Source organism: Lissotriton helveticus, chromosome 5_1 (assembly GCF_964261635.1).
Source record: "Lissotriton helveticus chromosome 5_1, aLisHel1.1, whole genome shotgun sequence".
Taxonomy (NCBI): domain Eukaryota; kingdom Metazoa; phylum Chordata; class Amphibia; order Caudata; family Salamandridae; genus Lissotriton; species Lissotriton helveticus.
Window position 1 is genome coordinate 1,587,937,901 of NC_136065.1, and position 72,089 is coordinate 1,588,009,989.

Consider the following 72,089-nt stretch of genomic DNA (forward strand, 5'->3'; position numbering starts at 1 on the left):
ATACACTTTCTCACTAGGTGAAAAGTGATATTCAAGCACTCTTTTTCTGTCAAAGAACACAACCTCACCCTTTGGGCTGCTGATGGACTCTGTAGAACTGTGACAGAGGTATTGGAGGGGAATGCAATGAAGGCTGGTTTAGAATGTTGAGTATGCAGTTACACACAGAAAAATAAAGACATGTAAGACTAAGCTCCATGAGTGGCGTAGTCATTGGCGGGTACCCAGGCTGGAGAGGACACTACAACATAGTATTCAATATGTCCCAAAACTTCATTGCAATGATTCCTTGGTAGCTGATAGCGATGTACAATGATGTAGCAGCTGTTGGGGTCCCACTGATGAACGTAAGCTGAAGTTCCACCAGTGGAAATAATGCACACATCAGAACAAAGAACATCATTCAATGAGAAATGTTCCTTGTGACAGAGAAAATAAAAGGGAAGGCTAATGTAAGTGAAATACAGTTACCATAGCTGATGTGATCCTGCAAGCGATATATTTAATAAGAATAACTCATATATACATATAAAACAGTATTCCACTTCATGTTCACTTCTCCCTTTCTCTCCACATTCAGCGTCGCCGGTGCTCTGTGTCTCTTTGCCAGCCACCGAGGGAGGTGCTTTCTTCTCACTCAATCTCTTCTCTCCTGACTCTCGTTACAGATTTCAAGGTCACTGATGCGCACAGCTATTAAAATGGATTTATGTTGGTTTTGAGCGAGACCGATTAGTTTCCTTGGAGGGAGACAGAATGTGGGCATTTTCAGCGAAAAGGAAAAGGAATCAATCAATCAAAGCATTTATATAGCGCACTACTCACCCGGAGGGTCTCAAGGCGCTGGGGGGAGGGGGTCCGCTACTGCTCGAACAGCCAGGTCTTGAGCTGCTTCCTGAAGGCGAGGTGGTCTTGGGTCAGGCGGAGGTGGGTCCGAAGGGAGTTCCAAGTCTTGGCGGCCAGGTAGGAGAAGGACCTTCCTCCTGTGGTGGCTCTTCGGATGCGGGGGACGGCGGCGAGGGCGTGGCTGGTCGATCGAAGCTAGCGTTTGGGAGCGTAGAAGTTGAGGCGGCTGTTGAGGTATCCTGGGGCTTGGTTGTGTAGGGCTTTGTGTGCGTGGGTGAGGAGCCGGAAGGTGATTCTCTTGTTGACCGGGAGCCAGTGCAGGTCTCTCAGGTGTCCGGAGATGTGGCTGCGGCGGGGGATGTCCAGGATGAGTCGTGCTGAGGTGTTCTGGATCCGCTGGAGTCTCTTCTGGAGTTTGGCGGTGGTTCCGGCGTAGAGGGAGTTGCCGTAGTCCAGATGGCTGGTGACGAGGGCCTGGGTGACCGTCTTCCTGGTCTCGGTGGGGATCCATCGGAAGATCTTGCGTAGCATGCGCAGGATGTTGCAGCACGACGAGGAGACGGCGTTGACTTGTCTGGTCATGGAGAGGGAGGAGTCCAGGATGAAGCCCAGGTTGCGTGCGTGGTCTGTGGGTTTGGGTGCTCTGCCCAGGGCGGGGGGCCACCAGTTGTCATCCCAGGCGGAGGGTGAAGATCCCAGGATGAGGACTTCTGTCTTGTCCGAGTTCAGTTTCAGGCGACTGTTCATCATCCACTTGGCAACGTCTGTCATCCCTTCGTGTAGGTTGGCTCTGGCGGTGGCGGGGTCGTTGGTGAGGGAGAGGATCAGCTGGGTGTCGTCGGCGTAGGAGATGATGTTGAGGTTGTGCTGGCGTGCGATGGCTGCGAGGGGGCTCATGTAGACGTTGAAGAGTGTTGGGCTGAGCGAGGAGCCTTGAGGAACGCCGCAGATGACTTCGGTGACCTCCGATCTGAACGGGGGGAGGCGGACTCTCTGTGTCCTTCCGGCGAGGAAGGAGATGATCCACTTCAGTGCCTTCTCCTGGATTCCGACGTTGCTGAGGCGCTGTACTAGGGTACGGTGGCAGACAGTGTCGAAGGCCGCGGAGAGGTCCAGGAGGATGAGGGCCGCCGTTTCTCCGTTGTCGAGCAGGGCTCGGATGTCATCGGTAGCTGCGATCAGGGCGGTCTCGGTGCTGTGGTTGGCCCGGAAGCCAGACTGCGAGGGGTCGAGGGAGCAGTTCGTCTCGAGGAAGGCGGCCAGTTGCTTGTTGACGGTCTTCTCGATGACTTTTGCCGGAAACGGGAGCAGCGAGATGGGGCGGTAGTTCTTGAGGTCGGTGGGGTCGGCTGATGGCTTCTTAAGTAGGGCGCTGAGTTTGGCGTGCTTCCAGCTCTCCGGGAAGGTAGCGGTGTCGAAGGAGGTGTTGATGATGTCCCGCAGGTGGGGTGCGATGACAGCGTCGGCCTTGTTGAAGACGTGGTGAGGGCAGGGGTCTGTCGGAGATCCGGAGTGGATGGAGTTCATCGTGTTGATGGTGTCTTCGGTGCTGATCGGGGTCCAGGCGCGGAGGGTGGTTGTGGGGGGCGGTGGTTTGGTCGTGGCGTGCGTCAGTTGAGTGCTGAAGCTGTTGTGTATGTCCGCGATCTTGTTGTGGAAGTAGGAGGCGAGGGAGTTGCAGAGGTCTTGCGAAGGGGTGATGTCGTTGTTTCCGGCGTTGGGGTTGGAGAGCTCTTTCACGATGTTGAAGAGTTCTTTGCTGTTGTGTGCGTTGTTGTCCAGTCGTTCCTTGAATGCGGTTTTCTTGGTGGCGTGGATCAGTTGGTGGTGTTTTCGGGTGGCGAGCTTGAGGGCAGTCATGTTGTCCGGTGTTGGGTCTCTGTGCCAGGTTTTCTCGAGTGCTCTGCAGTTCTTCTTGGAGCTCTTGAGTTCGTTGTTAAACCATGGTGCTTTCTTGCTGCCGGGTCTGCTCGGCGGGGTTTTCAGCGGGGCGAGGTCGTCTGCGCAGTCGCTGATCCATTTCGTGAGGTTCGTGGCCGCTTGGTTGGGGTTCGTTGTGCTGGTGGGAGAGTGCTTGCTCAGGGAAGTAGCGAGCTGGTCTGCAGTGATCTTGTTCCAGTTTCTGCGGGGAACCTGTTGCTGGTGATGGTGGAGCGTGGTCCTTCTGAAGCTGAAGTGGACGCAGCTGTGGTCCGTCCAGTGGAGTCCCGTGGCGTGGCTGAAGGCGATGTCCTTGCTGGAAGAGAAGACCGGGTCGAGTGTGTGTCCGGCGTAGTGGGTGGGGGTGGTCACCAGTTGCTTGAGTCCGGAGTTGGCGAGGTTGTCCAGCAGGGTGGTGGTGTTGTGGTCGTTGTTGTTCTCCAGGTGGAAGTTGAGGTCCCCGAGGAGGATGTAGTCGGCGGAGGGGAGGGCGTGCGGGCTGATGAAGTCGGCGATGTCTTCGCTGAAATGTGTACGTGGTCCCGGGGGTCTGTAGATGAGGGTGCCTCTGAGGGTGGTCCTGGGGTTGACGTGGATCTGGAAGTGCAGGTGTTCGGCGGGTGCAAGGGTATCGTTGGTGTCGGTCGTGATGCGGATGGTGTTCCTGTGGACGATGGCGATGCCTCCTCCTGTCTGGTTGACGCGGTCCCTCCGGATGATCTTGTAGCCGTCCGGGATGGCGATGGCGATGTCGGGCGCTGAGGAGGCGTTCATCCAGGTTTCCGTGAAGAAGGCGCCGATGGCGTGCCTGTGGACGGAGCGGGTGTTGAGCAAGATGCACTTCAGGTGGGTGCTGCTGGAGTTCGGCTTGGTGGGTGCTGGTGTGGCGTGGATCTGGTTGCAGGTGAACTTGCAGGAGTGGCAGCTGAAGGGTCCGTGGGTGCGTCTCAGTGTGGCTCGGTAGCAGGCCGGGGAACGGCCGGTGTTGAGTGCGTTGAGGTCGGTGGCGTTGTAGGTCCGTCGGGTCGGCTTCCGTTGGTGGGGGCCAGGGGTCCTGGCGCTGGGCGCGGGCCAGGCGCGGACGGGCTTACCTTTGGCGCACCTTCGGCGCTCAATCGGTGCTCCCGCTGCGCGCGTCCGCTGCGCGGTCGCTGAGGGGGCGTCATAAGTGAGGAGCCGGGAGGGCGGGTCAGCTGGGTGGCGGGGCGGCCAATGGGCAGGAGGGGGGGGCGGAGGCGCCAGAGGGCAGTGGCGGGAAGAAGGTGGCAAGAGCACCCCGGAGGGGGAGGGCAGCCGAAGCGGGGGAGAGGGTAACAGGAGGAGAGGGTGAACAGGCGGCGGGCAGGGGAGGCAACAGGCACACAGCAGGGGTACAGAAAAAAACGGGGTGACAGCAGGCGACAGGGGAACCAGGCACGCAGTGGATGGCAGGTAGGCAGCGGCAAAAACGGAGGTAGCAGGAGAGCGCAGCCGTCAGCAGGGCAGCAGGGCAGGGTGCTGGCAGCAGCAGGCAGGAGCGGCGTAGGTGGGGCGACCTCGCCTGGGCAGGCTCGAGCGGTCACCTCAACAGGGCCCTGACGAGAAACTGAACGAGTGGCTCAGGGGACACTAATGTCACCTCAACAGAGAAAATCAGGTGCCAGAGCCCCGAGGACACAGATAATCATGGGATACCAATGTCACCTCAACAGAGTACATCAGGCGCCAGAGCTCTGAGGACACAGAGAATCATGGGATAGCAATGTAACCTCAACAAAGAACATCAGGTGACAGAGCTCTCAGGGCAAAGGGAATCATGGTACACCAATGACACCTGAATATAGAACACTAAGCCCCGAGGTGATCCAGGTCCCAGAGCCTGAGACCTAACAGCTTTGAGGAATAGAAATCTTACCACAACAGAGAACATCATTTCTTTGAGACTGGAGACCTGTGGACAGAGCTGCTCAGGGGATACCTAAAATACCTCACAATAAAATATCAGGTCACGGAGTCTTCAGAATAAAAAGAATCTCAGGATTCTAAATTCATCTTAGCAGACTGCATAAGGTGACAGATCTCTGAGGATAGGGAACACCATGGGGTACCAATGTCACCTCAACAGAGAATATCAGGTGTAAGAGCACTGACAAGAGAGAGAGTGGAAGGAAATGCCTCTTTTTGCATGATCACCCCCAAAGGTTTGGACTGATACTTCTGGTCTTTCGACTCTCAGAGCCTTCTGCCCTCCTGGGGAGTAGTGTGAACGACTTCCAGGCTCAGGAACAATAGAGGCCTGCCACAGAGGCAGGTGTTACCGCCACCATCCCCTTTGAGAATGTTGAAAAAATATTTTGTAAGAGAAGGCAGTGGTCCCTCAGACTTCTGCCTACCCTTAAAAAAAGTTAAACTTCAAATTTTCATTTTTTTCTTTTTTAATGCATTGTATTCTCCTTGAAGGAAAACAGACTGCATAATATACAAAAAGATTGCATTATTAAAAAACACAATCACAGACATGATGGTCTGCTGACCTCAGAAGCTCACCATCCCTGTGATGGCCACAATTCCTAATGCGTCGAAAATTCCGACCTACCTTATTAATATTCATGAGGTAGGTTGATTTGTTACCCAAAAAAAATCACATTTTCAAAGATGTATGTTTTCTTACATCAGGAATTGGGGTTTCCTATGCAATTCAGTAAGAATTGCAATTAGGAAATCGCAGTTACACTCGCTCCACTGGCGGCGAGTGATCTTTGCAAGTGGTGGATCGTAACACCTGATCCAAATTTCAATGAACGGACGAGCTAAAGGGACTCAGGACTTACCCCAATACATTTTGAAAAAGATGTACAAGTAGTGCATTTTGCTGCACATTGTTCACATATCATGCAAGAGTGTTGCAGATCCGTCTGCCCTCTGATAATTTGGTGAAAATTGTGGCAAAATGTTAATTCTCAGGACAATTTACTTGAAAAAAATCTAGAAAGTCATAAAAGAAACCAGTAATTCTACCTTGTATTTCCAGGGCCAGACAAATATTAACGTTTAATAGAGCTTTGCTCAGGCAGTGATACTGATTACTACTCACTTACGCTTTAGATATACTTTTGGAAATACAATAATTCCGTCCCAAACCACAATTTATTTAATGAAAATAAAACAAACTTTTCATATCAAAATAATGGAAGGGATTCCCCCAAACAAATACCATTACTTATTTTTCATAAACACATGCTCAGTGCCCAACCAAACCTTTATCGTTCCCATCATGTATTAACCTGTATCATACGAATAAAAGGTCTGATACCAAAAAGTCACCATCACAAATCATGGATGGCATCAATATGCAAAAAGCTACCACTATTATTATAGAGACAACATGTTATCAAGGGCAGCATAGGAATCAATCATGCCATGTATGGTGTCAGAATGCACCATCCTTCTACTTGGAATCCACCAGGAGCGATGAACTCCTCCATTTCTTGCCGCCCACACCAATGTCCACATACATAGGTATGTGCATTGAGGCTTAAGTGGGTATTTCAAGACAAAGCTTTGCTTGGGAAGTGTTCAGGGTGCTTCCGAGATCAAACAAATGGAGAAGTTTGAGAAGTTGCACTAAGCTTCAGAGGCTAAACATGCTTTACGCTGCACTGCTTTTTAAAGTGTAATTGCACGTGTTGGGTGCCTGCAGGGGCATTTTAGCCTAAACCCTGGTATGCGGCCACACTGGCCATTTGAGACTAGACACTGTGGGGTCCATTAGGATGTCGGGCGGTGGCACTACCGCGGCCATGGCGGGGCGGAAAAACGGCTTTTTCCGCCCGCGAGCAGCGGAACTCACGTCCGCCACATTAGGATAGATAAACACAGGTCATTTCCCGTCTGCCGTGGAGCGCCGCGCTCCGCCATCAAGGTGCGCCCGCCACCGCGGCGGCTGGAGCCAATCGAGACCCTCCGCCGCGGCCCAAACAAGCAGACGCACGGCAGCGGAGACACCGCACAGCTGAAGCAGGCGGAAAGTCGACAGCGGAGCACGAACGCCGAGACCCGACATGAACCCCATGGACCCAGCCCTCCACATGCATCCGGTCATGTACCTGCTGCAACACTATCACCAGATGGGCCGCCGCGGACACCGTCGCAGGTACGCCACTACACATATGCACCACACATCTCACATGCCGACACAGTGCCCAAACAAAACACTGGCATCCTGCTGGGGGGCACAACACATTCACATGGGCACCCACACATCACCCACCTCACAACAAGGCACCCCACGGCATCTGGAACACACAATGTCCGCCAACCTGCAGCAACGTCACGGTCACGGACACGTCACCGCCGCGGTCAACACATGCGCACTATGCAGAAGGCAGGGCAACACCAAGGCATGGCCAGGTCCCAAATATCACAGTGACACACCACCCGACCAACACTGCACCCCACCCGAGCTAGTCACAGGCCAGGTGCCTATCCCGTGCACCCCCATGCACACCAACAAGCACTGTAACAACAAGCACAATACACACACACTGCGACACACAACCAGGGACACAGGCACTGCAGGATTGGCTGACAACGAACACACAACACCAGTGCACTCCCCACAGCCCACACAATTGCATACAATCATCCACACAGGGCAAGACAAAACAAACAACAGGCATACAACTCTTGGCTGACACATGTGTGTCTCACACCATACAGGGGCACACATACATACACTACAAACTAACGCCCTTCACACTGCACACCTCTGCCACACCCAACACCACACATGCCATGTAAGCCATGCCACCAGGACTAAGGGCCAACACAAGACGACCATACACATACACGCCTGGGCACACAGAAAGGAAAACACACACACCTCATCACATCATAGACATCGACTAAACCACAGCACAGCTGCACACCCTGTGCTGCCAGTGTCCCCCAAGGTGACCTGTGAATAGTGTATGCAGCAATAGCAATTCACCAACACGAAAACTGCATGGCCTGTAAAATAGCCATCACAGAGTACAACATCAGCAGGGCCAGAATGGACTGAAGACCCTGTCCCCCCTGTCTAAAAATCATATGGCCACATAGAGCCTTGCAATGGTGATTTACAAAATAGAGCATGGTACTCAGTCAAGCATATGCAAACAAGAAAAGTACTTTAATCAGTAAGGAGACAGAGAAAACACACCATAAGTAACTGTATTTATTCACATATTGCACAGATGTAGCTACACAACATTAGTAGACACCAACCAGCAAGTCACAAAATCATGTACAAATGGCACAGACTATGCACTGGTCAAACACAATCGGGAAGTGCAGAGTCCTTGGCAGAGCAGAGTACATCAGAGCAACAGGCCCAGAGTCCTTGGAAGGGCAGAGTACATCAGAGCAACAGGCCCAGAGTCCTTGGCAGGGCAGGGCAGAGTACATCAGAGCAACAGGCCCAGAGTCCTTGGCAGAGCAGAGTACATCAGAGCAACAGGCCCAGAGTCCTTGGCAGAGCAGGGCAGAGTACATCAGAGCAACAGGCCCAGAGTCCTTGGCAGGGCAGGGCAGAGTACATCAGAGCAACAGGCCCAGAGTCCTTGGCAGAGCAGAGTACATCAGAGCAACAGGCCCAGAGTCCTTGGCAGGGCAGAGTACATCAGAGCAACAGGCCCAGAGTCCTTGGCAGAGCAGAGTACATCAGAGCAACAGGCCCAGAGTCCTTGACAGAGCAGAGTACATCAGAGCAACAGGCCCAGAGTCCTTGCAGGGCAGGGCAGAGTACATCAGAGCAACAGGCCCAGAGTCCTTGGCAGAGCAGGGCAGAGTACTTCAGAGCAACAGGCCCAGAGTCTTTGGCAGAGCAGGGCAGAGTACATCAGAGCAACAGGCCCAGAGTCATTGGCAGAGCAGGGCAGAGTACTTCAGAGCAACAGGCCCAGAGTCCTTGGCAGAGCAGAGTACATCAGAGCAACAGGCCCAGAGTCCTTGGCAGAGCAGGGCAGAGTACTTCAGAACAACAGGCCAAGAGTTCTTGGCAGGGCAGAGTACATCAGAGCAACAGGCCTAGAGTCCTTGGCAGGGCAGGGCAGAGTACATCAGAGCAACAGGCCCAGAGTCCTTGGCAGAGCAGGGCAGAGTACTTCAGAGCAACAGGCCCAGAGTCCTTGGCAGAGCAGAGTACATCAGAGCAACAGGCCCAGAGTCCTTGGCAGAGCAGGGCAGAGTACATCAGAGCAACAGGCCCAGAGTCCTTGGCAAAGCAGAGTACATCAGAGCAACAGGCCCAGAGTCCTTGGCAGGTCAGGGCAGAGTACATCAGAGCAACAGGCCCAGAGTCCTTGGCAGAGCAGGGCAGAGTACTTCAGAGCAACAGGCCCAGAGTCCTTGGCAGAGCAGAGTACATCAGAGCAACAGGCCCAGAGTCCTTGGCAGAGCAGGGCAGAGTACTTCAGAGCAACAGGCCCAGAGTCCTTGGCAGGGCAGAGTACATCAGAGCAACAGGCCCAGAGTCCTTGGCAGGGCAGGGCAGAGTACATCAGAGCAACAGGCCCAGAGTCCTTGGCAGAGCAGAGTACATCAGAGCAACAGGCCCAGAGTCCTTGGCAGAGCAGAGTACATCAGAGCAACAGGCCCAGAGTCCTTGGCAGGGCAGAGTACATCAGAGCAACAGGCCCAGAGTCCTTGGCAGAGCAGGGCAGAGTACATCAGAGCAACAGGCCCAGAGTCCTTGGCAGAGCAGAGTACATCAGAGCAACAGGCCCAGAGTCCTTGGCAGAGCAGGGCAGAGTACTTCAGAGCAACAGGCCCAGAGTCCTTGGCAGGGCAGAGTACATCAGAGCAACAGGCCCAGAGTCCTTGGCAGGGCAGGGCAGAGTACATCAGAGCAACAGGCCCAGAGTCCTTGGCAGAGCAGAGTACATCAGAGCAACAGGCCCAGAGTCCTTGGCAGAGCAGAGTACATCAGAGCAACAGGCCCAGAGTCCTTGGCAGGGCAGAGTACATCAGAGCAACAGGCCCAGAGTCCTTGGCAGAGCAGGGCAGAGTACATCAGAGCAACAGGCCCAGAGTCCTTGGCAGAGCAGAGTACATCAGAGCAACAGGCCCAGAGTCCTTGGCAGAGCAGGGCAGAGTACTTCAGAGCAACAGGCCCAGAGTCCTTGGCAGAGCAGAGTACATCAGAGCAACAGGCCCAGAGTCCTTGGCAGAGCAGGGCAGAGTACTTCAGAGCAACAGGCCCAGAGTCCTTGGCAGGGCAGAGTACATCAAAGCAACAGGCCCAGAGTCCTTGGCAGGGCAGGGCAGAGTACATCAGAGCAACAGGCCCAGAGTCCTTGGCAGAGCAGAGTACATCAGAGCAACAGGCCCAGAGTCCTTGGCAGAGCAGAGTACATCAGAGCAACAGGCCCAGAGTCCTTGGCAGGGCAGAGTACATCAGAGCAACAGGCCCAGAGTCCTTGGCAGAGCAGGGCAGAGTACATCAGAGCAACAGGCCCAGAGTCCTTGGCAGAGCAGAGTACATCAGAGCAACAGGTCCTGAGTCCTTGGCAGAGCAGGGCAGAGTACTTCAGAGCAACAGGCCCAGAGTCCTTGGCAGGGCAAAGTACATCAGAGCAACAGGCCCAGGAACACACCCAGATCGCTAACAATGGTCTAGAGTAGCACACCTCTCTGTGGCACAGACGTCTGAGGGTGTTGACAACTCACTCCTGGCTGTCATGTGGAGTGGGACCTGGCTGTGTGTCAGGGACTGCAGGTCCACTTGACTGGTGTGACAGAGGGACATGTGATGTGGCTATAACAGAGGGCCTGCAAGGTGGAGGGCTGTGCGGACCAGGTGGCACCGTGGCACGTGGAGGTGGAGTCATGCACGCCCTTGACACAGTGTGGGTGGGAGAGGTTGGAGGGGTGCCCTTCCACTTCTTCGGAATATGAATTTGCTTCCCTGTCATGGGGTTGATGGGTAGTGGCGTTGACACCACCGGCACCCCCCCCCCCAACTGTCCCACATCAGGGGCAGACACTGGCACTCCCTCTGGAGAAGTGCTTGATCCTGCTGTATGCTTGGGCTGGCTACGCCTCCGGACCACCTTACCCTCTCTGGAAGGTGTACCCCCACAGTGACCACCTTCCCACTTACCCCAGGGGTGGTGTCTACAGTGCCCTCCTGTCCCTTCTTGCCAGGGATGGCCACAACACTGCCCTCCTCTACCTGAGTCACTGGCCTGGACACAACACTGCCCTCCTTTGCCACAATGACTGGGCTGGTCACAACAGGCGTCTCCTCTGCCACAATGACTGGGCTGGTCACAACAGGGCTTCCCTCCACCTGCCTCGATGTACTTTGTTCTGGGGTTGATGTGGTAGGTGGTTGTGTCCCTGTGCTCTCCCCAGGTGTAGCCATGACATTCCACACATCCTCTGTGGGCATAGCTGAGTCAATTTCTGGTGATGCCTCTGCAGCATGTGAGCCTGGTGTCTGACACAATGCTCTTCTGGCTTTGCTCTTCTGTGACTTCACCTTGTCTGTGCATATTGGCGGGGCCCTGCTCTTCTTTGGGGATGGAGTCTGTGGACGGGATTGTTTGCTTTGGGTCTGACCTGTGCTCCTAGTGTTGTACCGTTTAGTTGATGTATGTCCCAAGTGCTCACTGTCATCTGATGTGGCCACTGACTGGGTGGACGTCACAGGCACCTGAGCTGCAAAGGGGGCATGTGCCTGTTGGAGGGCTGATGTCACTGTACCTGACAATGACAGGAGTGTACGATGTAGGCCACCCACGTCAGAGTGTATGCCCTCCATGAATGCCAGAACCTGGCCTAATTTGTTATCGTGTGCATGAAGGCATTGAGCAGGGCGGTCTGGCCCACGCAAAGTTGCCGCAGGAGATCTAAGCACTCTGCACTGAGGGCAGCAGGGGGGACAGGTGCAGGTGCAGCGGTGCCATGTGTGAATGTCACACGTCCCCTCTTAGTGACACGGATACGGGCAGCCCCAGAGGAAGTGGATGAGAGTGTGGGCAGTGGCCGCTGGTAGTCTGATGCAGCAGCAGACTCCCCATCTCCTGTGGCTGCTAACAGGGACGCATCCCCCCTGCCCTCAGATGAAGTGGTACTCTGTGTGTCAGCCACAGATTCCTCATGCATTCTCCTGTTACCCTCAGTAGCGCTGGTGTGGTCAGTGTCACTTGGCTCCGTCTCACTTTGCTCTGCTGCCGCTGTCATGCTGGTCTCGCCACCACTTTCATGATCATGTTCCGCCGTGGTGTCTTGCAAATCTGCATTAGTGACAGAAACATGGTTGTCTAAGTGTCATTGTCTGGTCACACGATATCAGATCAATGCAGCACATGAGAGGCCTAGAGCTACATGGTAACCACCACACCCTCCAATCACTGTGCAGCTACACACCATATAGAACACAACAGTGCCTGTCATGCGAAGAAACAGGCAGGAGTGGACCAATGTCGATGACACACAGCACTACACCCTGCCCATGGATGGTGTTCCCCCAGCCCACATTGACCTGCCCCATGGACATGATGTAGCCACAACAAACATCACCACTTACAGACCAAAAGGGATCCAGAGGGGAATACACACACCTGTATTGTCTACACATGCCACATTGTCAAATAGGCCATTACAATCATCATGTGCCAATCTGGGATCACATTGTCGTCAGATGTGTGGGCCACTACCATGAAGGTGCATGCAAAGTAGACAGACATGGTGTCGCACTCATTAAGTGGACACAGCTGTACGGCAGAATAGGGACTACACCCACCATCACAAAGAAGAGTGACCATGTGGACAACAAAATATCTGTCAAGGACTGAAAACTGCAGGCAGGAGCAGCACAGTAAGGCCATGGTGGGCCAATGCCTCATACAGACACACATCACAGTTGCCACTCACATCACATATCACAGCATGGCAGCACACGCACATCACATGTGTCACCGCTGCCACAGGCACTCTACACATGCATCCACTCCCAGACAAACTCTCCCTCCCCGGATACTCACCATCTCTGTCTTGCTGCTGAAGCCCCTTCAGACGTGCATCCAGGTCTGGATAGGTCACTGCCAGTATGCGTCCCATCAGCGGAGTCATGGTGCGCCGTGCCACGCGCCCTGTGCGTGGTACCATCCCCAAGGTCATCTCTGCCACTTGCTTAGTCAGCCGGCTGATGTCGTCCCACCTCTTGTGACAGTGTGTGTGTCGTCTGTTTGATACCCCCAGGGCTCGCACCTTTGCTGCTATGGCCCTCCAGACAGCCTTACGTTGGTGTACCTTGAGCTGCAGGAATGAGAGTAAAGAAGGCCAAATGAACATTTACACAATGTCATATGTCAGCATCTATCAGTACAGCAGCCAGACACTGAATCGGGACTCACAGTGACCTCCCTCCCTCCAGAACTGGGGGTACCCTCACAAGGCCACTCTGCATGGCATAAACATTAGTGAATGCATGCACACATTGAGGTTCGTAGTCTCCATGATAATCACACTAAAGAATGATGCTTCAACACAAATGCATCGACAGCACTGTGTAATTCTGAAATAGTACAGGGCATTGATGGGGCATATCCACTAATCAGTGTGAAGCAACTGTAGCATGTAAGTTGGCTGATGGACAACGTTTGGCTGTGCAGCCACTGAACCTACTCTGTGGGGCACACTGACTATGACTACAGGGGCACCCTGAAATTACAACACAAGCGGACACTGTCCAGGCAGCTACAAGGCAAACAACCGTTGGTTATGTCTGCCCGAAAAAGTAGCAAATCCCACTCACACATACAAGTATAGGCCTAGGACAGAGTCACAATGCAAAACACACACTCCCACCACCTGGAAACATCTTGTCTGTCAGTGTTTGTCTGCACCCCACATCAAAAAGTACATACTGCAGCATCATGAATACACGTCTGACACCACCCTGCCCTACTGCTCCCTTCATGTTGACTTACCACGACATTGGGGCCACCAAACAGGCGTGGGTACTGTGCCAGCACCTCGTTCACAAGGACATCCAGCTCCTCACTCGTGAATGGACTGGCACGGATCTTATCTGTTCTTGACATCCCTGTGGATATGGCAGACCTGTGGCGGAAGTGAGTTGTGAGGTGTCCCAGGCAGCAGGCTCTGTGAGCAGCAGGAGAGGTTCCCAGGCAGCAGCAGGAGAGGGTCCCAGGCAGCAGCAGGAGAGGGTCCCAGGCAGCAGCAGGAGAGGGTCCCAGGCAGCAGCAGGAGAGGGTCCCAGGCAGCAGTCTCTGCGAGCAGTGGGAATGTGTGGCTCACTCCCACAGATTTATAGCCCCCTGGGGTAGTTAGGAAGCTAATAAGCTGCTACAATTGGTTGTCTGGGTCTGCCTTATTCAAAAGCATCCAATGACCGCCTCCGCGGCGGCGGAGCACAGCTTCCGCTATTTTCAAATATGCATCATGCCACAGCGAACACCCATGCCATTGGATGTATGCAATGCGCCATGGCGGTGACGCACCCCGGGTGTCCGGGCTGCGCTACCACGATGGTGCATCATTCAAAAGCATCCAATGACCGCCTCTGCGGCAGCGAAGCACAGCTTCCGCTATTTTCAAATATGCATCATGCCACAGCGAACACCCATGCCATTGGATGTATGCAATGCGCCATGGCGGTGACGCACCGCGGGTGTCCGGGGTGCGCTACCGCGATGGTGCATCATTCAAAAGCATCCAATGACCGCCTCCGCGGCGGCGGAGCACAGCTTCCGCTATTTTCAAATATGCATCATGCCACAGCGAACACCCATGCCATTGGCTGTATGCAATGCGCCATGGCGGAGATGCACCGCCGGGGACCGGCGGTAGGTACCGCGACTCATGCGGCGGAGCATAGCCACTGGCATGTACACAAGTCCATGTGCCAATGGCTACCTTGGCTGGGTAGATGGTGGTGCTGGGGTCACACCGCTGGGGACCGGCGGTAGGTACCGCGACTCATGCGGCGGAGCATAGCCACCGGCATGTACACAAGTCCATGTGCCAATGGCTACCTTGGCTGGGTAGATGGTGGTGCTGGGGTCACACCGCTGGGGACCGGCGGTAGGTACCGCGACTCATGCGGCGGAGCATAGCCACCGGCATGTACACAAGTCCATGTGCCAATGGCTACCTTGGCTGGGTAGATGGTGGTGCTGGGGTCACACCGCTCGGGACCGGCGGTAGGTACCGCGACTCATGCGGCGGAGCATAGCCACCGGCATGTACACAAGTCCATGTGCCAATGGCTACCTTGGCTGGGTAGATGGTGGTGCTGGGGTCACAACGCCGGGGACCGGCGGTAGGTTCTGGCATTTTCGTACACATTGCTGTGTATGTCAATCCTGGACAATGTATAAGTACCCTGCAGCTACATGGTGTAGGGCACATCATTGTACACACGATGCCACACAGCCATTACATTCACAGGAGGACGCACGTTCAGTGTGAGCCACTTTAGCATGTGTTTGTGCCATTTTAGTAAGGGTTTTGATGTGTGATGATGATTGACAGACGTCAGGTGCTCTACATAGATGTCGTGAGGTTTAATGTGTTGTTGGTCAGTGCAGACCTTGACCGGGCTGGTGGCACTGCATTGTATCGTACCTGACTTGTGGATTCACAACTGATCATGCACACAACCAGAAGTGTCCCTGCTACTGTGATCATTGTGTTAATGAATGGTTGCAGAATGTACATGATGCATTGAGGTGTGGCAGGTACGGCAGATGGGTATGACAGACATGTTAAGTCAAATTACATTTGTGGCTCTAGTAGCTCCATGTCTGCGCATTGTCAAAAGTTCAATCATTATATCCACTTTCACATTACCCAATGTGTTACTGTCACTTGGGTATTGTCACTGGAGAGGCCTGCCCTCTGTGTGTAGCTATTAGCCAGCCATGTAACCAGATGTGCCATGCATCTCTCTGGCCCTTGTTGTTTTCCCATTACATCATTGATGCTTTGTGCTATGTCCATCTCATGATGCTTGTCATTGACCTATTCTTTATAATCCTAAACTAGGAGGAGGCCAAATCTCCTACGTCAGTTGATTGTGCTTGAGGACATGGAGAATGAGGCAATCATCAGGAAATTCAGGCTGGACAGACCGACATTGAAGATCGTGTGTGATCTATTGGAGCCCCACCTGCAGCCTTGCCGTCACTATCCTACGGCATTCACACCCACCTACAAGAAAATGGCAGCACTACACTTCTTTGCGACTGGTTCCTTCCAAGAGACCGTGGCTAACGCTGGGGGGATGTCGCAGCCCATGTTCAGCATGGTGCTGAGGGATGTACTTGAGGCCATGATGATATATCGCAATCGCTACATATATATTTCCCCAGGGGACGTGAATTGGCTGCCGTTAAGGGGGACTTCTATCCACTTGGGCGCATCCCACATGTAGTCGTGCCATAGATTGCACCCATGTGGCTCTGGTGGCACCGCAGGCGACGGAGCACATTTATCGGAACCGCAAACACTACCACTCCATGAATGTGCAGGTGGTGTGCCTTGCGGACATGACAATATCACATGTGTGTGCAAAGTATCCCGGTTCGGCCCATGACTCTTTCATTATGAGGAACAGCATGGTGCCACGGATGATGGAGAATCTGCATCCCGAACGTGCCTGGATTGTGGGTGAGTTACACTACTGCTATCACGTGCTATGTGTCACTGGCTTTACTGTGGCTGTACAACATATGGGTGTTTTTCATTCACAGGGGACTCTGCATATCCCAGTAGGCTATGGCTGTTGAGCCCACTCCGGAATCCCCAGACACCAGCAGACATCCGCTACAATGAGGCCCATGGCAGGACACGACGGGTAATTGAACGGACTTTTGGCCTGCTGAAGGCAAGGTTCCGGTGCCTTGACAGGACTGGAGGCGCACTCGCATACTCGCCTGGGAAGGTGTGCAAGATCGTTGCGGCATGCTGTATGCTACACAATCTGGCCATCCACAAGGGGGTCCCCCTGCTCCTGGACGATGGTGAGGAACCAAGGCCACAACCTGCTCAGGGACCTGAATCCAGTGATGAGGACAGTGGAGAGGAGGAAGGAGTTGACCTACGCCAGCAGCTAATCCAACGCTACTTCACTTGAAGGTGTGTGACAAGTTACAACATCTACATAGTCTAGTGTGGTAGCTTTTGTTGTGAATGGATATGCGCAGATGTTCCCAATAGCCACATGTTCTGTCACCTATGTATGGTATTGTTGGAATGGACGTTACGTACGGAGATGTATTCCGGACCGTATTTGTGCATATCAGCTAGACAATGTGTAGTGTACCTGTGATAATTTGGATATTTGTGGACCAGTGATCTGTGTGTGTTGGCATGATGAGACCAGTGACTGTAGTTCTGTTGTGTCTCCCTAGGTGCTCCTGAGTGTTCCTGCCCTGCATACTGTACATCATGTTTACACATCATGGACATTATCATCAATGTAAATACTGCACTAAAGAATTCAATACACAAAATCTGGAGTGTCAGGTATTTTATTTACGGGGTGGACATGTGAATTGTGCGGGAATATTTACAGGAAGGTGGGGAATGAGCAGTGAGTTGACAGTCATGGTCGCAGAGATGCAAGAGTAGATACCACATGGATGTGGTGACCCAGTCCAACAGACAGGTGCCATTGCCAAGGCAATGTGGGGAAAGACAGTCCAAACAGTGAATGCAGTTGGGGAGAGGGTTGTCTTCACGGCTGGCTCTGTGACTGGCGTGTGGCAGGTGCTTTGCTTCCAGAGACTCCCAGGCTCTTCTTCGGACGCCCCCTAGATCTTTTTGGCGGTGGGGGGCCTGCTGAATGGCCAGCGGCGTCAGAGGACTCGCCCCTCTCTGTTGGCGCAGGGGAGGATGGTGGACTGTCATCCTGCTGCAGAACAGGAGGGGACGGCGGTGATGGTTGGGACACAGGCCTGTCCCTCTGCAACGCCACTTGCTGGCCCATGAGGTCCACCATCTGTCCCAGGCGGTTATCGCTAGACCTCATCAGCAGGATGAGCTGCCTTAATAGTTCATCCGACCGGCCACTTTGTCCCTGGACCTCTTGGTAGGCATCCACAACTCTGGTGAAGTGGTCCAGGGATGGTTTCCACTCCTCCCGAGGTCTGGTGTTGACCCTGGCCCTCCCGCCTGCTCTGCTGCCATGGACCTCTTCCCTCGCCACTGGTGCGCCACGCACTGGCTCCCTGTCCTCCACAGTTGTTGGTGTGGGCTGGTCATCCCTAGGGACAGGGAGGGTGCTGCAGGTGGTACTGGTGGTAGTGGTGGTGTTGGTGGCAGTGGCTGCGGTGGTGGTTGCGGTGGAGGCAGAGGCCGTGACAGCAGGGGTCTGCTGCGTTGTTGTTGCAGCAGAGGTGGTGGTGGGGAGGATGGGGGCCTGGGACCTCTGGCTCTGTGGAACACCAGATGGGCCGGCCTGGAGCTCATCATCCAAACTGTCCTGGGAGTCTGCATCTGTGAGTCCATGTGCCAGAGGTGGAGACTGGCTCTGCTGGTCGTTGGTGTTGTCCCCAGCAGTGAGTTCTTCATCACCTGTGGAGTAGATGGGGAGTGGTCAGTGTTTGTGTCATCTGCGTATCATCAGCTGTCTGTACACTAGTGCAATTTGCTGTCATCAGTTGTACAAATCATGGCAACACCGTGTTACATTACATAGTGCAGAGTTACATCATGGAGTCATAAAGGTTGATTGTCTATGCATTGCGTACAATAGTTATTTGATTTCTACACACACACACTTCATGAAGATATACGGTAGTTACATACCTGTAAGGTGAGTGTGCAGGGTGCAATGGCTGACACTTGCTCCTGGCTGGGGGAGGCCTCCATGCTGCTGGGCTGTGGGACAGGGGGGCATGCTGGGAGTAGTGAGACAGGCCTCCCTCCCTCCCTCACACCCACAAACAGCCTCCCAGTGAAGATGGCTACCAACCTGTAAGTTTGTTTGTTAAACAGTGCAATGGCTGACACTTGCTCCTGGCTGGGGGAGGCCTCCATGCTGCTGGGCTGTGGGACAGGGGGGCATGCTGGGAGTAGTGAGACAGGCCTCCCTCCCTCCCTCACACCCACAAACAGCCTCCCAGTGAAGATGGCTACCAACCTGTAAGTTTGTTTGTTAAACAGTGCAATGGCTGACACTTGCTCCTGGCTGGGGGAGGCCTCCATGCTGCTGGGCTGTGGGACAGGGGGGCATGCTGTGAGTAGTGAGACAGGCCTCCCTCCCTCCCTCACACCCACAAACAGCCTCCCAGTGAAGATGGCTACCAACCTGTAAGTTTGTTTGTTAAACAGTGCAATGGCTGACACTTGCTCCTGGCTGGGGGAGGCCTCCATGCTGCTGGGCTGTGGGACAGGGGGGCATTCTGGGAGTAGTGAGACAGGCCTCCCTCCCTCCCGCACACCCACAAACAGCCTCCAAGTGAAGATGGCTACCTACCTGTAAGTTTGTTTGTTAAACAGTGCAATGGCTGACACTTGCTCCTGGCTGGGGGAGGCCTCCATGCTGCTGGGCTGTGGGACAGGGGGGCATGCTGGGAGTAGTGAGACAGGCCTCCCTCCCTCCCTCACACCCACAAACAGCCTCCAAGTGAAGATGGCTACCAACCTGTAAGTTTGTTTGTTAAACAGTGCAATGGCTGACACTTGCTCCTGGCTGGGGGAGGCCTCCATGCTGCTGGGCTGTGGGACAGGGGGGCATGCTGGGAGTAGTGAGACAGGCCTCCCTCCCTCCCTCCCTCACACCCACAAACAGCCTCCAAGTGAAGATGGCTACCTACCTGTAAGTTTGTTTGTTAAACAGTGCAATGGCTGACACTTGCTCCTGGCTGGGGGAGGCCTCCATGCTGCTGGGCTGTGGGACAGGGGGGCATGCTGGGAGTTGTTGTACTGACATTCCGGCCCCATACAGGCCTCCTCAGCAGAATGGCTGGCCACATGTTGGTTAGGGATGGACAGTGTATTGGTGGTTGGGTATTGCAAGGAGGTAAAACTCAATGTGGTGTTACACATTTGTCGGTACTTACCAGCCTCCGCTCCCCCGGCTACTCCTGTGAAACTCTCAGGTAGCAGGATAGCAAGCACCTTCTCCTCCCATGGTGTGAATGTCTTCGGTGGGATGGGAGGGCCACTGCCAGTCGCGTTTGCCAGCGTCCAGTTCTTGCTCCTCCTCTCCTTGACAACCCTCTTGAGATCATGCCACCGCTTCATGATCTCCTTCTTGGATCTTGGGGTGGCCCCAACTGCATTCACCCTTTGGACTATCCTTTCCCACATTTGTGTCCTGGTGGCTAATGGTGTCTGTTGGACTAGGTTACCAAATAGTTGTGGTTCTACTCTCACAATCTCGTTGACCATGACTGTCAACTCACTCTCTGTGAATTTTGGCATTTTTTGTGATGTCATGGTGTGGGGGGGTTGAGGTGTTTGTGGGTGCAGGCGTGTGTGGGTGCAGGGGTGTGGTGATGAGGTGTGTTATGTGCTGGGGGTTTTATTGTGATGGTGTGATGGTGGTGTTGATGGTGGTGGTGGGTGGGTGGGTGTGGTGTGCGATTTTGCCTCTCCTCTCAGATGTGGTGTGTGGCCTTCTGTTCTGGAAAGATGCAAAGGATTGTGGTGAGTGGAGGGGGTGGCTTTGTACCCAGCTGTGTGGGTGTGTCCAATTGGATTGTGGTTGTCAGGTGTGTTGTGGGTGTGGTTATGTTGTTTTGTATATTTGTTTGACATTTCTGTATCTGTGTGTGTGTGTTGTATCTATTGGGGGCAGGGCTACTTTGTTTATGCAGTATTTGGCATCACTGCGGTGCTTTGACATCGACCGCCATGTATTTCATGTTCGTCCGCTGCGGTGAGTTTGCTGGTGCTTGGCCGCCATTTCTCCCATGCAATCCTGCCTTCAACCGCGGCGGTCGGTGCCTGCGGTTCCGCCCGCGACACCCTCGGGGATATCGTAATTTCCCGTGCGGTGTCTCCGCTTTCCCTGTGGGCGGTTTTGTATTTTCCGCTGCTTTTCCGACCGCCGCGGTCGGAGTTTTGTCATCACCGCACACGCCGGGCGGTTTAATTTTCACCGCTACCGCCGCGGTCGGTCTGTACTGGCAGTCGATCCTAATTTGTCTGCCGGTTGAACCGCCTCCATAGCGGGCGGTTGTTTTCCGCCTCCATGGCGGGCGGGGTGGTTTTCCGCCCGCTATCCTAATGGGGCCCTGTATGAGGAGAGTACAGTGGGTGTTTGAGGTGAGAGGGTACACTGACTATCTGAGGTTTCATCAGTGAATTGGAGGCTATGCTGAACATTAGAGGTCAAAGCTCTGCTGTGGAGAATGTGCTGGCATGTGCAGTTAAGAAACCATTAGTGAGTGTATCTTAGGCATGTCAGGCTACAGATTGTGCTTATGGAGACTGCACCTGGTTACCACTGATAGACTGGTGCATGGGTATTTGCCCGGAATATTTTGGGTTTTATTTTTTCATGAAGAATATGCACTAAGTATTTCAGACTAAGCCTGTGCTTGAGGAGGCTGCACTGTGCATTTGAGCTAAAACTGCACCTGGGAAGAATGAAAGGCCATTGAAGGCAAAACCTTTATATTATGAGGGGCAGATGGTACTTCTGATGTGTTAGACTGATATTCCTTCACCACTCACTTCGACATCAGAGCTTGAGTTTGGATGTAACTTTCTTCTACAGCCCCTGTGCTGGTACTTACAGCCTGATTTGGAGGAGGACTGCAGTTTGGCAGAAGATGGACATTCTGCATGAGGAAATCGTTCAAATCTGCCATTCACCTTGCCAAGGCGCAGCAGTAATTCTGCTTGAAGCGGTGGCAGATCACCCTGATCAAACTAATCTAGGGTGAATGTACCACCATAACAGCTGAAAATACTGCACTGAAAGATCCACCATACAAAGGGAGTGGCAGACTAAGGTTAATATTGTGTCTCTCAATAACATGCTGGGCAACACTCTCAAGCAGCTCAGCGTGACTAGATATGTGGGCACTGATAATGTGCCTCTAATTTGGGGTTACATTTAAAGAGTTCTGCAAGGGATAAAGAGCACCGGTGGATTGTCATTTGTCCACCAATAAACTGATGGCAAAAGGCATAAAAGCGTACAAACAAAATTAATATGCAACAATCCCCTTTAACTCTCCCCAGTTAATTTCTCCATTAGGCCTTTGTGATTATGAATCCCTCCTTAGTAGAATGGAAACTCTGTATGCTCCTTACTCCTACACCATAACAACACAAATGGAGTCCTCAAAGGTATAGTCCATGCAATGACCACCCACATAGGTTTCTCTGATACTAAACCCTAGAGTAAATGAGAAATAAAGTTGGAACACCGCAGTCCTGATGAGGACCCTATATAAATAAGAATCCAAAATGGATACTGAGGAGGAATTTGAAATCAATGAGGTCTAACGGCGCAATGAAAAAAAAAGTATAAACAATAGTATGTTAACATTTCTTTCTCCCACTAAGACACATATTACATAATTAAAAGAGGACAGGACCTGCATAAGTAGCCACCCCTTTAGTCTTCAAAAACATAGACCCAGTCAAGCCTTTTGAATCCATGAAATATTGCAACAGCATAAAATGGACACTGGATATGATGATTTACTGTACAAAATATGTTTGGAATTTTTGCCACCATTTGACCACGTCAAGGAGACATTAAACAGATTATTATAATTCACTTACAGCCAAATTACGAGTCTGGCGGTCCTCGGACTCTGTAGTAAAAGAGAGGGACCCCACAAACCCAAAGGAGTAGGGTACCAAACGACAAGTGTCAAAAACAGAATTTCTCCTTTGGACCAGATAAAAGGACAAAACATATACACTCAAAAATACTTTTACATTTAAAACAGGAGAAAAAGAGGAAACATAAAAACCTATAGAAACCTGATTATATAAAAAATATGCAAGTTTATTCAGAGGTACATAAAAAAAATCAATCCATACATTAGCATTAAAAAAGTCCTACATAAACATACAAATGCAAATATAAACCAGTGGGAAACAAAAGAAAGGAAGATATAATTCCTATACAAATGAGGAAGATACAGTAATCCAAACAATGCAGTCTCGCTCTATCCCTAGTATTTATATCTCGGTTAGAGTCGCTGCTTCACGGACTTAGTGTATCGCTACTCAGACAGTGCATCAACGTGTTTCGGTGGGCATATCATTTAGAAGCCAACACCTTCTTCAGGATCAAGTATATAAGTCCCACATTTATATAATATCTGGTCTGAAAAAAAGTGTCCGATATCCTAATATCAATCGGGTCTTCATTAAAATCCAATGGCGTCTCGACAGCGTTTCAACCGGATATCGGGTAAGAGAAAAAACGCCTCGTTTGCCGAAATCTTGCAAGTCCGCCAGCAGCTTGCTTTCAAACGAAACACGGGTAGTACGGACCAACGCCTCGCTCTTCGTGTCCTCGGACTGCCAGACTTGTGGTGGGGAGGCGGTGACGGTCTTCCGACTGCCACATCATGACATTAGCGGTTGTGCCGCCCTGGGACTGCTGCTGCTGCCAGAGAACCGCCGCTCAATGGCGGGGGTACGGCAGTCTTGAGGCAGAAATATGCTTGGCAGGACTGTGTTGGTACCACCAAGCATATTACAACTTTGCTCACTGCCACTGATTTCATGGAGGTCTTTCCTCCATGAAAACAGTGGTGGTGGGGAAAGAAAGGGGGTCCTACGCGTCCACCTCATGCCTCACTCCATGTGGTTGCACACAGGGGGGCACAACTTCCTTTGATGTTCCTATTGCGGTGCCTATTTTATAGGCACCGCAATGAGAATGCCAAAGAATCGCCCACCAATGACTACAAAAGTCATAATATGGTGGACGGGTCTCACGTGGGTTTGACGGTGCGGCCGCAAGGCGGTCCTGCCGCCGCACCACCAAACTCGAAATCAGCTCCTTGATCATTGTTTTCATAAATATACCAAAGCGCTTTTCCAGTTGATTATTTTACCAACATTTTTTATAAATATGCTAACAATAAAATAAACTGAAAAAACTGGTTGCCCGAATATGTGTGTGATCCCAGACAAAGACTTCAAAATCCCCTGTCTGTTTGCAGGAAGCTTTAGATATATTCAAGGGCAGCTCCTCCGCTAAGACGGAGGAGCATTGCCCCACTGCTCTTTTAACAGGAAAAATCAAATGAAAATAACGTAATTATTATAAAAAAAATTCCACAGGTTTGGGGCTGGATTAGGGTGGCGCAGGGCAGGAGGCACAAGTAGAGGAGAGGTTTGTGCACATTAAGTGCCCATGAATGCTTGGCCGGCCGTCTGGGACCGGCCAAACAGTCATGCGCACTTAGCATGTTCCCCACCAGGCTGCATCACACAGCCTGGTGAGGAACATGCCCAGGCCCCTTAAGGAATAAAGATCAATTAAGAGCATACCTTGGATTGATAGAATATTAGGCGAAGCATGGAGGTTGATTTGCAGTTAAAGGAAAGAAGACAAAGCAATTTGTAAGAAAGAGTGACAGATTCACTGGATTGGTGCATGCCAGGAAGAGTTTGAACATATAGAAAGGGAAGTTAGTGAGGCTTGCTTCTTTCCCTGTTATGAATGATCTAGCTCAGATTCGCACAGTGAATACCTTTTTGCTATTGTTGGTATGATAGATTCTGGACTCTACCTGGCCATATTTTCACAGTATTGGCTTTTCTTGTTTCCGAAGTCCCTATATATTTACCCAAGGCCCGAACTTTGGTTCCTCAGTTGAACTGCAGTTCTATTTATTGGATGCTGGTCATTTTGGTCATGTTTTGTTCAATAATTCATGCTCTGTTTTTCTAACCAGTTGTGGATTGTTTTCGTATGGTGTTTTTCACTTTTGTACTGTAATAAGTGTTGCACAAATACTCTACATATTGCTTCTTAAGCCTGACTGCTCCTTGCCAAGCTACCAAAGGGTGACTACAGGTTGATTTAGGTGGTGTATCTGACTTACCCTGACAACAGTGGTGGTCCTTACTTGGGCAGGATGCATACCTCTGCCAACTAGAGACCCATTTCTAACAGAAGGGTTATCCATATCAATTTTTATTTGACATTGGAGGGCATCTGTTTTCTGAAGAAATGTTTCAATGAAAGGTGCATTAAGCGTAAGTGGACAACACTGTGTGAAGCAACAGGTAGAAGACAAATAATAGAAGCCCAAGACGTATTTTGACAGCAGATGTAGTCAAAAAGATCAAAAACTGAAGGTGTTTGGGTGCTATGAAGAATCTCAAAATAGGTATGTATAAGGACATCAAAATTCTCCCTGCTACAGGAATTAAAAATGGTGGAGAGGTGTGTGGTGACGTTGGAAGATGGAACTGTGTAGACTAAAGGTAGACTAATTAAATAGAAGGGTATTGATGATAATGAATAAGAAGGCAGTTTTGGTATGGTCGAGATGTTGTTGAGTTTGAGGATAGCACAAATAAGACAGTGCATTACTCTAAGAGTCGATTTACATATATATAGATATATAGATATGAATTGCACAGACAATCCAAGTGGAGATGATGCACGAACAGATCAAACGGACTCAAAGAATGCTGATGCCGAATAATCCAAGTGTTTATTTCAAGCTTGTGCTGGCCATTACACTACTGCCTTGATCACATGATCACACTGCAACAAGTTAGAATATTTAAAGGAAACCTAACCACCATGTGACTATAATGAACATAAAAAACATACTAATTCATGAACAAATGACGATGTGGTACTATGGCTACTCCCAAACATATTCAAAGCATAATAAATAACGCAATATAGGCATATGTATCAAATTAAGTAAATATAACTGTATTTTACCATAACTAGAATTTGTCATCCAACAATTAGGAATGATTCAGATCAAACCGATACAATATATACTGTTATGAGGAGACAGATGGGCCCCACTATATCCTGTTATAGCGATGCCTGATCAAATGTATAAATTGCACAATAGTATAACAACATCCATAATGAAATGCATAATGTCACTGAATCATTTCAACGTACAAATACGCAGGTATTCTGGCAGACTTTGCAAAATTCTATATTTCAAGTATAGATACTAAAGTGGTAAGTGCAATTAATTTCCATATGCAATATATGTTCTTATGGGGAGATAGCTAGGACCCACTATATCTTGTTATGGCAATGCGTAATCAAATGTATATATTTTGCACAAAATCATAGTGTATCAACATCCATGATGCAATGCATAATGTGACTGAAATGATTACCGCGTGCAAATTCGCAGATATTCTGTGCAAACTTTGCAAAATTCATTATTACAAAGTATAGATACTAAAGTGCTGACTGCCATTCATTACACTATACAAAGAATCCATCCTTATGATAGTCTAGGGACATACCAACATACATATATATATATTCCCTTTGAGGAGTGAAACGCGTTATGGAGGACACTGGTCTGGCATTTTCACCTCGATAAATAAACGGATGGAACTGTTCGCAAGTCTGGCTTTGATTCTTCCTTGAGGTTTCTGATTGGGTGCAGAGGTCCTTGCCCGGCGTAGTCCGCCGATTTACTGGCGGTCAGGATTTGCAGAGACATATATATATATATATATAAATATATATATATATATATATATTTATATAGATAGATAGATAGATAGATAGATAGATAGATAGATAGATAGATAGATAGATAGATAGATAGATATTCAGCAAAATTCTGTCAAGGACGACAGGAAAAGCGGCACACTGATTGAATCCACAGTGTTTATTTGTGCAAGAACGTGTTTCGGCCGGAACGGCCTCTGTCAAGTTAACATTGTGTTCCCAGAATTCCAAATAAATACTCATTGTGTCATCAGAGACATAGAAGAGTTTTTTGTCATAGAAATGGAAAAAATTTATATATTCATACATCCATATGTCCAAAATACAAATTCAGTTTCAATACTGATAAATAGCCAAATGAAAGGTAGAATGTGTACGAGGATATTTCAAAGGTAACCTGAAATTCATCAACATGGAATTTCATTCCATACGCCCATGAATAAAGACAAAAGACTAAACTTTTAGATTCCATTCATTGAATTAAGTGTCACGATTTCTGGGATCCTATGCGAGATCATAAATACAAATAATACATTAAACTACAAAGTGCTCTAAGTACTTTGAGAGATAAGATTAAACCACAGATTCTGCAATCATGTTACAATTTATTGAATAGTATTCTCAAATATCCATAAAGGTACAACTTTGCCCACAAAGTAGTTTCCTTCATTGCCAGGTACTACTATGGCAATGTGTACTTTTTGTGATAAACAAATAGTTTTGCCTTTAGCCACAGTATTTTTTAGATTGACATGGGCCCTGCAGCTTCCCTAACAATGACATTCTACATAAGACATATGAAAATAAAACAAGGGCATGGCAACCAATGGCACACCTATTGGCTTAGCCAATACTTCTATGGTGTCAATTCTTAATTTTTCATGTGGTAGATGGTGGTGAGCCTACCTGCCTCATTCGGCTTGATCTATCTACTGCTTTTGCTACTGTAGACCACTCATCTTGATCAAGCAGAGAGAGAAGGTGAACTTTTCTGGAATGCCCCCGGTATTGGCATTTTGACTGATCCTTTTTAGGTCGAACGTAGACATGTAGTGTATGCTTTGTGGGCTTACAGCCCACCCATTACTTCTCATTTGTTTCTTTTAGTGTCCTTTAAAAATCCTTGTTCCCAAGAAGATAATTTTTCCTATTTGTCCCTCATTTTCATCGGCTGTCTACTCCCGCTCAGCAGCGTCCCATTACCTGTAGCTTTCCACTTGTCCCATTTTAGCAACTGTAAAAGGGACTACTTTTTTTGTCTAAGGGCACTCCACCGCGGGTTCGATGTTTTCAGGCACTCCAAGCTCCAAATTCGGTTTCTGTAAAAAGGGCTGTAATTCTTGTTATCTCCTCACATTTGCTGTGCGTTCAAAGACCAAGATCAAATGTCAGATACTGCAGTGTGTGTGTTTAATCAAGCCTGAATACATAGCTGTTAGCCTAGTCTGCATTGGACATCTACTCCCGCCACACTCAGGGGGTTGCTGGGGCCTCGAAGAAGGCGCCAAGTGGTCTGAAGCTGAAGCTGAGATGCTAGAAGTAGGGGTGTGCTGTACGGACCTAGGTGCGGTTATGAGTTCTCTGTTCAATTTGCTTGTGTTTTACCTTGATGACAGGCTGTAAATAATTTTTAGGTATGGTTTTAAGGTCTAGTGCATCAGTCCTATCCTCCAGGTATACACACCTTTTAACAGGCAGTTTATCCCATCATTTTGCCCGACATCCTCATCACACAGCATAGACCTGTTCTAGTAGATCTGTCCAGAATCTCAAATGGAAGATTTCTTAATCTTTTTTATTATATGTTACCACCACATGCATTGCCTTTGTGATTTTTCAGTGCTTGTTATTTTTGTTTTCCTAGTCCCCACATGACTTACTTTTGTCTGCCTACATGCTTTTTCTTTTTGTATATATGTGGCATTGAATGATTGGACCAAATTAATTTGCAGGAGGCACTCATTGCATGCTCGTTTGATATGAATTGCGGTTCTTCAGTCTGACGTTCAGTGTTTAACAAATTTATATAATATAGATATGTTAACACTGTTACTTCTCTCGCGTGTGCTTTGTCTGAGTAATAATTTTGTGTTATCTTATTTATTTATGATCAGACCAAACTTGATCGAATCACAACTTCAACATTTTTGTTGTATGTCTGTTGCCCACTAAACCACACAAATTCATCTAGTCTTTACATTGCTTTTGTTGCATACATGAAGTGCCCCACCAGATCACTCAGTCATGGATGGCTATCAAGCTGATCCAGCCTAGGGACTACTCCGCCTTTCTCTACCTGCCTCATGCTCCCCTGGCCTCTCCCTGTCAGGGTCCAAGGCCCTCTTCAGTTCCGAGACCACCCCATGCGTGCTGTCCCCCATGACCAAATTAGCTCTCATTGTGGATCAGCTGCAAGGACATCTTGTTTTCCAGCTCGCTATTTCTGTGTGTATTGTTCAATACAACATGCTGCCGTTTGTTCAGCTCTTCAATTGTCTATTTTATAGCTATTTTCGAACCCATCTCTGGAGCCAAAATGTACAGTCTAGAATGTGAGACCGGGACACACTGCTGCCAGCAGTGATTTGGATAGGAAAACCATTACTAGGAGGACTCGTGGAGCGCATTTTGGGCTTTTGTTCCTTACCACTATTGTGTAAATTAGGCTGATACAATTTTGCAATCGCGGCTGAACATTGTTCCGCTCTCCCTCTTGGCCGGGCTTGGCTCCGCCGAGCCCCATCTTCCTGTGAGGCAGCACCTCTGGGCCGGGCCTTGCTCCGCTCTCCCTCTTGGCCGGGCTCGGATCCGCCGATCCCGATCTTCCTGTGAGGCAGCACCTGTGGGCCGGGCCTTGCTCCGCTCTCCCTCTTGGCCGGGCTTGGCTCCGCCGAGCCCCATCTTCCTGTGAGGCAGCACCTGTGGGCCAGGCCTTGCTCCACTCTCCCTCTGAACACTGAATCTATTCATGTGAATGACCCCCTGCCCATGACAGGTCCGAACCATACCAGGGAGTGTGATCATTGCATTATAGGTAGTGATTTATCTGGGTCTAGTCCCCTAGGACTCTAAGAGCATTCTATAGAGACAGAGGGTGATACTACAGATCAAGTGTGTTCTCTTAATGTAACTACTATGCCACAAAACAATGATAGGTTGTCTTTGCTTTCATGGAATATAGCGGGAATAGGTAATAAGATATCATCTCCCGAATGGGGCAGTTTAATTGACCAGTGTGATATTAACCTTTTTCAGGAGACTTGGTCAACTGTTCCAGTGTTTCATTTGGGGTTCCTTAGTTTTTATGTTCCTGCTACTAAAAAATTGAAAGGACGGCCATTAAGAGAACTTATAATTTGGGTCCGGCAGAACCTAAGATGTAAGGCGCATCAAATTATATCCCCACTGCAGGATAATATGTCACTTATACTGGATTGGCCAAATGGTATTAGGGTGGCACTTTTTAATGTATATGCCAGGGGGCTTGCGGGGGGACAAAAATCAGAAATAATAGATGCTCTTGATTCCCAGCTTGAGGCCCTCCCAGAGCAATTAAGATCTATAGTGGGGGGTGATTTTAATACAACTTTTGAACCACTCGGTCAAGAGGATCAGATATTGACTGCAGATGAGGATAACAGATGGGGAATTCCACATCTTGAAGTACCCACTGTAAAGCGATGGACACCTGCAGCGATACAATTAAAGGCGATGTGCCTAGAAAGAGGGCTTAGAGCAGTTAATCGAAGAACCCCCTCTGACCGTCTGGGAGCAACCACCTTTGATAATGGAAGACATAGTAGCCAAATTGACTACCTGTTGGTGGATATAAAAGTATGGCACTATGTGGTAGGTATGGTTGTTAAACCCAGACTGGAAAGTGATCACAATCCCCTTTGTTCAATATTCCAAGTACACCAGAGGGTTAGAGATGACACTTCAGGGGAGGGATGGAAACATTAGATATAGTTTCTTCAAATAACATGCGTCACATCAAATGGGGTAAATTCATCCAGAACACTGAGAAATTAGAGGCCCTTAAAATCGAGGTTGTCAGTGAACTAGCCCTTTTGATCCCACAAACCGGTAGATTAGATTTCCCTAAAATAATGCTAGAGGCATATATACATTTTTTTCTCTAGACTTAAATCCTTTTTTAGCAAGACCATAAAACACGAAAAGGGAGATAAAAAGTTGCCCACGGCTAGTTGGTACAACAATGCATGCAAACAAGCCCGTGAAAATTTGAGCGTGGAACTTAGGACAAAAAATCCCTGTAAAGTACGAGAGGCAAGGGATATATATAGATGCGCACAGAGAGCTGCTAAAAGACAGTGGGACGAGGATAAATGGCGAGATTTGAAATTAGCATGTACTGCAAAAGACTCCAAGTGATTTTAGAATATCATAAAATGGGCCAGGGGACGTATAGCAAAACCACCGCAAAATAATGTTGCTAAATCCCAGTGGTTGGATTTTTTTAAACCACAATATGCTTGTAGCTTGGCAGAGACAGAGATCCCCCTACCACCCACCATCTTGTATCAAAGCCAGCTCTTTACTTTAAAGGATGTGAGTACAGCATTAGATTGTGTGGCTAATGGTAAAGCCCCTGGTATGGACGGTATCCCTGCTGATATCTTTTTAAGTGATAGGCTGTCATGGTGTGAGTATTTTTTACTTCTAGCTAATGCAGTGGCCATGGGTGCTCGGATCCCTTTTTCGTGGAAAGGAGCTGAAATAATCCCGGTTCACAAGAAGGGTGATAAATACCTCCCAAATCAATCTCAATCTCAATCTCAATCTTAGCTTTATTCGATTTCAATACAAAAATCATAAAAGCAACAACAGTACATAAAAATACATCAGTGCATTTCATCAAAATTACTTATGTTGCAATAAAATCAAATCGATAAAATAAATCAGCTAATCATTTTAGAGCAAAATAGTAAATCAAATTGGTTAGACGTGGAGATGATACGGCCACTCGATACAAGACCACTCCTGCCCATAAAAAGGTTGCTCTCTGCTTTTTGACATTTGGGCGGGACATATAATGATCTAGGGTAAAAGTCACTTATGCTCCAGATAGATATAGGACTATCTCCTATTTGTGGCTGCCAGGATTGAAGAAATGGAACAACGTGTTTAGATCTGAATTTAACAAGAACCAAGTCACCTGCTATATCCTTAGGAAGAGGTCCTAGCCAACCCACCCTTCTGACATATAGTATGGTGCCATCGATGTTGGGTGGTAGGGGTCTATTTTTAGTTAGCCAAAACACAACCTTGTTTCTTAGGTCCAGATGACTTTCGTGTTTCCCCTTTATAAGTTCTGGTACTCCCGAAAGGACACACACAATAGTAGCGGCCTCTGGCGGCAAGTGTAGATGCTCGGTTTTAAATAAGATATTCTCATGAGTAACGGCTTTTCCTTTATGTAATGTCAATTCTCTGTTTGGCCCTACTCTAGGGTAAGAACTCCGTACAGTTGAAGCAGGAGGATTAAAACTTTTCACATGTGGGGTTACTAGTTGGTTGCGGGAGGTCTTACTTTGTGTGAAGGTTTCAAACGTTTCTATGGGGGCTAGGCACTGTGGCTGAGTGGATACTGCCATAGTTTTTACCAGAAGTGAATTGGCCTTGATTGCTTCTTCAACACCCGTGAGCCTGTCCCCTAAGCTTGCCATTTTGTCAATCAGCGGGGATATTATAGACTTAATCATACTTTCTATCGAGGCCATTAGAGAAGCATGGATAGGGGCATTCGATATGGCATTGCTAGGAGTGTTGTGCGGTAGGGGGTTTGGGTTTAATTTTTGATGTTTGGGCTGACTCCCCAGTTGTTTAGCCCCATCTCTCTTCCTTTTAGCAATATAGATCTGAGGGGTAACTGCAGATAGCGATTTTTCTTTTGGTCGTGTTAAAAGGGGAGTATCCTGTGTGCTATGGGTTGGTTGAAGTTGACTGTTAGATCGGGAAGTAGTTGTTACTATAGCGTGCATAGGGGGAGTAAATTGAACATTGTCTGGTTCCACAGGAGCATAGGTGGATTTACACATTATGTTTAGATCATCCAGTAGTGATATATTTTGAGCAACATTGGCGGTCTGTGAAGGAGAGCACGTAGTAGGAAGGCTTTCCATGACTGGGGATCGCTCTATTCTCTCTAATTCTCTAACAATGGGGAGCGTTACCCTCTTTATGTAATGATCCATCGTTCCCCTGTACAAGTCACTCTGGGGGGAGAATATTCTGGTATCCCCCTTGCAGGTCATATCAGCATCATTATTATTATTATTATTATGAGTTCTTATATAGCGCTCGATTACCCGTAGGCATCTCGGCGCTTGCCTTGGGAACCCGTCCTGGCTTTTCCCTGTGAGATACCCGTACTGGGCATCCCCAAGGTGAAAGCCAGGCATCCCGCCGCAGGGGGGCCGTAGTGGAGATTAAGCAGGCTAATGCCCAGAGCTGCAGAGTGTGAACCCGTGATTCAAGTAGGCACCGAAGCGAGAATTGTCGATTCCGTGGATAATTGGGCTCAAGACCCTGCCGCGTCGGGAATTGAACCCTGGTCCCGGGTCTGACCTCTGCTTCAGGGTCTGCCTCCTCTAACCAGTGAGCCACACTTCTCCACATCTGCACATAAATAGGACAGTTCCACGAGTCCACTATGGAGACAAATGGGAAGGACCTGTGAGAAAGCGGGGGGCAGGCAAAGAAAATCAGTACCTTTGTTATTTTTTCCTCCTCTCTTAGATCAAAATCAAGGGGGATGTCCCCGTCCCGACCTCCTCTGGCCTCTGATGGCCGCAGATGGCCCCGCCCTTGTCCCGGGCTTCTCCCACGCGCGTCCCACGCTGCGGGCCCTTTGCTCTGTAATGACGGATCGGTGAGAGGGTGGGTGGTCTCGTGCACAGGTGTGGCATGCACGGACTCCTGGGAGTTGGAGTCCCGTGCTCGCATGCTCCCGACCCCACAGCCACCAGCAGACAGCAGTTTGCACTGTCCAGTGCGTGCTCCCGATGGCCCAATGCGCTCCTGGTGTCAGCAGCCCCCTGGGACTTCAAAAGATGCTCCGTTGATATTGGATTCGAAGCGGGACCCAAGTAACTATAGACCTATCAGTCTAATAGACTCAGCCCAAAAATGTATTGGTCGATTAGAAAAAAAAAATACAATTATGGGTAGAGGAAAATAATATTTTATCCCCATTTCAAGCTGGTTTTCGCCCCAGCACTAGTTCCGTTGATCAAGTCTTTTATTTTATTGCACTTTATTGGAGGAATGTTGTTTTAACTAAAGGGACACTGTATGCCGTATTTGTAGACCTGAAATCAGCCTTTGATTTAGTCCCCCACTCCAAACTGTGGAAGGTCTTGGCGGATTTAGGGATGTCCCCCGAGCTATTGACTCTTGTCTTCCGCCTACATGAGAACAACTTCACCGGAATTAGATGGGGAGCACAGGGTGAGGTCACTGACGCATTCCCTGTCGAGCGAGGTGTTCGACCGGGATGTGTCTTGGCACCCTCATTGTTTTCACTATACATAAATGGTATAGTGGACCACCTATGTAGTTCCCCTACAGACGCACCTGTTCTGGCGGGGATCCGAGTACCTGTCCTCATGTTCGCGGACGACACGCTGATTATTTCGCGGACTCCGAGTGGGCTGCAGAAGGCTGTTAATGCATTTGGGGAATTTTGTCAATCACGTGGGCTTGAGATTAACACCTCAAAAACCAAATTCACGTCCCTGAACCAGCGGAAAAGATTCAAAGGCAAAATTATCCTAAATGATACCCCCCTAGAGGAAGTAGAGGCCTTTACTTATCTAGGCATTTTACTTCAGAGTAATATGGGTTGAAAAGGCCATTCAGATATGGATATTTTAAATTTCCATCAACTCACTGGAGCCCTATCCTCCAAACATAAATCTTCTTTTACAAAGCCTATTACACCGGCTTTGGAGATTTATCATACAAAAGTATTAAGTGCTATTCTGTATGGTCCAGAGCTTTGGGGATTTGCAAACTTGAGCCAACTGGCAACATCAGAGAGAAAATTTCTACGTAGTTTGGTTGGCGTTCCTCAAAGCACCCCTACTGTTCCGTTGTTTCTTGATCTAGGTAGGAAAAACATGGTGGATATAGCGAGACTGGGGCCACTATTATACTGGAGACGTAGCTGTACTACCCCAGAATTGGAACATTATGCTATAGCACTGAGGGAAGTGATCAAGATGGATAGTTTTCATACTATCCGTTGGCTCAAGGAGCTAAGATCACTATTAGAAGACCTGGAACCCAACCACCTATGGGAAGAATCTGACATGTCAACTTTTCCATCTAAAAAGCAACTGAAAGAGAAATACTGGGGAATGGTCTGGGCAAAAGTTCCGAGAGGTAGAACTAGTACTAACTTAACAGAGCGCTTCCTAGATTATAAAACACGTCCCCTTTGCGAGGCATACTGGGACATCATAGAATGCCCGCAAGACCGTAAATTGTACTTCCAATTTAGGGTCGGGACACTTTCTGTAAAAGCTTTTACGTCTAAATGGAAATCATTAAGAGATGACAAATGCCAGAACTGTTTAAATGCGGTTGAATCCATAGCACATGTACTTTTTGTATGCCCCCTCTATGTAGCACCTCGTCGCAAATGGTTAAAACCCATTTGCTTAAATCTGGGTACCCGGAGGCACATAGAAGCCTTAAGAATATTAGAGTCAGATTGTTTCCCTTGTATAGCGGTTGCAGTTGCGAAATTCCTAAAGTGGGCTTGGATTATACGCACTCGCACTTTTCAGCCACACGATGTTAGTTAGTAAATTACTTGTTGTTCCCAAAAAGGAAAAATAATGGTTTTATATATTGTAGTAATTTTTAATTGGCAATAAATGTGCTTTTTAGATAAATTGTATTAGAAAACGACAGTATCATGAATTTAATAACTTTTTAACTGTGTATGGTCATGTCTTATTTATAGTGTATTGTATAGTGATGTATTGTATGTTGCTTTTATGACAACCTGTCGAATAAAGCTTTTGAAATTTGATTTGATCCAGCCTAGGGACTACTCCGCCTCTCTCTACCTGCCTCATGCTCCCCTGGCCTCTCCCTGTCAGGGTCCAAGGCCCTCTTCAGTTCCGAGACCACCCCATGTGTGCTGTCCCCCATGACCAATCTAGCTCTCATTGTGTATCAGCTGCAAGGACATCTTGTTTTCCGGCTCGCTATTTCTGTGTGTATTGTTCAATACAACATGCTGCCGTTTGTTCAGCTCTTCAATTGTCTATTTTATAGCTATTTTCGAACCCATCTCTGGAGCCAAAATGTACAGTCTAGAATGTGAGACCGGGACACACTGCTGCCAGCAGTGATTCGGATAGGAAAATCATTACTAGGAGGACTCGTGGAGTGCATTTTGGGCTTTTGTTCCTTACCACTATTGTGTAAATTAGGCTGATACAATTTTGCAATCGCAAAACTGACAATTCACAAAATCCAAGGGTTTGCACCAACTGAATATTTTTCTACTGGAGGAGGTGAAATATGTGTTTCCCTCCTAACTGAGATTTACAGGGCCTGGTTCACAAATGTAAACTTAGACCAAAAGTCTAACTTTACTACTACTGAAGTTAGACCAAAAGTCTAACTTTAGTAGTAGTAAAGTTAGTCTTTAGGTCTAAACTAAGACTTTTGGTCTAAGTTTACCTTTGTGATTCAGGCCCACAGTGTTTATGCATATTTTGTAGGAACCTCTGCCTGAATCTGAGAGTTGGCATCAGAGGCTTTCAGACTAAAATATTTTAATGCACCAGATAATATTGTGATTCAATAAGCACGTGGACATAATAAAAGAACATTTGAACAACTGCTGGATGTCATTGGGAAAATGGATGAACTTGATTTCTCTGAGACTGAATGCAGCAGCGGCTCCTCCGCTAATGCAGAGGAATGTCACCCCACTGCTTTTGAGCAGTGAAAACTGAAAAAATAAAATGATAATACAAAAGGTTATTATAATTTTATTTTTCCTCCCTTCTCCCTTACTTCCTGCAGCTGAGAGGAGTGTGGGGCCGTCCACTATGGCATATCAACAGAGCCACAGAAAGGACGAGGAGTGGTGGCACTGCTTGCTTCAGGTGCCCATGACAGGTTGGCCAGCCATGAAAGGCTGGCCAAACACTCATGCGCATTTCGATCTCCCCACCCGAGCTGTCATTTACAGCCGGGTGGAGAACAAGCAAAGGGTCATAGACCCTTAGGGAGAGCCTTACTAGGGCCACGCACTAATCACAGCGCTGCTCTCATGCAGGGTAATACCAGCATGAGAGCAGGAGGTAGTTTGGCATAGGGAACCCTGTGGCATGCTTGGAGTTGAAGTTGAGGAGCAGAGGCCAGAGGAGCACCGACGCTGGCGAATGCAGGTAAGCATTATTTTTTTTATTTATTCCCCCCATGCTGCCCCCTCTGCGTTGCCCCACTCCCTCTGCCTTTCCCCGCGCTGCCCCACCACTTAAATGCCGACGTCGCCGTCACTGACTGAATAGCTCCAAAACAGAAGTAAATCCGTTTTGGATTTATTGTGGCCAAAGCTGTTTGAAACAACTCCTGAGATGTCTGAGAAGTTAAAAGCTTGGGAGTTTTCCTGGATGAGCCTGACATTTTTTTGCACAAGATTAATATAGTTGCATTGGCCTGCATCATGCAATTCAGCCAACTTCATAAAATATTCCTGCCTATCCCTTGTAATTTCTGAGTTGCATTGGTGAATGCCACAATAAACTTGCCTATGTGAATGCCCACTGTTTACGATTGCCCAAGACTACAATACAAAAGCTTCAGAGAATGATAAAACAGGCAGTTAGAGTGGTTTGTAATCTTTATAGATGTGGCTAAAATTCAGAAACTCTGAGATCTGTATTGTCAAATCTCACCTGGGTTTCCGCAGAAGCGATAGGAAGGGCGTGAAGCACATTCCCAGCTTTCTCCCACCACCAAGACCGCCCAAAATATGTCAAAGCTAATTGAGGTGGAATGGGGTAAGAAGGGTTGGGAAGAGAAAGAACATATGCCCTAAGGAGTCAGAGCAGAATGGTGCATGGTTTCCGGATAATTTCTATATGCCTCCTGAATACAAATAGAAGAATATGGAGTGAGAGCACTTGAAAACCTTTATATGTACGACATACAACTGTGCTAACATGAGCCAGTATATGTTTAGAAAAACTTGAATAACTCCCCTCTTCCATGATATAGGTAAGTGAATGCATACACTGGAGTAGTATAAATTCTATGAAAATAAAGGAAGAGTATATGTTTAAGTAAAGATAGGATATCTAGAAATACCATAGCTCTTATTTACATGTGTTTGATTACATGCATACCTAGGTTTATTATGTAGCACGTGACAATTACAGACTAGAACTGCAGCAAAGGTAGAATATCCAGAGTCTGCGTTATGTGTATATATATATATATATATATATATATATATATATATATATATATATATATATATATATATATATATATATATATATATATATATTGTCGAGGGGGCAGGGGGGTCTGCCAAATAAACCATCTTGGTAGAAACGCTGACTTGGAGTGCCGTCTTTTTTGTACATCCGAACATCCTGCAAGTATGTGGCAGTTCGGGCTGTAGCCGTGGCTAAAGGTCCCTTTGGAAAATTTCATGGGGAAAACTAGTTTTGGACCCCCTTTTTTCTCGACCCCCCTTGACCAATCCCCCCGAAACTTTCAGGATAGGAGCAGAGCAGAGCGCCCCATCTACTTGGATTCGTCAACCGGCGCCAAAGTTATTCTAAATAGAATGTTGCGAATTTCCTATGGATACTAGGTTCTAACTATAACTACCTACTGGTGACCGCCAGTAGGTAATATAAATATATACACATATATATATATATATATATATATATATATATATATATATATATATATATATGCAGTTCCACTTCCTTCACAAAAGTGCTGGGACACCAGGACAACGGTGCAAATCCAGGGGCAAAGGTAACCCTGTATTCAATGTAGATTCACAGCGTGTAGCCACAACAGCTACGCAAATGCACTCTCCTTGACAGTAAAAAACGATCAATCCCAATTCTTTGTGTATATTTCCAAAGTTTTTATTTTCTCAATTGCAGCATCGTGACTGTAAACACGGAAAAACCCAACGCGTTTCGGCGATACCTTCGCCTTGGTCACGGGTAGCTACAATGTCGATGTTCAAAACAATAAATAAAGTTTCACGTGAAAAATGTACAAAAATGAACAAAGGACTCAGGACCCTAATATCGCGGCCATCTTTGAGTGGAGTATTGGCCTCATTGTAACTATTATATCCAACGAGTGACATTGCGCCTGATAAATTAAAGACAATCCTGTCATACATCCGGCAATGCAAATGATTTAAACATTTTGAACATTTCATATAATAATGCCATTTGATATTTGCTCAAACGGAAGCATGGGACCTTTAGTTAGTAAACATTCTGCAACCATAATGACCATGAATATTGATTCCAAAGTATAAATTATAAATTACTCCAGTGAGTAATAATATATTCACTTTTATAGCGGTCACTTAAAATTCTCGTAATAATAAAGTCCCCAGTGAGAAGATCTAATTTTTAGTCCACACGATCTTCCATAATCGCCACCCAAGTGAGGTTTCTTTTTCTTTTCAGCAGTATACTCCCATTCCTGGAATATAAAAAATGGGCCAATCAGAACTCCTGTATTCCATATCTCATATTATAAGCCCTATCTGGATTATGAGTCTTCAAAATTAGTGAAATAAAAAGTGAAACAAATAACATTAATTAAAATCAACAGAGAAGCACTTGGTCGACTTCAGGTACATCACATATATAAGATACTCAAGTATTGGTATCCTGACACTACATTACATGGGCAAGCATTATATCTCATTTGATCACTTGAATTCTTATTCCCCCAAATGCCATTTCATCTCTTCTTCAGAGTTTAACCCTCTCTGCATCAGGGTATCCAATTCAAGTATATATCTATTCTCCATTTGTCTGAGTTTGCGGATTTTGTCCCCCCTCTTTTCATAGCAGGAAGTTTATCGATCACAAAAAACCTCAATAGGTTTCTATTGCTCTTATGAAGCTCCTCGAAATGACGAGCGACAGGGGAGGTTTGATCTTTGTTGTCAATCGATCTCATGTGTTCCAGGACACGTTTTTTGGCTGGGAACATAGTGCTCCCCACGTATTTCTTGGAGCACGGACACATTAATACATATACACAATACTAAGACAAACATGTGAGATGTTTGTTAATGGTTTTCTCTACAGCTTCTATTGGGAAAAAGACTCTCTTGGTATTCTTACTAAACCTGCACGCCTTACATTTCATGCAGGTGTAGAAGCCCCGAATATCTGTACTCTTCACTGGACTTGTACTGACCTCATTTCTGCTCAGTTTGTCCTTCAAAGAATGAGCCTTCCTATAAGTCATGTTAGGGTTATCACCCAAAACATCAGTCAGAGTAGGCTCAGTTTTGAGGACATTCCAGTGGCGTTTAAGACTCCTCTGTACCTGCCAGGATCTTGAATGGTAAGTAGATATAAATCTAATCACCTCACTGGTCGTGGTGGATTTCGGGGCATCTTTAGCAGTCACTAGGGAGGAATGGCTGATTGCACTAGCTTTATTCAGTGCTGCATCTACGACAGAGGATTGATATCCCCTTTCAAAGAAACGTTCCTTCATACAGTTACTTTCAGTCTGAAAATCCTGATCTGTACTACAGTTCCTCCGAGCCCGGAGGAACTCACCAAATGGAATGCTTTTTATTAGGGCTTTTGGGTGTGCACTCTCCGCGTGCAATAAGGTATTGCCAGCAGTTTCTTTGCGGTATAGACTAGTTGACAGTCTTCCCTCACACACCCTCACAAGTAAGTCTAGATACACCATGGTTTCAGTGTTGATTTGACCATCCAAAGTGATATTCAGATCATTTCTGTTCAAATCCTCAATGAAACTCACGGCCTCCTGATGTGACCCCTCCCAAATGATGAACAAATCATCGATATATCGTAGCCATAATTTAACATGGCCGCGATACATCGGATGAGTCCTCTCTACCTGCTGCTCCCAGCTTGCCATGAACAGGTTGGCAAAGCTGGGAGCAAAACAAGTTCCCATCGCCGTACCTTGCCTCTGACGGTAATGTTGCTCATTGAAAACAAAGAAATTGTTTTCCAAACAAAATCTTATCATTTGCATGATCATTTCCGTATGACAGAAATACGAAATTGATCTCGAGCTCAGGGATTTCCGACATGCCTCCATACCATCCTCATGCCTGATCGATGTATAAAGACTACATACATCAAGAGAAATGAGGGTGTAATTGTCATGCCAAACAAAGTTAGTCAATTTGTTAATGAAATCTCTGCTGTCTTTGAGATATGAAGGAACATTTTCAACAAAGGGTCTCAGGAAGAAATCAATATATCTTGACGTATTCTCTAAGAGAGAACCAATCGAAGATACTATTGGCCTACCCGGGGGATTGTTGGGGTTCTTGTGGAGCTTAGGCAGTAGATATAGCACAGCTATTTTAGGATGACGATTTAATAAAAAAGAGTATTCTTCCCATACAATAATACCATTTGCACGCCAGTTGTTCAACATCTCATGGTAAGTGCTATTGCTTTTTTCAATTGACTGTAGGGAAGATACTTCATAACAATCTTTCATATCCAGTTGTTTCATGCCCTCTTTGATATAGTCTTCCACATTCATTAAAACCACATTGCCCCCTTTGTCAGATTGGCGAATGACAATTGAAGAGTCACTTTCCAGTGATTTAACAGCAAGTCTCTCTTGTTTACTTAAATTGTCATTGGACCAATGTCTATTCTTCGCCAAATTTTTGAAATCATTGATGACAAGGGTTTCAAAAGTGTCAATACCACATGCAGGCAATGTGGGATTAAATGTGGATTTTGGCCTGAAAGAATTTGGGCAATTCAGATCTATTTTATATCCCATATATACATATATATATCTCACATGGGTTTTCGACCACACGCCGTCCTTCCTCACTCTGCCGATGTAGTGACCAAGGCGGCTGTGACTGTCGAAATGTGTCTAAATCAGTATGGAATAAAGCAATAATCCTTGAAAACCAACCCACGGAGTCGGTGCCTACTTTTGCATGTTGACAAGAAGGATTGACAGAATATATATATCCACTTTTTTGTGGATATATATATATATCCACAAAAAAAACTCCATTACCGCGGGCCTCCAACCCTGCAGGGCGGCTTCTGCCTTCAGGAATGGAGAATCCTGTTGTAACATGCAATGCGAAGAAAATTGCAGAAGCCCAACTCCGATTTAAAACCATGCTGTTGATTTATTCATCATAAAGTGGCAGCTTTCTCACGAGTGCGAGGATCTCGTGAGAAAGGAGACTTGTTCTCTGAAACGGGTCGAGTTTTGCTGCGAAATAAAAGCACGCTGAACCTAAGGACTGTGGCCTGGACTTCGTTTTTTCTGGTACTTTGGCAAAACGAGAACTGTTGGATATATAATGTCCTTGTGTATATTTCTCCAAGTAAAGGAAAAAGGTCAAGAATAAAAATAACACAAAAAATGTGTAAAGCCTTACAGCAGTCTCAATACTTACTTTTTAGAACAGCAGAAATAAGGAACTAATATTTCTTGCTGAATTTTGTTTTTCAGTAAAGTCACCACTGTGACACAAAAGCGGATTCTGGCAAGCAAAGGAACATATCAGATAAGTATAGCACTTATGGTATAAATCATCACATTAACGGAGCGCTCGTTGCCACCATTTTTCTTGTAGACGTTGATTCTTTAACTGTCTTTTCGGACGCTGTGTAGATTGAAGAGGGAGCCGCCAAAGGGTACGAGTACAACATGATTTAACCAGAAAACGGAAGGTAAGTTATACTACAGGAGAAGACTGCAGGAGGATGGCTTTTATGCCGGAAGCATCCCCCCTTGCCGCATTCGAGACCAGGAGCGCGGCAGGCATGACAATCTTCCTGTGAAGCAGTGGATTGAATTTAAAACACTCTGGGGCTTATTTACAAGCCCCTTGTGCCACCGGTGCTTCCTTTTTGGTATGTACCGCTGGCGCAACCTCCTCATCCATATTTACAAGGATGTGTAAAGCCACCCTGCATGGCTTTTCCTATCCTTCACCCTGCATGGCTTTTCCTATCCTTCTCACGCAACACTTTGTGTGAAAGGGGCATGACATGGGTGTTACTGTGGGTGTTCCCAAGCAGCACATTTGTATTCTGCCGCATTTCCAGGTTTATGAGAATTCACAAATCTGGAAATGCATTAGAATGCGATGCCACCCCAAAGGGTGGCGTAGCGATGCGCAACGAGGAGAAATGTTTACATTTCTCCTAGTTTTTTCCTCCTTCTAGGGGTGCTGAATTCTGCAGCACACTTTGGAAGAGCAAATCACCTCTGTTTTTTTGTTATTGTTTTTGTGCAGGAAGGTACCCCTTCTTGCACAGCAACAATCTCCCCACAATGCAGGCACCCTTGCACCATGACACAAGGGTGCCTGCATGGTGCATGGCAGCCAAATGTTCGCAAGCGCAGGGCAACGCACAGGGATACGTCATATTGTGTAAATATGACGTATCTCTGTGTTTTAAAAGTGCCGCAACATGGCACAGCCAAAGGGCTTGCGGTGTCGCGCTGCAGTACTTTCTTGTAAATAAGACCCTCTGTTTCTGTTATACAGATTTCTATGTGAACAACTCCACTTATTTTATCAACTTCTTCCCAGGCAGAAAACTAACAAATGTTTGAGATCAGAAATTTGTATTTTACTCACTACACTGGTATTTTGTAAAGTCAAGAAACAGTGGCAGAGTGTTCTATGTCTTAGCTCCATATCTTTGAACTACCATTCTGATTATGCACTGACAAACTGATCATTTTTCGTCATTTAGAAAAAAGCTCTAAATAATTTGTTAATCTGGTGTTCCTTAATAGTTCTTGAATTGGACCCATTCAGTGCCAGGAAGCTTTGGGGTGTATACTTTCACTTTATAAATATCTGTTTAATTCCATTCCATAGGAAAATAAGGTCAGTTGTCCATTAAAAATAGTTTTGGGTTTGGGAACAACAAATAAGTTGACCAATCCAATCGGTGATTGGATTGATGCTTGTTTAACCTATTTACGCCCGTCTCTATATAGTATGGATATGATGGGCAGGGTGATGACAGGACTCCCTCCTCCTGCACATACAGCCATGAACGGAAGGAAAGTATCTACCATCATGAATAATTAGGCCAGTCACATTCGAATTTGTTGCTACTGGCCTGGCCAAATTTGCTAGAAAATTATTTAACATTTAACACATATTTAGAATCAAAGTATTTCAATGATAATTTGCCACAAATGAACATATACTATATATTTTTAAATCAAAAGCTCCCCAAGCGAAGTTCAGATCCAAACATATTGTTAAACATACGCACACCTTTTACCTTTGCTAAAAAATAGCCACAGCCATGAGGAGTTTATTCTAGAAGCCCATGTCGCCAACTGTCTCAGTTCTTTTGTGGAGCAATCTCATTATATGGACACCCATCAAGCAGGTTTTAGACCTGCATATTCCACTCAGTCAGTCATATTGGCAGTCTTGGATGAACTCGGAAGGGGGGCCAACCAGGGCACCACCCAGGCCCTGGTGCTCCTGGACTTGTCGGCCGCTTTTGACACGGTCGACCATCACCTTCTGATCGAACGTGTCGACAGTGCCAGTATCCAGGGCCTGTTGCTGAGGTAGAATTCCTCCTTCCTCAGCAACTGCTTCCAAGCTGTCCGCCTTGCTAACTTCTCAGCAGAAAAGAGAAACCTGACATGAAGGGTCCCGCAGGGCTCTTCCCTCTCACCCCTTCTTTTTAACTTGTATATTCTACCCTTGATTCTGGCCCTGCGTAAAAGAGAGGTTGTAACCTTTAACTACGCAGATGACCTTCAGCTAGTGTTTAATATCGACTCATCTGCTTCATCAGTGGCAAGCTTTTAATCTACAATGAGTTTTATCAGCGACTGGATGAATGTCAACCAGCTCAAACTTAATCCTGATAAAACCGAGCTGATTCTCACTGGTGGGCCAGCTAATCCACAGAATTCTAACTTCTGGCCCCCACTACTAGGGAGTCCCCCACTCCCAACCAACTCTGTCAAAAGCCTGGGAATTAGGATCAGTAATGACCTAACTATGAAGGCCCATATCAGCTCAGTGGTCTCCGCTTGTTTTTTCCATCTGAGAAGAATCTGGAAGATCAGTAGATTCTTGACCCCCGAGGCTCTTACCCAGGTAGACCTTGCCCTGGTAATTTTGCGTATTGATTATGCAAATTCTTTGTATGCTGCTATACCAGCATACCAATTACATCGTCTGAAATTAGTGCAGAATCAAGCGGCCAGGCTAATCCTTGGCCAACCCAAGCACCATCATGTCAGACCTTTGTGAAGAGCCTCCACTGGCTTCCTTTGACACAACGCTGTCTCTTCAAGTTAGGCTGCACCATTTATAAAGCCCTCCTAGGGCGCTCCCCTGCTTTTATCGCTTCAAAGTTACAGCGGTATGTCCCCTCTCGCGACTTACTCTCTTCTAGCAAGAACCTGTTGACCCTCAACTCTTTCAAACGTAAGAAACATGGGGGCCTTAGAATCACGATTCTGGCTCCTCAATTCCTGAATCTTCTTCCTTTCGAACTACTTACGACCACTTCTTAAGCCCAGTTCAGAAAACTACTTAAAACTTGGTTATTCTCCCAGGCATATAATTGAGCTCAGTCTTGTGAATGCAACCGCCCATATTCAGCACCAAGAAACTGCCCGGTGTATGTGTGCTCAACAAATAATTTTTAACATAACATTAATTTGTACTCTTATTTCTTTTATAGAGATTAGAAAACAACTATCCCGTACAAATTAGAATTTATATGTGCTGTCACAATCCACCACACATAGACAAAACATGGTAAATGCAATGAAACAAGCATTTCTCTTCAAGTCAGTTTTAAAAGTAGCAATGCTTGACAACGTTTTTTCCTCATAAAAGCCCCTACTCGTTTATTTAAAAATGATGTTCCTTTGCACTGACCGTCCTTGTGCTGCTTGACATTTTCCGCCAAATGGTTGTGCTTGTGTATACATGTGAGGATCCCATGTGACATGTGAATGGAGTTCTCTGTGATGACACAGTGATTGCAAATCAGATGGAGGTTTGTTTTCAAAATACCTTAGTGATATTGGACATGCAGGTGTCCATTACCAATAATTATTTAGTCCATCTGGAATGGTTGGGGGAACACACACTCACATCCTCCCTGGTCCATCTAGCAACATCTCAATGCTACGTGGGATATCTGGCCTGTAACATCCACGTTCATCTAAGGCTGTGGCCATCTCTGGTTGGCCAGGATTATATTTACTGAAGGTGGCACCTTTGTACTAGGCTCTAGCTTTTCCAAAAGTGGCCCCCGTTCGCCTGATCACTGGGCCTTTAGAGCCAGGACTTTGTGTTCATCTTGACGTTTTAAAAAGATCAGCAGAAGCAGCGGAGAAGAGACGTGGTTCCCGCACGGTGACTTTAAGCTGCAGTTTGCTGGAAGGCTGGAAAGAAGCCTAGGTCTAGAGAAAGTGGACCTCCTGATGTGCCCGGCTTGGGAAAAGAGGACTTGTAGTGGCCAGAGTGGAGAAGAGCAACCCCTGACTTGTAGAACCGAATAAGGCACAGCTGAATGAGACTTGAATGGATGGCAGGTCTAGTAAACCTAATGCCCATGTCCAATGGTCACGATGGGCCAGAGGTGTGCTGACATGGATCAAACTGGACACATTATTGAGATTTCTGCAAAACGAAAGGGTTGTGAGAGTGCCGGAGAGAAGGATGAACTGTGTTTGCTGGTGAACCTGCACTGCACCCTCTACATACCACCCCTCTAGATCCGCCCTCTGAGCTAGTTCTGAGCACACAGCCCTTGACGAGACAGAGTCCAAATCGATAGAAAAATATATGAAGATCTGTTGAAATATGTATATATTTCTGAAGGAAGAAAGTAAACAGGGAAAACCTAAGAAAATCTGCTGAGATAATGATTTCAATTTAAGCTGAAAAATATAAAACATACTGTATTAGACTGAACTAAATGTATTTTGTTTTGTTAAACTTTTCTCAATGTTTAGAAAACAAGATATTTCCAATATGTTAGTTCCTGGTCCACTCACACGCATTCTGTTCAACCTCACTTTGTGCTCATCGAAGTTCCACCCTCTGCACCACTCATCCACACTGCTTGTCAGCCTCTCCTTGGTTTGATGCCTAGGGCCCCACACTCTCCCATGTCGTGTCCGTTGCTCCCCTCATCTATGATCCAATGTGCACACAAGTGATTGCCACATCCAATCACTGGCCCTCATTCTTAGATTCAAGGAATTACTGTGCAGAAACACCCCCTTTGGTTTGTTTTTCCCTGGTGCAGAGTTACCTCTCAATTCAAAGTTCAGTAGGTCTTAATGGAAAAAAACAGCAATACTGTATGGTTCCCCTAGTTCACAGCTGCAAAACTAAGAATATTGGCCCACATTCATCATAGCAAAAACCGGTCGCAAACGGGCAGATTCTCAGAATCTGCCCCTTTGCGATCAGTATTTTTGCATTTGGGATGCATCATCCCAAATGCAAAAATACCGATTTAAGTAATCTCTAAATTGCGATTACTTAAATTGCCATTGCATTTAAGGAATCGCAAATTGAGATTCCTTAAATGCAATGCATTAAAGTAAACAAATCTAGCGATTTCGTTAATAGGGGGAGCAAATTACCATGAAGTTGAACTTCATGGTAATTTGCAAAAACTTTGAAAAATGCACAAAAGTGCATTTTTTAAAGTTCCATTTTACACACACACATGCCCTTGGGGCATGTGTGTGTGCAAGATGTACTCATATGTAGATTTCAGGGGTGCAACAGGGTGCCCTTTTGACACCCTGGCACCCTTGAAATTGCGGGGGCATATTATCAAGGACCGGTGTTAAAATTATCGCCGTTTTATCAGCAGGAAACTGCAGATAAAACGGCGATAATGGGCTTGATAATACCCCCTTGTTAATTCCCATGGAAGCCCATGTTCTGATGTTAACATGGGCGTCTATGGGAATTAACAAGGCCGTATTATCAAGCCCATTATCGCCGTTTTATCGGTGGCAATAATTTTAACACCGGTCCTTGATAATATGCCCCTGCATTCTCAATTTGCGATTCTCTTATTGAGAATCGCAAATTGAAAATGTCTTCCCATTCATTCCTATGGGCCTCTAGGCCCATAGGAATGAATGGAGAGGTATTCCTTAATTGCGACTCGCAATTTGAGAGTCGCAGTTAAGGAATGTTTAGAAATCGCTATTTTTTTTGCGATTTCTACATGCATAGCCTTTTGCTATTCCTTATTAGCGAATCCTTATTTTTCGCTAATAAGGAATCGCAAATGACATTGTTGAAATTTCCGCAGGAAAAGTCAGCTGGTGTATGCGAAATGTACACACAACGCTTAATCTTGATTTGGCTCAGTGGTAACAAGGCCCACAACTCTTAGAAAAGAACCTCTATTGCATCCAGTGACTCTATCTGGCCACGTTCCTGAACAAATAACCACACTGCATGTGCCCACCGATTGACCCAGCGTGTCACTCCTCCGAGCTGCTCATGTAATAAATGAATACCTTAATGAATGCCAAATATTTTACTGGCCATGGTGACAGTAATGCTTGTGGCCTTGATTCTTTGGCTCCGGTCATTCTTCCATCCTTTCTGATGCTTCTGAAAGCTTTTTGTTCTGCGTGGAAAACGAGGCAGAAAACTGGACATTTTGCAAAATTTACAACTTCTGTGGAACTTTGCAACATTTATAAAATCTGTGGAATATTTGCAGATTTTTCAGAGAATTACAAGAGCTGTATTTTCACAGAAAAATCTGTACCAAAAATGTGGATATCGTCCCTTTCTAGAACTCAGCTATGCACAAAAGCATTACAAAAGGGGTGCAAAAAGGGGGTACAGAAGCATGGCATGGTCTTTTTTTAGGCTGAGTGTGGTTGCCATGATCAGTTAGGATGACAATCCTGTGATGTATCGTAGACAAAATGACATCAACTATCACAACAATGATGAAATTGCATGTTTGTCAATGAAGCTGTAGATGGTATAAGGGGATGTTTCACCCTTCTGGGTTCTCCCATAGTCATTCCTGGGATTCTGGTGTGTTCTCCTTGCACCCACATGATCACAACAAATGTGTTTCCAGGACAGCACACAAAATCATAGAACTGGTTCTTGAATCAGCAAAAGACTGTTGGACCAAAAATGAATCTGTGTACTGAGGGAGCCAATATTCAAGGGGCTGAGAATCATGGGCCCAAGGCCCTGATGTCCAAAAAGGATATTTAGCCTTTCCTAAATTGCAACAAATAGCAATTCGCAAAATAGAAATCGTTAAAAATGATTTGTGTACCTTTCCTACAGGTAATTAGCGATTCATAAGTATTCGGTATTTTTAAATACCGTATCAGAAACGGTGTGAGCCACGAATTGCAACTGTCGCACTGGCAGGAAGTGATGACTTCACCCAATGCAGTAAGAACATTTACTTTTAGCTAGCTGCACAGCAGAACCAGAACTTCTTTCATCTACAGAGGACTAATTCATAGCAGCTTGTTCAGCCAGGAGCCACAGGAGGAGTTGGGGAGGCAATAGCGCAAATTTGGCAACACTGAGCTTGAAATCTTACTAGAACAGTGTGTCTCGGAACTTAAAATGCTCTTTAGAAAATCATCCATGTCAGTTCCAAAGTCATCTAAGAAATACATTTGGACAGGGATCGAACAACACATAAATGCATTGGATATTACAAAAATGTCAGTGGAAGAGATCAGATAGCAATGGTATGACCAGTGCTCCTGCACCAAGGAGAAGTTAGCTACCAGAAGAAAGGCGGCTGCAGGTATAGGAGAATGAACAAATCAGGGAAGAATTAATAAAGGCGACATTCCAGCCTGAAGCCATCTCTGGAGTCTCAAGTATTGACACTTCAGCGCCTGTATCTGAAGCGCCAGGTAAGTTATTTACAATGTATTCTTATAATTAGGTGTAGATTAAACACTAAAGTAGAATTGATAAAAAAAGAAGTAATATCATAAGTTTTGTTCAAAATAGATTCATTTTCAAAACACTGAAAGTAGAATTTCTTCAAAAAGATACAATAAAAATTGAGAAAATATAAAATTTCAGGTTTTCATAGTGTTCTGTGTTGTGGGTAATGTAGGCCATATTCATAAACCCAATATTTACATTCTATAAGTTTATCTTTCCATTTCTACCTTCATGCCTATATAAAATATCTTACTAAAGAAACATATATGTTTTAAACTGATGAATCATAAAACGAAACAGTAAAGTTGATATAGAAATAACTGAGATAGTAATTGTTTGAGTCCTCAGCTGTGATCTCGGGAAAAGGAAGATGGCGAATTAATTCCGCCATGAGGAACTTGCCCGGAGAGCTCCCCTGATTACAATGCTGGCAAAAACGCTACCTACCACTCACTCTCTGCATATCGACTAGCGGGAAAAGAGGAACTGAGTTCGTTCAACAAAGCTACAATAAAAAAAACATTACCTGCACAACGTATGCAATGATACGGTGGGACACTGGACTTCTTCAAGATCATCTCTGGAGCACACAGTGCTACATCCATCGACGGACCGGCTCTGGCTGTTCTGCCTGACATTGGCCTCGCTTGCTGACAGCCTGGGCTATGGCCCGACTAAGGTCGCCGTGGAGAGGAGCGGCCATTCCGCTTGGAACTCGGCTGCTACAGAAAATGGGGAAGACAGAAGGCAATGTAATCATGGATTTACATACAGGAGTCTGTGGATGGTGCAGGTAAGAAAAGCACACTCCATATGGGGAGACCTATCCTCCATTAGAGAAAAGCGGCTGACATCCTCTCTGCTGTTCCAGAAGCAGCCATGGCAGATACTATACTGAGAGCAGTACAGTTCGGACATGGCCAGAGGTCTGACGGAGGTGTTGGAGATTCCGTCTGTTTAGATGAAACCTCTGCCTGCGCAAGCGTGGATACAGAGAACTTGGAGGCCACGCATTTTGGAGGCACCTCAGCTTCTACATTAAAGCTGATATAGCAACAGCCACTCACTTTGCCAGACAGTCAGTCAAAGGTGAGTGGTAGTGCTACTGCAATGTGATTGAATACTGCTAGCTATTTACTACCTCTGGAACCATTGCCGCTGCCGCAGTCGCCCACTGGGCAATAAGGCAGCCTGCTTACTGTCAGGGATGACCCAGGGGTGCAGAATTAACTGTTGGTTTAAACACTCCCCTTCCAAGGCCAAAGTTGTTTTCTCAAAATACTGATACACTATGTCTGGGGGCTGATAAGCACTTAAACAATCTATCTACTGAGCAGCTTGCGGAAGCTGACACCGTGCCCCCATCTCTGTTCTTGCAGAGCATGAATGACTCATCGCCAGATCTCTTAGAGGACTTCAACAATTTAGTTAGCCTTCCCTCAGTCAAGAAGAAGTGCAATCTTAAGCTCGCCAAGGCTACCAGATGCCCTAAAAAGACTGCTGAGCTTTCTAGCAAGATGCAACCCCAAGGTACTGTTACAGCACATACGAAAAGGGGGCGGAGGGCAGGCCCCTACGCAAATGGGTCACTTCAAAAGGGAAAGTAAATGCAATTATTTCGAGACTTTCTAACTCTGGACTGGCTAGATGGCCTAGAGTCAGTCAGAATCCTTCTTCCCCTCTGAAAATGCATAATACTGTTGGGCACTTATCAAAAGAGGATGTGCTAATACCTGGTTCTCCTCTTCTGTTGGGCCATTCTATATCGACTACAGAGGAGGCCACTACAATCAAATTCGTGACACCATAGGTAGCAGATGCATCAGCGGCACCAGTGGTGCTAGATACATCAGAACCATCACTCTGATCAATCCGGCAGGCTTTACAGACAAAAGTGCTGAGGCGTAGGAACATTATGCGCAGCTCAGGGCAGACATGTTATGATCCAGCAACCATTATCAGCAGTAGCCAGTAAGGTGGCTTCACTTAACAACGACATGATAGAATTACAGCAACGCCTGGCAGGTAATGAAGACGCAATCACATCCTCAACTAGTCTTTTCCGGGATCATGACAATTTATTTTTTATTTTATTTTTATTTATTTCATTTGTATAGCGCGTTATAACCACCGGGGTCTCTAAGCGCTGTTTGTCCAGATTGCGTAGTGGGGTTCAGTATTTACTTGATCTTAACACAGCGCCTAGAGGCTACTCCATGCTTGCTTGAACAGTGCGGTTTTTAACTTTTTCCTGAAGGATAACAAATTGCATTCCTTCCGTAGTTCTGGGGCCAGTTTGTTCCATAAAGCTGGGAGTGTGTTGGAAAAAGCACGTCCCCCCACCGTGGCCAGTTTAAAACGGGATTGGGACAAGAGGGTAGCGTCCGACGAGCGCAAAGTCCTGCTCGGAGTATATGGGGACAGGCGAGATTTCAAGTATCTTGGTGCATTACCGTACAGCGTCTTATGAACGATACACAATCCTTTAAATACGATCCTCTGCCGAATCGGGAGCCAATGTAGCTCCTGCATCAGAGGGGAAGAGTGGGCAGTCCTAGGTTTCTTATAAATCAGCCGGGCTGCATCATTCATAACCCCCTGTAGCATATCCAGCAGCCGCTGGGGTAAGCCAATATACAGGGAGTTTCCATAGTCCAGCCTAGCCAGGATTGTGGCTGAGACCACGTGTCTCAAGGTGGAAAATTAGAGTAGTGCAGCGATCTTCCTCAATTGTCGCATCAGGCCTATGCAGGTGCCCACTACCGTGGTGACTTGTTTTTTCATGGAGAGTTTGTCATCCACGTACAGGCCTAAACTTTTGACTGCAGACGCCGGTTCCGGTGGCACACCCAGCTCCACAGGCCAGAATTTCTCGCTCCAGGGGTTGCCCGAGATGGAAATAGGCAACACTTCCGTCTTGTCCGGGTTGATTTTTAAGGAATTCTCGGACATCCAATTAACCGTGGCTTTAAGTATGTCCTGCAACCTGGTAGACGCTCCCGGGCCATCATCCAGCCGGATGATTATCTGGGTGTCATCGGCGTAATTGTATACTAGGCAGTCCATCCTATTCAGAAGTGCAATTAGAGGCTGCAAGTAAATATTAAAGAGTAGGGGTGACAGGGCAGAACCCTGTGGGACCCCACAAGTGATGGGAGCAGAAGTGGAAAGAAGATCCCCCAACTGTACTCTTTGTGTCCTGCCCTGCAGGAATGATGTAAGCCATGCATGTGCTGTACCCCTGATACCAAAAGACCTCAACCGCGACAATAGTTGTTCATGACACACGGTATCAAAAGCCGCGGAGAGATCCAGTAGTACCAGGGCGCTCGGTGTTTTTATATCAGCTCGACCCCTCAGTTCATCCAGGATTGATAGCATGACTAATTCCGTGCTATGGTTGGCACGGAACCCTGCCTGATTGGACTCCAGCAGGTTGTTGCTCTCTAGATGTCCTGAGAGCAATGCCAGCACATGCTGCTCGATCACTTTGGCCAGAAAAGGCAGCTGGGAAATGGGTCGGAAGTTCTTCAAACACTTCGTGTCCGATCCAGGTTTTTTTAGTAAAGGAATCAGGCGAGCCTCTTTGAAAGCTAGAGGGACCTGTCCTGTGTGAAGGGAGGAGTTCAACAGATGCAAAACTTCTTTCTCAATGCCTGGCAGTGCCAATTTGAACACATCCGGAGGGCATAAATCAGCCTGAGAGCCGGATTTGACTCGGTCCGTAATCATGAGTAGTTCCTGTTTTGCAATTGGGGTAAACTCAGCTAACGGTATAATATCCGACGGGGCAGTGTGGTCCGGTGGGCGGGGACAGTCGAGGGGTGTAGTTGCAGCAATTTCTCCCAGAATATCGGAGATCTTGTTCACAAAGAAGTCCTGGAACCTCTGGCAATCCTCCTGTGCGAACTCAGTGCTTTGCTCTTTGTTTATCCTGAGCTCAGCCAGGACCCGAAAGATTTCCTTCTGAGGATTTCTAGCTGCAACTATTCTTTCCTCAAAGAAAGCGGCCTTCCTAGTTTGGATGGCTAGTTTGTAAATCGCTAAGGATGAAATATATTCTTTCTTGGCAGTGGCGTCATACTCTTTCCGCCATGCTCGTTCTTTCCTCCTCACCCCACGTTTCATCTCCCGTAAGGAGTCATTATACCAGGGAGCCCCGGCTCCTCTCTCCACCTTCTTCACCCTACGAAGGGGTGCCACCAAATCAATGGCTCTCCCCAGTCTATGCTGAAGGTGTCCACAAAGGGCATCAATATTAGCGTTCTGCTCCTTTGCTGGAGGAGGCGCTTCCAGGAGATGCACCATTTCCTCCCCATCGATGTTTCTCCATTTCCGGGCCATTTTCCAACCTTCCCCAGGCTTGGACTGGTGGCCATTCAGTAGAATTCTGCCCCTTATTAAAGAGTGGTCAGACCAGGCGCATGGCAAGATCTCTGTAGAGCCCTGGACTGGCATAGTGGTCCAAACTAAATCAAGCACATGTCCCTTCTCGTGTGTCGGTCCCTTCACTTGTTGAGTGAAGTCCAAGGAGGAAATTGCTTCCTCAATCTGTAGCGCTTGCCCCTCTTTAGGGGATTTTTCCCAATGGTAGTTGAAGTCCCCGACAATAATCATTTTGTCATATCGCGAACGCAGATCCTGGACCAATCTAATGAAGAGAGCCGGGAATTCTGGCGAAGCCCAAGGCGGCCGGTATACTACCAAAAACACCACACATACCGCCCCCGCCTATGTTTTACTCCCATAACCTCTGCGCCCCCCAGGGTTTCGGAAAGAAACCTTTTGGCGCGGAGACGGGCCTGATAGAGAAGAGCTACTCCACCTCCTTTCTTGGCTCCCTCCCTATTGAAATGGAGTGCCAGATAATTATCTGGTAGGGCCGCCACTAAATCTGGCGCCGAACAATCCTCCAGCCATGTTTCGGTAAGCGCAAGGGCATCAAGCTCCCCGTCTTCCAATAGTGAAAACACCTCCAACTTGTGGCCCGGCAAGGAGCGCGTATTCAACAGGCCATAGTGTAAAGCGTGAGCATTAGAGTAGCGCTGCCGCGCTCTTGTGCTCTTAGATGTAATCAGAAGGCCCTCCCGAGCTAACAGATGTATACAATCCTGATCAAGGTGGGACTTACCCATATTGAGCTCCAATAGATCACATCTAGAGTAATGGAAAATTGGGCCAGGGGTTCTGGCCCCGGGTCCCGGATGGTCACTGATGGGCAAAGATGGGCTCGCCCCTGGCTAGCCTCCGGCGCGCATATGGCGCGCCCGCTGCGCGTCATCATGGGGACGTTTAAATAGCACCCAGTCGTGCTATGTCTGCAGCAACAGCTATAACGCCAACAAAGATGGCGTCCCTTGCCGGCACTTCCACTCCCAAGATGGCGCCTATCCCCCAGTCCAGCTAACGAGCCGCCGAACGACGGTGCAGATGACAGATTATGTGCAGGTATGTCCTAGCAAGCCCACTAATCACACCAAGTCCAAAACAAAGTATTCCCTTTAAAACGCGCAGATAAAAGCGCACAAGACCGCGCTTCAAGCGCCGAGCATGTGGCACAGTTAAAAATTAAGTTCCAGGTCCACAGATTGAATTAAGTATCCACAAGTAAGTGGCAGTTATTAGGTTTTATAGATCAGCAAGCGCAGCAGCAGAGTGTCTAAAAATGCCTCGCCTACACTGACGCTTACCTGAACAGAGCGAGCGCCTGCTCTGATCGTCTTAAATAGCACCCAGTCGTGCTATGTCTGCAGCAACAGCTATAACGCCAACAAAGATGGCGTCCCTTGCCGGCACTTCCCCTCCCAAGATGGCGCCTAACCCCCAGTCCAGCTAACGAGCCGCCGAACAGCGGTGCAGATGACAGATTATGTGCAGGTATGTCCTAGCAAGCCCACTAATCACACCAAGTCCAAAACGAAGTATTCCCTTTAAAACGCGCAGATAAAAGCGCACAAGACCGCGCTTCAAGCGCCGAGCATGTGGCACAGTTAAAAATTAAGTTCCAGGTCCACAGATTGAATTAAGTATCCACAAGTAAGTGGCAGTTATTACGTTTTATAGATCAGCAAGCGCAGCAGCAGAGTGTCTAAAAATGCCTCGCCTACACTGACGCTTACCTGAACTTTGCAGGGGAAAATTGAGGACATGAAAAACCGGCAGCGCCGGAATAACTTAAGAGTGTTTGAGTTCCTGGAAGGCAAGGAGGGCTCTGATCCACGGACATTCATTGTACAGCTGTTCCAGAAAGCCTTTCCTATTTTGGCAGATTGGGACTGGGAATCCCAAATTCAAAGGGCTCACAGGCTGCCAAATCAATCGGACCAGACCAACTTGCCCACATCTCATATATGTTGGTAACTTCCTCTTACAACAGGCCATCGCTATCAACCCCCGACCTACTACACCAGTGATTGTGGCAGCAGTTTCTTTCTATGTAAGATCGGATCTCTGTTAAAGTACGAAAGACAAGAAGTGGATGATGCGCTAGCCTATTGATCCTTGGAAAGCAATCGGGGCCCAGGTCTTTTTACAGGAACCAGCTTGCTTGAAGGTTATTAAAGATGGTCGCTTGCAGATCTTTCATTCCGATCAGGAGGCAAAGCTGGCGCTTTCTAGATGGCTCAGAAAAGGGGGTGGTGATGAACAGAGTGCCTGAATTAAGCAGACCACTCTTACCCAGTCCAAAGATCAGGGCTTGATCCATCACGTTTTTTAGCTCACTGCACCATCCCAGCTCAGAACTTGGCTATATGCAAATTAGTCTGTTCCTGTCCCAGTGCATGATGGGAACAGGGCAAACCAAACTACCAAGCCAATTCTTATACTGGGAAGGAAACAAGCTTCCGGGGACCGGTTTCTGCCATTTCAGGCGTCGTCGGCCCGGCTTGCTTGAATCCTGATGGTGCAATGAGCAAGGGACTCACATCTGAGTATACCCTTCCACGCTTATGGTGGACAAAATGATTCAGAAAAGGGGGTGGTGATGAACAGAGTGCCTGAATTAAGCAGACCACTCTTACTCAGTCCAAAGATCAGGGCTTGATCCATCACCGTTTTTTAGCTCACTGCACCATCCCAGCTCAGAACTTGGCTATATGCAAATTAGTCTGTTCCTGTCCCAGTGCATGATGGGAACAGGGCAAACCAAACTTCCAAGCCAATTCTTATACTGGGAAGGAAACAAGCTTCCGGGGACCGGTTTCTGCCATTTCGGGCGTCGTCGGCCCGGCTTGCTTGAATCCTGATGCTGCAATGAGCAAGGGACTCACTTCTGAGTATACCCTTCCACGCTTATGGTGGACAAAATGATTCAGAAAAGGGGGTGGTGATGAACAGAGTGCCTGAATTAAGCAGACCACTCTTACCCAGTCCAAAGATCAGGGCTTGATCCATCACCGTTTTTTAGCTCACTGCACCATCCCAGCTCAGAACTTGGCTATATGCAAATTAGTCTGTTTCTGTCCCAGTGCATGATGGGAACAGGGCAAACCAAACTACCAAGCCAATTCTTATACTGGGAAGGAAACAAGCTTCCGGGGACCGGTTTCTGCCATTTCAGGCGTCGTCGGCCCGGCTTGCTTGAATCCTGATGGTGCAATGAGCAAGGGACTCACATCTGAGTATACCCTTCCACGCTTATGGTGGACAAAATGATTCAGAAAAGGGGGTGGTGATGAACAGAGTGCCTGAATTAAGCAGACCACTCTTACCCAGTCCAAAGATCAGGGCTTGATCCATCACCGTTTTTTAGCTCACTGCACCATCCCAGCTCAGAACTTGGCTATATGCAAATTAGTCTGTTCCTGTCCCAGTGCATGATGGGAACAGGGCAAACCAAACTACCAAGCCAATTCTTATACTGGGAAGGAAACAAGCTTCCGGGGACCGGTTTCTGCCATTTCAGGCGTCGTCGGCCCGGCTTGCTTGAATCCTGATGGTGCAATGAGCAAGGGACTCACATCTGAGTATACCCTTCCACGCTTATGGTGGACAAAATGATTCAGGAAAGGGGGTAGTGATGAACAGAGTGCCTGAATTAAGCAGACCACTCTTACCCAGTCCAAAGATCAGGGCTTGATCCATCACCGTTTTTTAGCTCACTGCACCATCCCAGCTCAGAACTTGGCTATATGCAAATTAGTCTGTTCCTGTCCCAGTGCATGATGGGAACAGGGCAAACCAAACTACCAAGCCAATTCTTATACTGGGAAGGAAACAAGCTTCCGGGGACCGGTTTCTGCCATTTCAGGCGTCGTCGGCCCGGCTTGCTTGAATCCTGATGGTGCAATGAGCAAGGGACTCACATCTGAGTATACCCTTCCACGCTTATGGTGGACAAAATGATTCAGAAAAGGGGGTGGTGATGAACAGAGTGCCTGAATTAAGCAGACCACTCTTCCCCAGTCCAAAGATCAGGGCTTGATCCATCACCGTTTTTTAGCTCACTGCACCATCCCAGCTCAGAACTTGGCTATATGCAAATTAGTCTGTTCCTGTCCCAGTGCATGATGGGAACAGGGCAAACCAAACTACCAAGCCAATTCTTATACTGGGAAGGAAACAAGCTTCCGGGGACCTGTTTCTGCCATTTCAGGCGTCGTCGGCCCGGCTTGCTTGAATCCTGATGGTGCAATGAGCAAGGGACTCACATCTGAGTATACCCTTCCACGCTTATGGTGGACAAAATGATTCAGAAAAGGGGGTGGTGATGAACAGAGTGCCTGAATTAAGCAGACCACTCGTACCCAGTCCAAAGATCAGGGCTTGATCCATCACCGTTTTTTAGCTCACTGCACCATCCCAGCTCAGAACTTGGCTATATGCAAATTAGTCTGTTCCTGTCCCAGTGCATGATGGGAACAGGGCAAACCAAACTACCAAGCCAATTCTTATACTGGGAAGGAAACAAGCTTCCGGGGACCGGTTTCTGCCATTTCAGGCGTCGTCGGCCCGGCTTGCTTGAATCCTGATGGTGCAATGAGCAAGGGACTCACATCTGAGTATACCCTTCCACGCTTATGGTGGACAAAATGATTCAGAAAAGGGGGTGGTGATGAACAGAGTGCCTGAATTAAGCAGACCACTCTTACCCAGTCCAAAGATCAGGGCTTGATCCATCACCGTTTTTTAGCTCACTGCACCATCCCAGCTCAGAACTTGGCTATATGCAAATTAGTCTGTTCCTGTCCCAGTGCATGATGGGAACAGGGCAAACCAAACTACCAAGCCAATTCTTATACTGGGAAGGAAACAAGCTTCCGGGGACCTGTTTCTGCCATTTCAGGCGTCGTCGGCCCGGCTTGCTTGAATCCTGATGGTGCAATGAGCAAGGGACTCACATCTGAGTATACCCTTCCACGCTTATGGTGGACAAAATGATTCAGAAAAGGGGGTGGTGATGAACAGAGTGCCTGAATTAAGCAGACCACTCTTACCCAGTCCAAAGATCAGGGCTTGATCCATCACCGTTTTTTAGCTCACTGCACCATCCCAGCTCAGAACTTGGCTATATGCAAATTAGTCTGTTCCTGTCCCAGTGCATGATGGGAACAGGGCAAACCAAACTACCAAGCCAATTCTTATACTGGGAAGGAAACAAGCTTCCGGGGACTGGTTTCTGCCATTTCCGGCGACGTCGGCCCGGCTTGCTTGAATCCTGATGGTGCAATGAGCAAGGGACTCACATCTGAGTATACCCTTCCACGCTTATGGTGGACAAAATGATTCAGAAAAGGGGGTGGTGATGAACAGAGTGCCTGAATTAAGCAGACCACTCTTACCCAGTCCAAAGATCAGGGCTTGATCCATCACCGTGTTTTAGCTCACTGCACCATCCCAGCTCAGAACTTGGCTATATGCAAATTAGTCTGTTCCTGTCCCAGTGCATGATGGGAACAGGGCAAACCAAACTACCAAGCCAATTCTTATACTGGGAAGGAAACAAGCTTCCGGGGACCGGTTTCTGCCATTTCAGGCGTCGTCGGCCCGGCTTGCTTGAATCCTGATGGTGCAATGAGCAAGGGACTCACATCTGAGTATACCCTTCCACGCTTATGGTGGACAAAATGATTCAGAAAAGGGGGTGGTGATGAACAGAGTGCCTGAATTAAGCAGACCACTCTTACCCAGTCCAAAGATCAGGGCTTGATCCATCACCGTGTTTTAGCTCACTGCACCATCCCAGCTCAGAACTTGGCTATATGCAAATTAGTCTGTTCCTGTCCCAGTGCATGATGGGAACAGGGCAAACCAAACTACCAAGCCAATTCTTATACTGGGAAGGAAACAAGCTTCCGGGGACCGGTTTCTGCCATTTCAGGCGTCGTCGGCCCGGCTTGCTTGAATCCTGATGGTGCAATGAGCAAGGGACTCACATCTGAGTATACCCTTCCACGCTTATGGTGGACAATATGATTCAGAAAAGGGGGTGGTGATGAACAGAGTGCCTGAATTAAGCGTGGAAGGGTATACTCAGACATGAGTCCCTTGCTCACTGCTCCATCAGGATTCAAGCAAGCCGGGCCGACGACGCCTGAAATGGCAGAAACCGGTCCCCGGAAGCTTGTCTCCTTTCTGGTGAAGAATTGGCTTGGTAGTTTGGTCTGCCCTGTTCCCATGATGCACTGGGCCAGGGACAGACTAATTTGCATATAGCCAGGTTCTGAGCTAGGATGGGGCAGTGAGCTAAATAACGGTGATGGATCAAGCCCTGATCTTTGGACTGGGTAAGAGTGGTCTGCTTAATTTAGACACTCTGTTCATCACCACCCCCTTTTCTGAATCATTTTGTCCACCATAAGCGTGGAAGGGTATACTCAGACATGAGTCCCTTGCTCACTGCTCCATCAGGATTCAAGCAAGCCGGGCCGACGACGCCTGAAATGGCAGAAACCGGTCCCCGGAAGCTTGTCTCCTTTCGGGTGAAGAATTGGCTTGGTAGTTTGGTCTGCCCTGTTCCCATGATGCACTGGGCCAGGGACAGACTAATTTGCATATAGCCAGGTTCTGAGCTGGGATGGGGCAGTGAGCTAAATAACGGTGATGGATCAAGCCCTGATCTTTGGACTGGGTAAGAGTGGTCTGCTTAATTCAGACACTCTGTTCATCACCACCCCCTTTTCTGAATCATTTTGTCCACCATAAGCGTGGAAGGGTATACTCAGACATGAGTCCCTTGCTCACTGCTCCATCAGGATTCAAGCAAGCCGGGCCGACGACGCCTGAAATGGCAGAAACCGGTCCCCGGAAGCTTGTCTCCTTTCTGGTGAAGAATTGGCTTGGTAGTTTGGTCTGCCCTGTTCCCATGATGCACTGGGCCAGGGACAGACTAATTTGCATATAGCCAGGTTCTGAGCTGGGATGGGGCAGTGAGATAAATAACGGTGATGGAGCAAGCCCTGATCTTTGGACTGGGTAAGAGTGGTCTGCTTAATTCAGACACTCTGTTCATCACCACCCCCTTTTCTGAATCATTTTGTCCACCATAAGCGTGGAAGGGTATACTCAGACATGAGTCCCTTGCTCACTGCTCCATCAGGATTCAAGCAAGCCGGGCCGACGACGCCTGAAATGGCAGAAACCGGTCCCCGGAAGCTTGTCTCCTTTCTGGTGAAGAATTGGCTTGGTAGTTTGGTCTGCCCTGTTCCCATGATGCACTGGGCCAGGGACAGACTAATTTGCATATAGCCAGGTTCTGAGCTGGGATGGGGCAGTGAGCTAAATAACGGTGATGGATCAAGCCCTGATCTTTGGACTGGGTAAGAGTGGTCTGCTTAATTCAGACACTCTGTTCATCACCACCCCCTTTTCTGAATCGCTTTCTAGATGGCAGCAACATCCTAAGGAATGATATCAGTTGAACGGACACCATTTTTCCAAAGAAGAGCAGTAGACATTTTTCATGACTGTCTTAACATTTTTCTGTTTTTTTACCAGCTAATAAATACATCGGGCAATAGCTAAATTTAGCTACAACTTCAGATTTTTTTCTGTTTTTTCTCTTTTCTTTTCCTGGCGTAAAGCTGCTTCTTGTTTCCTTCTTTTTTATGGGCTTTAATTTTGTATCACTTTTCATATAATGGATACCCATTTAGGGGGGCTCTCGGGGTCATGTTTCTCTACGGCTGTCAGACATCGACAGCCGGATAAAAGGGGTGATTCCTTTTCTAGAACACCAGGAGGGTGGGAGGATGGGTGCGCAGGGGAGAAGGGGGGGATAGGTCATCAGGGGGCCTGCACCCAGGCTACAGGGAGGTACTGGGGGTATAAAAAAGCAAGGGGTACTAACAGTATCAACCAAAAATTATATTGTTATTTCACAAATGCTACTTGTTTTCAGTTAGTCTTTTTCTTTTCTACCAAGACCTTCCTTTCTAAAAAAATGTTGTGGTCAATATGGTGGGGAATCTGAAAAAAGCACTGTGATCTGTTTTATGCACTTTTCTGAAATTACCTATGCTCTATGATGGGGACATATTAGATGCATGGGTTGGAATGTAGCTGGGCTGAATGTGGCAACTAAACACCAGCTGGTCGGAGAGGAGCTCAAACTGTACAAACCTCATGTAGTAGTTCTTACGGAAACACATTTGGCTTACAAAGATAGAGGCTTGCTTAAACAACTAGGCTTTGAAATAGTTATTTGTACTTCACAGAGGGAAGGGATTAGATGAGTAGCGATTCTCAAAGATAAACGGCTAATCTGTAAAACTCTTAAAATTTCCTCTGAACAACGAGGTAGATGGGTACAAATGGATATTTATGATAAAAAGTATGTTTTATGCAGTATATGGCCCAAATACGTATGATCCCACTCTTTTCAGTACTTTAATGTTGGATCTGCTGGATTGGCACAGGAATTAATTATATTGGGGAACTTTAATTGTATGCTACATTATGATATCGAGTCTACTAATAGGTCGGCCTATCCAAGTATGCAGAGGGTTCGAAATTCAACCTTTGAAATGGCTTGGCTATACTGTCTATCTGATGTATGGCGGACGCTCTACCCCATATTACTGGGATATACATTCTACAATGCCCCTCACAAGCAATATTCTAGAATAGATCTGGCCTTGGCCAACAGTAGAATCTTAACAACATCTAAAATTGAGGTGTGTCCCCGGATAACTTCTGACCACAATCCTATCCTGCTTGGCTTTCAACTCGGGGCAGCTGATAGGACTAAGCGGCCTTTTACATTCCCTAGACATCTGCTGACGGACCCAGAATTTATTTAGTTTACTCAAGTATCTTTAACCGAGTTTTTACATTCTAATGTGGGTACTGTCTCTTCAATTACAGTTTGGAACACTATGAAGGCTTGTATACATGGCACCACTCAGCAGTATGTTTATCGCTTAAATAAAACCAAGGAGAATAACATAAGGGCATCTTGCAATGCATTAACACAATTAGAAATTCTTCATGCTGAGGAGCTTAGGCTTGGGGGGTAAATCGAGACCACCTATATGCCTCATTAATTGATAAACGCTTACTTATTGGTAGGATATTAAAAGAAAAGATTGCAGCGGCTTATTACAAGAATCGCTCTCTGCAATATGAATACAGGGACAGGTTGGGAGGATACTGGCGTATCAGGTGGTGGATAGGAAATCTAAAGGGCAGATAAAAGCTATAAGGGGTAAAGATGGAAGTATTCCGTGGGGCAGACAGGCGGGGCGGGGGGTGGTAAACACCGGAATATGGATGATTGCAGGTAAGTAAACAATTAAATCAATAAAAACGAATTTTGTAGCACGCCCTGCGTCGCATTTTGCGATGCAGGGCACGCAACGAAATTCGTTTTTTAAATGTCATAGTTTACTTACCTGCAATCATCCATATTCTGGTGTTTACCACACCCAACCCTGCCCCACCCCCGCCCCGCCTGTCTGCCCTACGGAACTCCCTCCACGGGCCGCAGCTGTGTGACCTTCCATTCCTGAGTAAAGAAGCAGCTGACCTTCTCCATCAGGATATTACTAACGAAGAGATTTTGACCACTTTAGCTGTGTTACAATCTGGCATGGCTTCTGGTGATGATACCCTGCCAATTGAGTTTTATAAAACTTTCAAAACTCTTATCTTACCGTTATTGAATGATGTCATACATCAAATAGGGGACCGAATGGAGGTGCCCAAATCTTGGTATATGACTAATATTGTATTTTTTCCTAAAAAGGGGAAACTAGCCGACGACTGTGGGTCCTACCGTCTGATATCTCTCATTAACTCTGATGCTAAATTTTTTGCCAAGGTACTGGCTAACCAATTAGCACCTCTTATGCCGGATCTAGTCTCCGACCAACAGCATGTATTTATGATAGGCAGAGACATCACGGCTCATGTCAATACAGCCATAGCTGCGTTCGATTTTGCCAACAGGAGAACATACAACATGGGGATGGTGCTATTAGACTCTGAAAAAAGCGTTTGATCGAGTGGTACGGGACGCATTATGGGCAACACTAATTGCAATGGACTACATACTCGATATACTAAATGGGTCTGCCACTATACACTAACCCGCAGGCCAAACTTTTATATATCAATTTACACTCTGCCCCTTTTCAGACCCACCTTGGTTCCCGGCAGGGGTGCCCACTTTCCTCAATACTGTTTGCATTGTACATTGAGCCATTCATAAAAGCACTTTCTGGGAATGTCCACATTGTTCCATTTAGCATTGGGACATGCAAACTAAAAGTTATTGCCTATGCCGACGACATTGCAGTTTTCTCTTCTGATCCGGTGACGGCATTGGCTTCAATACAAGAGGAGGCGGAAATGTTGGCTGCCTTTCAGTGTATAAACTAAATCCTCACAAAACTCAAGTCCTTCATAATTTAGATCTGCTATACCCATAATGAGCGGCTGCACAACCACAACTTATCTAGGGGTACGGATCTCTCCTCTTGTCGAACAGGTATGGAAACTTAAATATGAGCCATTCCTGCAACTAGTTATTCAAAGTTTAAAGAAACGGAATAAACTTCCAATAACTATAATCGGCAGATGTAACATCATTAAAATGACTATTTTGCCCAAGTTTTTATACCTGTTTCAGGCTATCCCTCTCCATGTCCCCAATTTCTTCTTTAAAAAACTGGAAGGTACAATAAATAGCTGTATATGGGGATAGAAGCAAGTATGCACCATAATTCGACTACTTAAGTTCCCCTACAAGCAAGGGGGACTTGAACTTCCTGATTTTAAACTATATTTTTGGGCGGCATTTACTGGGCGCCTCCAAAGTCTTTTAACTGACAAGAAATCATACTTTTGCTTTTTTTCTCGCACTAAGGGGTCAATTAGGATGGCGGACGGACAAAGTCCGTCTGCCATCCTGTCGGAGGACGGGACCGTCCGCCACAGGGGCGGAGGTCCCGTGCCTCGAATTAGGATGCACCCGCTACAGTGACAGGTGCATCCCGCATTTTTAACATTGCTGCGGGCGGTGCTAAAAATGCATGCTGTGCGTTTCAAAGCACAACATGACAGGCACCGTGTGGTGACGGCCATGTTGTATTTTGAAACGCAGGGGGGTACCATAGGTACCCCCCATGTGCCCCCCAAACCCCCCTTCACCCTGGGGGCCCGCAATGGGCCCCCAAAGCAAAGACGCCTTGCCGCCACGGAAAGGCATTGCCCACAGCACATCCTAATATGGCTGGCGGTGTCTGATAGACACCACCACCATATGAGACCTTTTCTGCCACAGTCGCAAGGTGACCGCGGCAGAAAAGCGGCGGACGGTCTTCCCGTCCGCCGCGGTCCCCCCACCATTGTAATATGGCGGGGGAAATAGGTAGCGGACGGGCACAGCTGGCGGACGGATCGCCACCGCCTGCATGGCGGTGGCGATCCCTCCGCCAACCTAATCGGCCCCTAAGTGTGGGCAGTAATATGTTTCTGTATACGATCAACTATCCAAACTACTTCAAAAGAGTCCGATTTGAGACTGTCAGGGACACGGTACATATATGGCATGAACTTCCTACCTACTGTGTGTTGTCCTCTATAAAGATCTAGCGCAACACTCTCATTTCCCGCTTTGGGATAATCCTACACTCCCGGAAGTATTTCATGACTCTGTCGCTCAGCGGTGGGCAAGCCATGGGATTGAACGGCCATTGAACGGCTTTGTGAGCTGTACGATACTGATGACTTCTGCACTTTTGCATCCTTACAATCTGCTCATAACCTCCAACAAAAATTATTTTTAAAATATCTACAACTAAGGGACTACTTTTTGAGACGACTGCTGATACAAATACCACACACTCATGACTTACTGACCTGCTGTTTGAATTTTAATCAAAAATCACTAATTAGCACAATGTATTTACAACTCTATCAATATAGAAGCGACGATAGCCAACGGCTAGCTACCAAATAGAGTCAAGATTTGGGTATAACTACTACTCTTGTAGAAATTGTTTGTGCTTTAGATATTTTAGATAGTTCTATCCATTCTTTTAGCTTAAAGTTGCAACAATTTTGAACTATCTGCATGCTGTATTACAATCCTGAAAAGATTGTGAAATGGGCACAAAGGGCACAGGGGAATGTGGGAGATAGGACACTGTGCCCAAAATGCGGATTGGCTGCAGCTAATATTGTCCACATGCTTTGCACCTGGCCCTGCTTGATACTTTCTGGGGGGGAGTAATAAAATGTATTGTTAGCCGTCTGAGCCGGGATTTTTATCCTATAAGAAGGAGAATATGTTAGGTCTTAAAGAGAATGTTGACCGAGGGCTGAGATCTTTCTTTTCTATTGCTATAGTCGCTGCTCATCTTTTCATTGCAAGAGAATGGTTCCCGCCAAACTCTCTAGCTTTCTCCCAGTGGTGGGCAGTCATGAAAGATGTATATGAGAGGGAACGAGCACTGGCTAACGTTAAAGCTATACGGTCCTTACAAAAACTGGACTGCTTTGTCTGATCTTACTCATACATCGGATTATTACTCAAGATGACTCTTTTTTCTCCAGCTCTTTATTTCTCTTTTTTTGGGATGTTCTCTCCATCTGTACTGGGAGTACAATGTATATGTATTAACTTAAGACTATCTCTTTTTTATGCATCCTTTTTTTTAATGAAATAATAAAAAATAACACAACAAATAACTTAGATCATTTTGAAACATGCCGATTATTTATATCAATTTAATCTTTTCACTTTCTTTTGACCTAAAACAGTTCAGCCTCCTCATAGAACTTCCCCGGAAACAGAGATGTTGGTGAAACATCCTGTCACACAGAAGCTGAAACAGTGATCACCACTTCTACAGACAATGAAAGTGCATCAGGTAGCAAAAAATGCCACCCCTACTTCAGGAGAGCCAATTTCAACTACTGCTTCCTTTACAGTACTGATACTCAAAGTACAGCCCGGGGACCGAATGCGAACCTCCTGACCTTTACATGCGGCCCCCTGGTCATCAGCAGCACTGGACTGCTGTTTCTTAACTCAGCACTAATGTTGAGAAATAGGTTAAATAAAGGGGCATACATTTAGTTACAGCTCTAGTGGGGTTAAAGGAAGTAATTAAGGTGGCATGCACCTCTTAAAATTAGGAACACCTTCATTTTTAAAGACGTTGCAACTGTAAAAATCTGATAGTCTTCAAAATTCAAAAAGTGTATTTCATTACCATGCAGAAGCATTTCATCTTAGTACCTTTAAATTATATCAGTGCATTGAGAATGTTTTTCATTAAAGAGATAGTTTGCAAAGTTAAATTTAGAAACATTCATGCCTCTGCTCCACCATGGCAACACTGCAAATAGTGAACTTTATAGTTTAGCAAATAAAAAGCAAGATAATGTTTTGTACAGTGCTCATCCTGAAGTCTTATATTTCGGGATCCTCTTATATGTGATAATGAAGAAAAAGAAGGTAAAGTGAAATAAAACAAATGTCTAGGATCACACAGTTTGATCAAGTGGAGAACCGGATATTGATCCCTTGTTGTTCTTGCATAATAACGTGCAATTCAGCCTTTATATGTGCATGCTTTGCTTCCCCTATGCCCACCTTACACCCCCGACAAGCTATCAATGCGGCCCTCAATCACTGGACAGGTAACGTTTTTGGCCCCCTGGAAAATGTTTGCGAGTACCCATTGTGAGAAGTTGGCCTGATATGTGATGTCCACTATTCTAGTGGGCACCCTTTATCAGTCCAAACAACCCTTATGGTGATGGTTGTAAAATCAACCTTATAGACCAGCTGTCCTAGTGGTAGCATGGACAAAGCAGTCTTAGGCTAAACTCAAGAGGGCATGTGAAGCCAGCTGTTTTACCATATGTAACCCCTTTAATACCAAGTGAAAGGACACCACACCGGTTATATGTAAAAATATATATGTATTTATTACTAACAACACCCTCTGAACTCTTTATGAGGTCAGAGGCATAAGCACATAACAAGATACTCAATTATCATACAATAAGTTGCACAAAATACAGTAGAGCCCTAGGGGCACGTAAAACTATATACTAAAATAGTGGTATAAGGACCTCGTCACGAACAAAGGATAGGCCTAGGGCCTAGGGAATCGCTGGGGCTACGCTGTACTACCAAGAGTTAGGAAGCAGGAGACCCACGGGAGGCGTGTGCAGTGTCTTAACACACACGCGAGTTACCATAGAGTTAGAATGGGAACAAGAGAATTGGAAACTAACAACCTGATTCATCAACGGGACGTTTTGCGTGGCCCTAATAGCGAATAATAGCGACTCGCTATCAAGGACACGCAAAACGGTATTCATGAATAATTTAGAGAAAATAAAGCGAATCGCACGCGGCCGCAAATACCGGTTGCGACTATCGAAATTCGCATAAAATACGCTATTTCCGGCAACATCCGTGTCGGAATTGCGAATTCTCTAATAGCGAGATCGTCAATAGCGGGACCTCAAATAGCGCGAGATCGGGAAAACGGGAAGTCGCATGTCGAGCACAGCGATGACATCACAACCAGGAAGCAGCCAGGGCCCACCCCCATACACCACAGTGAGGCAGACCTCGAGTCAGCAACTGGGACAGCTCCAGCAAATCTGTCAGGAAACTACTCAGCAAGTACAGTGCAGCAATGTCTGAGGAGGCTGTTCCTGGGCCCAGCAACACCACAGGGCGGAAGAGAAAGTTAAAATTCTCCGAGCAGGAGCTGGAGCATTTAATAGAGGGTGTGGTGGCCAACCACTCCAAACTCTTTGGGAAGGACTCTAGGAGGGTGGCAGAACAGGAAAAACGCAGGATCTGGCAGGGCATAGCGTCCACGGTGAACTCCGTGGGTGTGGCGGACAGGTCACTTGACGAACTTAAAAAACGCTGGTACGACCTCCGAGGTCGTGCCAAAGAGAGTGTGGCTGAGCGCCTTGGAGAATCATCGGGCACAGGAGGGGGAGAACCTACAGTCCCTCCAAACACCCCCATGGAGGATCAAGTAGAGAACACCCTGGAGACAGAGGCGGTCATCGGAGTGACTCATATGGACTCATCCCGCACCACCCAAGACACCCGAGGTAAGTGGCATGCGACTGCGACCCTGTCCCCTATGAATGTCCATGACCAATTAGCCTCCCATATTGTTCCATAGTCATGCAATCGTTCCACATCAGGTAATGCCCTGAAGCATTGTGGGACATGTAGTGTGGCCACAATGTAGATTTACCACAATGCAGCCAGACAGGTACCAAAGTACGCAAAGCCATAGCCAGTCAGGGAATGTCACCCAGCATGCATGTAGCGACTGCACGTGTGACAGATACATGCAACTAATGAACGTCCACTTCCCCTCACAGGTGGTGCAGACAGCAGCGACAGCGAGAGGCTGCAAATAGATGAGGAGGCACCGGATGAGGAGGAGGTGCCGCCACATACACAGCCACCAGCCCCTGCCCCAGCAACTACTCCTGCAGCCAGGTCCACCACCAGGGTGCCTCCTGCGTCTGGCGCAGCAAATACTTCCGCAGCCAGGTCCGCCACCAGTGTGCCTCCTGCGTCTGGCGCAGCAAATACTTCTGCAGCCAGGTCCGCCACCAGTGTGCCTCCTGCGTCTGGCGCAGCAAATACTTCTGCAGCCAGGTCCGCCACCAGTGTGCCTCCTGCGTCTGGCGCAGCAAATACTTCCGCAGCCAGGCCCGCCACCAGTGTGCCTCCTGCGTCTGGCGCAGCAAATACTTCCGCAGCCAGGTCCGCCACCAGTGTGCCTCCTGCGTCTGGCACAGCAAATACTTCCGCAGCCAGGTCCGCCACCAGTGTGCCTCCTGCGTCTGGCGCAGCAAATACTTCCGCAGCCAGGTCCGCCACCAGTGTGCCTCCTGCGTCTGGCGCAGCAAATACTTCTGCAGCCAGGTCCGCCACCAGTGTGCCTCCTGCGTCTGGCGCAGCAAATACTTCCGCAGCCAGGCCCGCCACCAGTGTGCCTCCTGCGTCTGGCGCAGCAAATACTTCCGCAGCCAGGTCCGCCACCAGTGTGCCTCCTGCGTCTGGCACAGCAAATACTTCCGCAGCCAGGTCCGCCACCAGTGTGCCTCCTGCGTCTGGCGCAGCAAATACTTCCGCAGCCAGGTCCGCCACCAGTGTGCCTCCTGCGTCTGGCGCAGCAAATACTTCCGCAGCCAGGTCCGCCACCAGTGTGCCTCCTGCGTCTGGCGCAGCAAATACTTCCACAGCCAGGTCCACCACCAGGGTGCCTCCAGCCCCTGCCGCACTAACAACGCCTGCCGTGACACCACCAGCAGCTGGTGCTTCTACATCAGGGCCTGCAACACAGCGGCCACCCACTGTGTCAGGCCAGCAGAGCAGGCGTGGCACGCCTCACCTGCAGACCAATGCACCTAGCAGCAGGAGGGGGAATGGACCGGAGCTGGTGAGAGTGAGCGTGGAAAGACGCATGCTCCGTATACATCAGCTGCAAGCACGGCAGCAAGGTGCCATACAGCTACAGCTGTATAACATTGTTGGCGCAATGTTGCCGGAGTGGGGGACCGGATGGACCGCATGATGGCAGTCATGGAAGGTGTGGGTGAGGGAATGGCCAGCATGACTGCAGCCATGGCAGGTGTGGGGGAGGGTATGGTCCGCATGACTGCAGCCATGGTGGCCAGCACTGCTGCAAATACATCGCAGCGCAACGCAGCACGCCGCCGCCACCGGCAGCTATTGACCAGGCTGACCGCCTACACCAGGTCCAATTATATCATTAGCAATGCCACACAGTTGTCGCGGCGGTCCCTTGCGCAGCAGCAGCAGCTCATCCAGTGCTGCGAGGATGTGGCCAGGGTCCTTGAGCACCTGACCAGTGCCGTGACAGCACTACACCGTCCTGCTCTACCTGCCACTGTTGGGGGTGATGATGCCAGTGAGGGGACATCTAGTGTGAGCAGCCACTCTGCCTCACACGTAGGGGCACTCAGGCGCAGCACCAGGCCCACAGCAGCTGCACGTGCCATGGATGAGGATGAGCCACAGAGGCGTTTGGGCGGTACGCGCAGGAGGCGCACATGACTTTCTATGACTCTTACAGGCACAGGCTGAGTATAAGCCTGCCTTGTCCGTTCCACACAGCAGTATGCTGAAATACTGTTAGCAAAGACAACAGTTAAAGTGTTACCATTATTGTGAATGAAACAATTATATTTATTTTAGCAGCACTCATTGGCGTAGTGTCATTATTGATTTCTGCATGCATTTGTGATTTGTGGGGTGAGGGTAGAGGGTGCATCAGAAACTGTTCAGTGTGATGTGGTTGCGACGTCTGTGGCCTTCAGCAGGATTCTCCCCGTGTGCATGGCGCGCATGAGCAGGTGGCCGGTCGTCCCCTTCAGATTCACTGCCAGATATGTCGACAGGTATCCGGCGCTTGGTTGCAATGTTATGAAGTATTGCGCAGACAGCCACAATGCTGCAGCACATTGCAGGACTGTAATACATGGCCCCACCTGTCTTGTGCAGTATGCGGAACCTGCTTTTGAGCAACCCAAATGTCCTTTCTATGCAGTTCCTTGTCCGAATGTGCGCAACATTGTAGCGCCGTTGCTGGGGTGTAGCAGGGTTGAGGTATGGGGTGAGGAGTTAATCACGGAGGGCGTAGCCACTGTCACCTGAATGAGAGGAGCAGAGGGTGAGTGCCTGTGCTGCGCTGCTACTTCATAGCAATGTGACATTGTCGACAAAGTGTACTTACCAAGTAGGTGTCCTTCCCCAAAGTCTCCCCTGGCCAGTCGTGTGTGGAGGCCGCTGTGCCGGAATATATAGGAGTCATGGGTACTCCCTGGGTACTGGGCCACAATGTCAGTGATGTAAGTCTTGGCATTGCAGACCATCTGTATGTTGAGGGAGTGGTAGGACTTCCGATTGCGGAACATATACTCCGTGGCAGCTGGTGGGCAGATGGCGACGTGGGTACAGTCTATGCA